The following is a 72,089-nucleotide window of genomic DNA, read 5'->3' on the forward strand; positions in this document are numbered from 1 at the left end:
GCAGAAACTCTGCCAGTACTAAAATAAAAGCTATATTTGGGCTTTTTTTTTTGTGTGTGTGGCATATTTACATATGCTGCTGTGTAGGATCCCCCTTAGCCCCCAACCTCACTGATCCCCCACCAAACGGCTTTCTAACCCTCCCCCTCTGCCTTAATGGGCGCCATCTTGGGTACTGGCAGCTGTCTGCCAGTACCCAGTTTAGTAACAAAAAGTATGTTTTTTAGTTTTTTTTATTGCCCTTTTCTGTAGTGTAGCTCCCCCCCCCAATACCAACCCCCCACCCCTTCCAGAACCCTTAGATCATAATTGATTTTGTTAAGAAATGTTAAAAAAATATATATATTAACTTTTTTTTCTGCAGTGTAGCGGTTCCCTCCCGCTCCCACCCCATGCACGCGCCCGCCCGCCGCCCCCCGTGCACGAGCGCGCTCCCGTGCGCGCCCCCGTCTGTCCCACCCCCCTCCACTCGGCACATCGATGGCCACCCACCCGCCTCCCAGACTTGCTCCCACCCACCAACGATACTGGCCACCCATGTCCGGTGCAGAGAGGGCCACAGAGTGGCTCTCTCTGCATCGGATGGCCAAGGGGGGTTATTGCAGGATGCTTCGATATCGAGGCATCACTGCAATAACCGGAAAGCAGCTGGAAGCGAGCAGGATCGCTTCCAGCTGCTTTCCAGACCAAGGACGTACGCCACACGTCCTCGGTCATTAACTGTATTTTTTTTGAGGGCGTGTGGCGTACGTCCTTGGTCGTTAAGGGGTTAAAGAGATCCAGACTGTTTCTTTAGCACATTTATGCTCTACGTATTTCTTTCTTTTTTTTTTTTTCCCCGTTTGCTTGAGAGTGCCGGTTGCTTGAGTTCCAGATAATTGAGATTCTACTGTGTGTATCGATCTATATCGGAGTGTGTCCCCGAAACGTCACGCTTTTCAAATAAAGTACACTTGAAAAGACCAGTGAGTGCCTTCTCCTACTTGATATATTTACCTGCTGGCACCCTAGCAGTTGCCATTAAGGTGAGAATGCTCACTATTGATAGAATGTATATATTTCTATAAATATTGAGCATTCTCACCTTAATGGCAACTGCCAGGGTGCAAGTAGGTAAATATATCAAGTAGGAGAAGGCACTCACTGGTCTTTTCAAGTGTACTTTATTTGAAAAGCGTGATGTTTCGGGGACACACTCCCCTCATACTTTATATAGATATATAGATATTTATTCTATAATTTAGAGCATTTATTTGCAGAAAATGACAACTGGTAAAAGAAAAAACATGCAGTGTATTTAGACCTCACAAAATGCAAAAAAACTGTTTTTATATTCATTTTTAAAAAGCATATTACAAATGTTTTAACTTGGCAAGAGTTCAGAAATCAATATTTGCTGTAATACCCTGATTTTCATTTACAGCTTTCATGCATTCTCCACCAGTCTGTCACATTGCTGTTGGGTGACTTTATGCCACTCCTGGCGCAAAAATGAAAGTAGGTCAGCTTTGTTTGATGGCTTGTTGACCATCCATCTTCCTTTTGATCACATTCCAGAGGTTTTCATTGAGGTTCAGGTGTGGAGATTGGGCTGGCCATGACAGGGTCTTGATCTGGTGGTCCTCCATCCACACCTTTGTTTTCAGCAGGACAATTCTCCTTACCACACAGCCAGGTCAATCCTCGGAGTTGGGGAACATTGTGAGAGCAGAAGGAAGCAAGTTTTTTCTTCCAGGATAACCTTGTATGTGGCTTGATTAATGCGTACTTACAAAGATAAATCTGCCCATGGGAGCTTTGCATGACATCACTAGCGATATCACCTATGAAATATAGTTATAATCTAAGCTCACTCTCACTTACGCAAGCCCCTGGTCACCCCCCCCCCTCTCCTTCATATGCAACCAATTGCTCATCCTTCCCACTCACATACAGTCTCCTCCTCACACTCCATTGCCTCCAAACACGTTTCTTTACATCTCACTCACACTAACTCATCTTCTCATCAACTTTACCCTCACACCAGCTTCTGTTTATCCTTTTAGCTCTCACTCCTCAAACACAGCCTCCTCGTCAACCTCTCTTCCCACCTCCCTGATAGCCACTGTCATCCTCACACACCTTCTACTTCACTTTCTCTCTTCACAGTCTGCTTTACACCCTCTTATTCCTCTTTACCTCCTCACACCGCCCTCCTCAACCTCTGTCTGTTACATACAACCTCCTCCTTATCCTCTCACCCCTTCACACACTGCTTTGATTATCCTCATAGCTCACTGTCCCTCACACACCATCCCTTGCACACACTATCCTCATCCTTCCTCCCTTGCATATAGCTCCTTCAACACCACACTAACACATTTCTCTAGTGGCATCACTATCTATAATATATATTGTGAAAAGCTAATAAAAAAGCATGTGATAAGAGGCTGTCTGTAGTGGCTTAGAAACCAACAGAAATTTAGAGGTTTAAATGTTATATAAAAGGGTCGATTAAACAAAGTCTCCGCACCCCTTTGACTGCAGGTTCTACAAAGAACCTGCAGTCCGTATTTATGAAGCAGCGGTCATCAGACCGCTGCTTCCATAACCTTTTTGCCAGTTCTTACGTGGGGAATTTCAATCTCCTTGGTCTCGTCCATGTGAGGAGATTTGACAGCTCCTGCCCGTGCGTGATTGGCTGAGCGGGGGCAGGGGACGGTGTTGCACAAGAGTGCAAAATTTGCGTTCTTGTGCAATGCTGAATTCCGGCAGCGGAATTCAGCCCACCAGGGGTGAGTTGTGGAGGACAGGGGTGCGTATGTACGCCCCCCTGTCCGCCGCAGCTTGATAAATCGACCCCAAAGTATATTAATATAACAATGTTGGTTGTGCAAAGCTGGCAAATGGGTTGTAAAGGCGTTATCTATCTTTTTAAACAACCCAGAGGCAGAACTTTTCTTTACTTTCTGAGATAAAATAATTTAAGTAAAAAACTTTCAGCAGGTCATTTTAAAATAAAATTCAGTTTTAAATTAGGTAGTTACGCTAAATCTCAATTGCAGTGTGTTGATTAACTAGGGTATGTAGTAAAAAAAAAAAAAAGGTGAATTGCTCACAAGAACATCTTGCATTCAGAAATCACAGCTTTGCAGACTGGGGGAGAAATTGAGAGAAAAAAAAACCCTGAGAGACAGTCAACAATAAATGCACTTCTGTTTTGCAATGCTACTCTGTATTTGGCTGCTCTCTTCAAACAGCACTTTGCTCTGGATGCACTGTGTTAAGGAAAACCTACACAGTGCAGCCAAGAGCTCAGTGCTGTTTGAAGCACTGTTCAACATTTTGACTGTTCTCTTCAAAGTGAAAGTGCTAACACTTCCTGCATATGCCCTGTTCTTCTTGCAGACATGCTGCATTTTCTGCAATGACATCTCTGATCACAGCATGTTCTGCCATGGGGTTAAACAATAACAATTTTGGTGTTGAGTTTAACCTCACTCTCCCCTGTAAGATTCTGTATCCCAGAGAGCTTTATTACTTTCAATGTTAAATCACATGATGCAGCATAACTGTAAAAAAGGAAGATATTTGACTTCAACATTTCCTCTGTAGCCAAATCCCATTGCAAAAAGACTTTAAAGGGGCAGTAAACCTACACAATGTTATATAATTCAGCATAGTGCATAATTATAAAACATTATCCTAGCACCAACTTTATATAACAAAATATTTCAGAGATATTTTATCACAAAGTAGAATTTCGCAAAAAAACGCAGCTCCTGGCTCTACTGAGCGGGTCTGTTTTTTTTTTTTTCTTTTTTCTAAGAGCATCACGTCACGCTGTATAGTCACAGCTGTCCCGATCATGCCATTAAACTGAATGTAGCTTGTTCCCGCTCTGGTTGCAGGAGTGAGCTACATTCAGTTTAATGGTACGATTGGGCTGGCTGTGATTAGACATTTTGCCAGGGGCGGCGTTCTGCAAAATTCTACTTTTGTGATAAAATATCTCTAAAATACTTTGTTATATAAAGTTGGTGCTGAGATAATGTTATATAATTCTGCACTATGTGCAGAATTATATAACATTATTGTGCAGGTTTACTGCCCCTTTCAAGCAGTCAATCAGGATGCATGCCCTAGGACTTGCAAAGGAGCATTTTTCTAGCATGCGCAGAATAGTCACTTTATTTCCTCTCTGTTTTTAAGGAAGTTTACTATGAAATCTTGTGAGATTTCAGTGAAATTCCATCAGATCACAGTATAGCAAAGTGTAGACTCAGCACTGATAATGATGATTGCAGGCTCACCCTGATGACAGACTTCTGTGCTGAAGAAGCACTCTGTCCACTCAGGTGACTACATAACTGACCAGCTGTGTACTGCTGCAAAACAAAAGCTTATTTGTATAAAATAACTTGTGGCCAGTTCTACAGCTAACAAACTTTTTGTTCAAACGTAAAATGATAAAAGGATCCAAATTGAAATGTGAATGGCAGTGGCTATGCACCCCCAAATCCACCTGTAGCACCCACTTTAGCTGCAAATGGCTCCAGATAGTGTGTGCTGTGTCTCTTACCATTTTTATCAGCCCCCAATTAACCCCCGTAAATATTAGGTTCTAGAACTGCAACTGGTGTATGGGTGAGTTTAAATTCTAAAGAGAAGCATTTTTGCAATATACTTCCGCTAGCAAAATATGCTTCTAGTAAACGTTACAGTATATTCACATATGCCACAGAAACAGTAAGTGCTACGTGCACCAGTATTTAAACACTATAGCTTTTCAGAGTGTCAGGAAATAGTGCTGCCATCTAGTGCTCTTACTAATGTAGAACATTTGTACTACATGACAGGAAATAGTGCTGCCATCTAGTGCTCTTGCTAATGTAGAACATTAGTACTACATGACAGGAAATAGTGCTGCCATCTAGTGCTCTTGCTAATGTAGAACATTAGTACTACATGACAGGAAATAGTGCTGCCATCTAGTGCTCTTACTAATGTAGAACATTAGTACTACATGACAGGAAATAGTGCTGCCATCTAGTGCTCTTACTAATGTAGAACATTTGTACTACATGACAGGAAATAGTGCTGCCATCTAGTGCTATTACTAATGTAGAACATTTGTACTACATGACAGGAAATAGTGCTGCCATCTAGTGCTCTTACTAATGTAGAACATTAGTACTACACAACAGGAACTAGTGCTGCCATCTAGTGCTCTTACTAATGTAGAACATTTGTACTACATGACAGGAAATAGTGCTGCCATCTAGTGCTCTTACTAATGTAGAACATTAGTACTACATGACAGGAAATAGTGCTGCCATCTAGTGCTCTTACTAATGTAGAACATTAGTACTACACAACAGGAAATAGTGCTGCCATCTAGTGCTATTACTAATGTAGAACATTTGTACTACATGACAGGAAATAGTGCTGCCATCTAGTGCTCTTACTAATGTAGAACATTAGTACTACATGACAGGAAATAGTGCTGCCATCTAGTGCTCTTACTAATGTATAACATTAGTACTACATGACAGGAAATAGTGCTGCCATCTAGTGCTCTTACTAATGTATAACATTGTTGCAAAACTGCTGACATATAATGCTGCAGACACATGCACACTCGTGAGCTTACTTTCCTGCTTTTCAAGAAAGGATAACAATAAAATGAAGACAATTTAATAATAGAAGTAAATTGAAAAGTTGTTTAAAATGGAATGTTCTTTCTGAATCATGAAATACATTTTTGTGGTTATGTTGCTTTTAAAGGGCCATAAATGTAGCCACCAATCAGTAAGCGCTACCCAGGTGCTGAACCAAAAATGGGCTGGCTCTGCTAAGCTTACATTCCTACTTTTGCAAATAAAGATACCAAGAGAACAAAGAAAAAAATTGACAATTGGAGTCAATTAGAAAGTTGCTTAAAATTAAATGTTCATCTGAATCATGAAATAAAACGTGGGTTTCATATCCCTTAATATCTTTAATTTTTATTTTTTTCTATAGGTACCGCTAGGTTAATGTTAAATAATTTTCCACATAGTTTACCGCCCCTTTAAAATTTAAATGCACCCGTGCACATTTTCTTTTGACCTTCCTTTCTCTTTAAAGTAAAATATATCATCATGTCTTTATTTCAAGGTCTTTGAAAAATGAAATGCAGGTATTTCTGATCAGTCTTCTAAAATAACTAAACAAAAAACATTTAAACACATGCAACTGAAGTCTGACACCCAAAGTGTGAGAATAATTTTCCAGTATGAGATCTATCTATTGGGTACTTATAGAGCGCAAACTAATCACCCGTGAGGGTCTCAAGGCGCTAAGGGAAAGAGGATAGGAGGAGGGGGGGGTGTTCAGTCGAAGAGCCAGGTTTTGAGGTCTTTTCTGAACTTTGTAAGGGACGTGGATTGTCTGAGGTGCAGCAGGAGGGTGTTCCATGTCTTTGCTTCCATGTGGGAGGAGAATCTTCCGCCCGCTGTGGATTTGCTGATGCGGGGGATGACTGAATGCTTGGTCAGCCGATCTGAGTTGTCTGGCAGGGGTGTAGAAATTTACACGGCGGTTGATGTATTCGGGTCCGATGTTGTGTAGGGCCTTGAACGAGTGGGCAAGGAGCTTGAAGGTGATTCTCTTGTTGATGGGGAGCCAGTGAAAGTTCCTTAGGTGTTCAGTGATGTGGCATTGGAGAGAGATGTTGAAGATGAGTCTGGCTGAGGTGTTGTGTGAACGTTGGGAGTCTCTTTTGGAGTTTAATGGTGGACCCGGCGTAGAGTGCGTTGCTGTATTCTAACCGGCTGCTGACGAGGGCGTGGGTAACTGTTTCCTTGGTACCTCCCTGTTCTACTTCCCTTAATCCATATTATTTCTATTTAATCATGTGAAATGTAAACATTAAAGGGACAATTCACACAAAAAATGTATCCCATTTAAATTGTTTCAAATTATCCATTTTACCTGCTGGAGTGTATTCAATTATTTACAAGTTGCTCCTTTACCCCTATTTTGGCCTTTTAAAATAGCCGATTTAGCTTGTGGTTTCCCAACCTATACTGAAAGTTTTGATACTGGAGTCTCAGCTATTGAATAACCTAAAAAAACACAGCCAGCAGAAGAAATGACACTCCCAGTGGGGTGCAGAATAGTTAAGCAATAAAATTAAAATTTTCCATTGTTCTCTCTGTGTATTGAGCTTTAGTTTTCCAGAAGATAAGGAAGCAATTGTGTGAACACTAATGGATAACATAATGGGATATATTACCTGAAGCACAACCTACTGTAATAGGCTGTGGTTTAAAAGCACAAAACCAGCTACTTCATACACACAAATAAACCTGAAAATGCAATTTCTTATACATTTTATACTCTGCATCTGGTATAACAAGTAATTGAAAATACATTCATATAAAAACAATTTTACAGTGTACTGTCCCTTTTAAATAATTAAGAACTTATGTATAATGAGTATTTTCGAATTTAAAACATATTACTTATACTGTATTAAAAAGTGTCACAAAATCTCATCAGGCCCCTCTTTTATTGTGAAAACTGGAATTCTACACAGAATGAGTGCATAAACTCATTTCCACTTGTGTTCTGCTGTGCATAGGGCTAGATTTATCAAAGGCTAGTTGAACTCTGTATGTGCTTTGCCTGTAACTGTGCCCCAGCTCGCCTCTGGAGAAGCGCACATGTGCGCCTGTATTTATAAAAAAAAATAGACGTAACTTGGCGCAGGCGAGCTTGGGCGTAATAATGATAAATTTCGCCTGTCGGCAAAAGCATTTACTCCCTATTTATCACAGTACATCCCTATAAATATTTACGCCGCCATGTTTTGATTATTAAAAAAGCGTTTTTTAGGTAACTATTTAGCTTATATTTATATTATATCATGTTTCTGTGCTGTGTTTTCCATATGTTGATAATTTAAGATCACAAAAATAAATGTATCAATATATTGAGATCTCTCTCTCTCTCTCTCTCTCTCTCTCTCTCTCTCTCTCTCTCTCTCTCTCTCTCTCTCTCTCTCTCTCTCTCTCTCTCTCTCTCTCTCTCTCTCTCTCTCTCTCTCTCTCTCTCTCTCTCTCTCTATATATATATATATATATATATATATATATATATATATATATATATATATATATATATATATATATATATAATTTATTTCATGTAATTAGCAAGAGTCCATGAGCTAGTGACGTATGGGATATACATTCCTACCAGGAGGGGCAAAGTTTCCCAAACCTCAAAATGCCTATAAATACACCCCTCACCACACCCACAAATCAGTTTTGTGAAGTAAGTTTGTGCTAGATTCTACGTTGATATGCGCTTTGCAGCAGGTTGGAGCCCGGTTTTCCTCTCAGCGTGCAGTGAATGTCAGAGGGATGTGAAGAGAGTATTGCCTATTTGAATTCAATGATCTCCTTCTACAGGGTCTATTTCATAGGTTCTCTGTTATCGGTCGTAGAGATTCATCTCTTACCTCCCTTTTCAGATCGACGATATACTCTTATATATACCATTACCTCTACTGATTCTCGTTTCAGTACTGGTTTGGCTTTCTACTACATGTAGATGAGTGTCCTTGGGTAAGTAAGTCTTATTTTTCTGTGACACTATATAAAAGTGCCCAACCATAGCTTAAAGTTCTAAATATATGTGTTTAAACATTTATTTGCCTTGATTCAGGATGTTCAACGTTCCTTATTTCAGACAGTCAGTTTCATATTTGGGATAATGCATGTGAATAAATCATTTTTTCTTACCTTAAAATTTGACTTTTTTTCCTGTGGGCCGTTAGGCTCGCGGGGGCTGAAAATGCTTCATTTTATTGCGTCATTCTTGGCGCAAAATTTTTTTTTCATTTCCGGCGTCATACGTGTCGCCGGAAGTTGTCATTTTTTTTGTTTTTGCACCAAAAAATGTCGGCGTTACCGGATGTGGCGCCATTTTTGGCGCCAAAAGCATTTAGGCGCCAAATAATGTGGGCGGCTTTTTTGACGCTAAAAAAATCGAGCGTCATTGTTGTCTCCACAATATTTAAGTCTCATTATTTATTGCTTCTGGTTGCTAGAAGCTTGTTCATTGTCATTTTTTTCCCATTCCTGAAACTGTCATTTAAGGAATTTGATCATTTTTGCTTTATATGTTGGTTTTTCTATTACATATTGCAAGATGTCTCAGATTGTCCCTGAATCAGAAGCCACTTCTGGAAAAACGCTTAACTGAGTTTCAGTTCTACCAAAGCTAAGTTCATTTATTTTAAATGTTATAAATGTTTATCTTTAGCTATGGTTTGTAATAAGGTATTATGATATACTTTTACATGCAGAATCCATTAGTGTTTATGCTTTATTGACATTCTTACATCTTATGTACAATAAATATTTAGAAGATTTATAAGAAATATTTTCTGATTCTATTTTAAAGGCTTTGTCTGACTTTGTGCCTTCTAATAAAATTTTTAGGTCTTTTTCACTTCTTTTTTAATTATTAAAGTTTAAAATGACCAACAATATACTGATTTATCCTTCTCTGATGATGTTTTTTTCTCTTTCAGAAATTTTCTTCTTCAGATATTGACACTAACAAATCTACTTTTATTATTTTTCTATTGTTAAAGTACATTTGTTCTTTGTTGAAAAGGTGTTGTTTATTTTGGATATTAAGGTAACTAGTTCTTTAAGACTAGCTGACACTATTTCTGCCTATTTATTTCTTCTGTGTTTTCAGAGGTTTTCTTTCCAATTCCCCATTCTAGGGAATGGAATAGGCTGAGAATTTTCTTTTATCCCTTTTTCAAAGGTTTTAAACTATATTCTTTGCCAGCAGTTAAATTCAATTTGGAGGGTTCTCCAATTTATTGGGGCTATCTCTGCTTCTACTAATTATGCTATTGTTTCTATAGAAAAATAGTATTTATTTTCCTTTAGATAGTTGTATCTTGTTTATGGAAAATTATTTAGTTTCAGGTACTTTTCTTGGTCCTTTGATTTATTTGGGTATTGCAATTGCTTCATTTTTCTGTTTACTTTAAGATCAAGTATCAGATTATGATTTATTTTAGCATTGTTAAAGGACAACATTTACTAGACTAGGTGCTGTTGCATTTGTCTTGTTGTTTTGCATTTATTGATTATGCAAGTCCACTGTATTGTCTGGTCCTTTAAACTGGACTATCATGCTAATAATTTCATTTGTGTCTTCATTTTATTGAATATTTTCGCAAATGAGGGTTAATCTATGTCTTTAGCTATTTTAGCTAGAAGAATTTTGTTCTAAGATAATCAATTATTTGTTTTATAATTGGATTCAATTCTTAACTGTTACTCTGGGCTTCAAGATTGAGTTCTAAGACTAAAACTTTAAGCTTATACTAGTTTAGTTGTTCTTATTAAAGGGACACTAAACCTTGAAAAAGTTTGGTTTAATCGCTCTATCCATATATAATAATTATATTTGTAATTAGCATTGCGTGTCAGATTCTTACCGTTATATAGATATGCTGCTCCAAAAATTTATTGATTTCCAAACCCACTGTTCTCAGATTATTTTTCATGCACGAATCGTTTATGATAACCTGAGTTATCAAAATGTCTGATTTTGTGCGTAATGCGCATGCGCAATCTTATAAACTCGTCATCCAATATGTCACGCTCCATTGAAACAGCAGACCGTCTGAATCGATATGTGCAGACAGATGTTAAAGCGGAATAGGCCAGGTAAGAACATCGAACTGCACTGCGATAATGACCCTTACAATAACGAGCATTAAATTAACTAAACTCAAAGCTAAAATCTGTGCATGTACGAATAACCGTATCGTATTGCGCATGCGGCGGGTGACAAAACAGGATAATAATTATATGCACGAGAACGTAGTATGATTGGATATTCTTTTTGGTATTGAAGGCACTATAAACAGGGGGTTTGGCTTCGGTGACATCATTCTCTAGATAAAAAATATAATTTTATTATGCTTCTAACGCTTGTTTTCATGTCAAAGTAGGTAAGTTTTGATATATAAGGGTTGGTGATACGATTGTGATGATATTCTTAAACTTAAAAATGCTAAGTTTTGGAATCCTTTAAGGAATGAATTCCTGAGTTCTTTCCCAAGTAACATGTTTGTAATTGGGGTTTGATATCAGCTCCCTAATATTGTGATGTACGTGCCGTATTCCAGCTTGGCTGGTAAGGGGCAGGTTAAGACTTCTTTTGAAATTTATTTGGTTCTATTTTGTCCAAATTTCTTTGATTTTTATTCCAGTAAGGCTAACACTTTCTTTAAGTGTGTTTCTGTCCTATATATTTTGGGTATTGTTGAAGCATGGCTGGGCACCCATGGGGTTCAAGCGCTGCTCAGACCTGGAATCTTCTGGGGTATTTCTTCCAGTTCCTTTTTTAGGAACCGGGTTTGGAGTTTTATTCAAACTATTTTGCCTTTTTATGGTCATTGATAGCATTATTTGTTTTCATTAGATACAATAAATGCATATTTTCATTCAGATTATTTTCTGAGGATACGGAATCTCATATGATTCAATTGCTCTTCAGGACATAGTTAGAGGATCTTTTTTTCGAAAGCTCTTGATTCCTCACACAAGGGTCACCTTTTTTAGGTTTCCAGAAAGTTTGTGTCACTGTTTTTGTCTCTATCAGACAAGGGATAATTCTATTGGGTTCCGTCTGTCGGTACCTTTAGTCTCTATTATTTCCTTCAGTTGCTGTATATGCATAGAAGTTTTAGGTCTTATGGCCACGGCATTGGATTCAATTCCCTTTGCTCATTTTCACTAGAAAGAACCTTTCCAGTCTTTTATGAGTGTTGTTTCTTCTAGAATATGGTTGGAGGATCAATTTACCAAAAAGTTTGTTGATTCCTCAGACAAAGGGTAACCTTTTTAGGTTTCCTGATAGATTCAGTGTCCTTGACTCTGTCTCTGATGGACTAGAGACATCTGAAATTGGTTTCAGCTTGTCGAAATCTTCAGTCTCAATCTTTCCCTTCGGTAGCCTTATGCATGGAAATTCTAGGTCTTATGACTGCTGCATTGGACGCGGTTCCCTTTGCTCGTTTTCACATGCGACCTCTTCAGCTCTGTATGCTGAACCAGTGGTGCAGGGATTATACAAAGATATCTCAATTAATATCTTTAAAACCGATTGTTTCGACACTTTCTGATGTGGTGGACAGGCCACCATCGTTTAATTCAGGGGGCTTCTTTTGTTTTTCCAACCTGGACTGAGATTTCAACAGATGCAAGTCTGACAGGTTGGGGAGCTGTTTGGGGGTCTCTGACAGCACAAGGGGTTTGGGAATCTCAGGAGGTGAGATTACCAATCAATATTTTGGAACTCCGTGCAATTTTCAGAGCTCTTCAGTCATGGCCTCTTCTAAAGAGAGAGTCGTTCATTTGTTTTCAAACGGACAATGTCACAACTGTGGCATATGTCAATCATCAAGGAGGGACTCACAGTCCTCTGGCTATGAAAGAAGTATCTCGAATTCTGGTTTGGGCGGAATCCAGCTCCTGTCTAATTTCTGCGGTTCATATCCCAGGTATAGACAATTGGGAAGCGGATTATCTCAGTCACCAAATGTTACATCCGGGCGAATGGTCTCTTCACCCAGAGGTATTTATTCAGATTGTTCAAATGTGGGGACTTCCAGAAATAGATCTGATGGCTTCGTATCTAACAAGAAGCTTCCCAGGTATCTGTCCAGATCCAGGGATCCTCAGGTGGAGGCAGTGGATGCATTGTCACTGTCAGAGGATTGGAAAGCAAGCCCATTGAGAAAGGTGCCAGAGGCGCACCGAAACGTTTGGGGTATTCGTATGATGGATATTGTCATTTGTTTGCAATAAAGAAACTTTTTACAGCAAGACCGGTGAGTGAAGCATTTCTTCTACTAATAAGGAGAGCTGGAAAAGGATGGATATATATATATAGATATATCTATATCGGTACCCATATGCGCCTGTGGAAGTGCAAATTTCTTGCAATAACAGTCTTTGTTGCTGAGCCTTTGAAAAATTAGTTAAAAGAAGAAAGTACTGCATCACAAGATGTAAAAGCATGTATTATAACGGTGTTTGCCTCAGTTTGTACGGCGAATTATACAACATGCAATTGAATCCGAAATTTCAGTTCTCTATCGGCGCAAAGCAATGATGAATTCCAAACAAGTCGTATTTCTATCTAGAAAATATCAATTGCAGGAAGCAATTGAAAGGATGTACTTGAATAGCACTCACCAGCAAGCAATCAATTTAAGTCCAATGCTACCATAGGTAAAGAAGCCCAGAGAGGGGCGGATTTAAAACTTAACTTTTAATAGAATTATTAAAATCTTTACAACACATTAAAAATCACAAACAGTGTGAGGTGAGGGAATGCTGCTCCTAAGGAGGAATTATCAAATTGTATGTTGTAGGTATATTCTCAGGCGGATATCCTCACTATTGTGGGGTGCTACATATACCTCGGGTGTCACCCTTTTATATGAGTTCCTGAGTCGTATCTCAGGTGTGGCCGACCCACCAATAGTTATGTATGTCCTCTGTGAGAGGGGTGTGAGTGATAATACTCTAATATTGAGGACCCAGGCTGTAGAAGTCCCCACTTGCTATTTGGAAACTCGGGGTATCCTAAAAGATGTTAGTCTTAAATACCCCACTTTGGTTTTATCACTAAAGAGTGCTTAGTACAATATTAACCACTTCGGTATTGGTCGACCGAACTGTCAGTAAGTGGTTAAAAAAGGGGGATAAACTATGTTATTATTAGGTGCAAATAGTACATTATAACATCAGTGCCACTCTGTTGTTTGAATAGAATAGAATTACCACCCTGCTGAATGCACTGGGGGAATTGTCTACAGCATCATCCTAGGTTAGGTTGATGTTATTGTACTGCGAGGTGGTATTTATAAGACGATATAGCACCCCTTTTATGTATCGTTATGCCCACTTATACACGGGGGTTCAGGAATATTCCCCTACTTATAGGGATAATAAAGTCTTGGGTTTTCCAGTATTAATCTGGTATTGCAAATATTCTGTACTAGTATGTGGATAGCTCTATGGGTTAATTAAAGTTATTATGGGTACCAATAGTTATATTAATGGGATTCCATTCAGAGAGCTAAACATACACATTAATCCGGTACAATATCAGTTTATTTAATACTGGATGAGAATACCTAGTATAAACAGATAAATATTGCAGTGTGCGGTGCTTATACTTGTGTAATAGTGCTTGGTATTTTGATGAGAACTTTTTATGATAATTTCGGGCAAAACTCAGCTGTAAAATGACGGCTGCGGTATCAAAAATGATTTCTTTTAGTTTGTTACAGATGCACTGACCTCCATTATGTCAGTGCTACTAACTTTTACAACTGAGATATCAGAATAATGCCCCTGATTAATTACATATACACAGACTTCCGTTGTGTCAGTGATACTAATATACGTTCCCTTACATATGCTTAAAGTTTGCAGCGTACATCACCAGTAATCACTGTCAATATTAGCCCTCAAATTCGGTCTGATGTATCTCCTAGATACGTATTATATGCTGGTTAGGAGTATATAGCTTATTCTGCCGAAAAATTATGTGTAGTTACCATTAACAAATAGCAAAGCGGGTGTTTTAGACTTGGTAATAAAAATTATTACCGTTAAACCTCCCAAGTCTTTTAAGGTAAGTAGGTCACTTAATATTTTAGGTTATGGAAGCATTGGAGCCCCCTTACCATAATGTATCAATTCACGGTATATCTATTATTTAAGGTAGCGATTTGCAAGGTGCTGATACAAATAATTAGCAAATGGTATACGGCTAGGATATCTCCATTACACACACTCTCTCACGCTTATACCTTTTTAAATTATTTTCTAATTAGACATTCATACACCAAATCACACTGTTGTATTAGTTAAAAAGGAGAAATATTCTCCGGCTGCCCCGACATGTTTCGCCACAAAAGGCTTTGTCAAAGGTCACCTCACACTGTTTGTGATTTTTAATGTGTTGTAAAGATTTTAATAATTCTATTAAAAGTTAAGTTTTAAATCCGCCCCTCTCTGGGCTTCTTTACCTATGGTAGCATTGGACTTAAATTGATTGCTTGCTGGTGAGTGCTATTCAAGTACATCCTTTCAATTGCTTCCTGCAATTGATATTTTCTAGTCAGTTTCTCCCTATGTACAGCACCTAAGTCCCCCAGAACACTATTGGTATTTCTCATACTCTTAGAAGAAATTAGAAAACTAGTGGGACACAGCATCAGTAGTGCCGTCGTCTTTCTCTTGTCTGTTTCTCAAGTCGTATTTCTATGTCTGCATCTAAAATTACGTCTGTAAGCAATGTGTATTAGCACTGTCGCCTAGGCGAACAGATTTCTTTCAGATTTGCGCACAGTAGTTTACTGAATATGGGGATCAGTGCGCGTTATTTTGAGCATGATTATAGGAGAATGACTTTGATAAATCTAGCCCATAGTGTTAGTAGGACACATGAAGTAGACTCAGGGCTCGATTTATCAAGCCTCTACGTCAGCAAGTTCTCTCAAGAACTTGCTCGCCGTGATTTATCAAGCAGCGGTCACCAGACCGCTGCTTCCCTAACATCTACGCTACCTCTATTGTGGCGAAATTCAATCTCCTCAGTCGAGTCCGACCGAGGAGATTAACAGCTCCTGCCCGCGCGTGATTGGCAGGGGCGGGATTGCACGCAAGCGCAAAATTACCCGGAGGGTAATTTCGCCCTACCACAGGCGAGCTGAGGTGTACAGGGGCGCATATACGCACCCCTGTACGCTTCAGCGTTGATTAATCTAGCCCTCAGTCATTCTCCAGAGGACACTGCAGCACCTATGAGTGCATAAACTCATTTCCACGCGTGCTCTGCTTTACATAGTGTTAGTAGTGTACCACGGACAAGTAGTCATTCTCCTCAGGACACTGCAGCACCTATGAGTGCATAAACTCATTTCCACGCGTGTTCTGCTGTACATAGTGTTAGTACCACGGACAAGTAGTCATTCTCCTCAGGACACTGCTGCAGCACCTATAGTTTGCGGGCCTCTCTCGTTATTAGGTGTGAATGGATCGGACTCCCACTGTAAGTGCACAAGTTTGTAGTGTTTTTATTATTACATAACCCTGGTCACACGGAGGAGTGGAAGCAATATCCCCTCATTGCCTGCTGGCTGTGCCCCCTCCCCCCTTTGTTTCACACCGGGGCACACTTGTGAATCGTCTGAATGAAACTAGGCCTCCTCCTCCTCCCCCGGCTCATTGTGCGGGAGGGGCAGGGCTGCAGCCTATGGGACAAGTTTAAGGCTCTCCCTGGCCCCAGCGACTCTTTCTCTTCCTCTCATTCTCTGCTCAACTTTGATCTATTCGCAAGTTAACTGGGGGGCTGAAGCTTTGTGAGGAGCAGGGAATCTACAGGACACGCGGCTTGTGCAGCGGGATCGCTTCTATATCAGACTATATAAGTAGCTGTGCGCGTCTCCTGCAGGGCAGGGCGACCTTATACCCCTCGGTGGTTATGGAGCTGCTGTGCTGTGAAGTGGATACCGTTCGGAGAGCTTACCGTGACCAGACCCTGCTCACAGACCGGGTGCTGCTGAACCTGCTTAAGGCGGAGGAGATCTCCATCCCCTCGGTGTCTTATTTTAAATGCGTGCAGAGGGAGATCCAGCCCTATATGAGGAAGATCCTGGCCACATGGATGCTGGAGGTTTGAGGCATTTTTGTTATAATTATTTGCCGGCCATGCGGGAGGGCCACACGCACAATGAAAGCGGAACTAAAGTGGGGGTTTGCAGACACGCGTGAGCTTCATTCAGCCAGAGGCCATGCGCTTAGTCTCACATAGGATAGTGGGTGATCCCCTCCGCCACCAATAGGGGGAATTGCGCACACACCATGCGGGGACCACACACAATGAGGGGCCCCTCACTAATGGTTCTACAACAGCTTCACTCAGCATAGGGCAATTCTAACGAGATTACCCATAATAACCAGTCAAATCCCACTCGCAAAACTTGGCATCACCCATATAAAATGTCACGATGTGTACAGAGCTCACTACTGTTGTCACTAACAAAGATGCTCGTGCTCGCGAGTGGGTCTACACAATACAGCACGTGAGTGTGATTTCGCCCACTGGGCTTAATTGGTCTATTTATAGGACATAGACGTAAAGTTACGAGGGGATCTTAGTGTCCCCAAGATGAATTGCACCGATCAGTGTTACCATGAGGGGGGCACTATTAGGTGTGCACATGCTGTGTCACCTTTCCTGCACTTTGTGAAGCCATCACTTAATATATACAATTGTTTCTGCAATGTAAGAAACCAAGTACCACTAACTACCCCCCACCTATTGTAGTGATGAGGGTCTTGTGCACAAACACGTGTGTGGGTTATGTACTTTTTAGGGGAATGCCTTTGTACATCTATGTATTGCAGTGCACATGCATTGTATTACATATGATATGGATGCATATGCTTTAATGATCTCTGTATATAAAGGCTTTATGATCTTGCTGTTTAGCATGTGTAAATTACATATGCTGCCACTAGTTCACCTCCTACCTTTTGAGTGAACAAGTAACTTTTTTTTTCCAGCCAGAAAAAAAAAAAGAAAAAAATCTGCTTTTCCACTCATAGGAAAAAAATTAAATTCTTAGGTGTTCACTGCAAATTCTTGCCAGTCTGGAAATAATGGTAATTTTATAGTTCTGTATGGGTGTGTGTAGGTAGATATAGAACTTAACTTTGTTTCAATCTTTGCTTATACTCCCCCCCCCCCCCCCCCCACACACAAACACACACTTATTCTCCTCAAGCAGGATGTTTATTAAACACCCCTAGCTGCCATTTGTCCTTTTCTCCTTATTAGATTCTACAACCCTAAGAGTGCATAGGTAATACTTTCTCCAGTGGCTAATTGCAACTTGCTCCTTGCATTTACTCATTTGCTTGATTGTAAACCCATTCATGCATTTTAACTTGCTGTATACACCTGGGTGTTTATATTACTCATTAAATCAATTGTTATTTATTTCTTGTTTTATTTGCACACATACACGGGAGAAATATATACAGTGTACTAAACTATGCTCATAATTTTTCTAGAATTTTCTAGTGTGTGTGAGTGAGATATTATATATATATATATGAGAGAGAGAGAGATCGATCATCTATATATCCCGATATCTTAGAGAGAGAGATTAGATTCTATTAGGTAGATATATAGAGAGAACTATAGATATAAACACATGTGTATATATATTTTTTTAAAAGTGTTTCTCTGCGCAGGTCTGTGAGGAGCAAAAATGTGAGGAGGAGGTCTTTCCGCTAGCCATGAACTATCTTGATCGGTTCCTATCTTTGGAGCCTTTGAAGAAAAGCAGACTACAACTACTGGGGGCAACATGTATGTTCTTGGCATCAAAAATGAAGGAGACCATCCCCCTGACGGCAGAGAAACTCTGTATATACACAGACCATTCCATCAGCATCGAACAGTTACTGGTAACTCTTCAGTTTATATCAATTTGATTTAACAGGACACATTTATAGTCACTTGGGCAAAGGGGGGAAATAAATAAGTGATTTTCATTTAGTAATTAGTAATGCACTGTCCTGGCGGGAGTTCCTGCTTAACAGACTTTTCCAACCTAAGGCACAGGGGCTACAATGCATTTAGTCTGATCCTCCATTTCTGCTTGAATACTGAGTTTTGAAACTGATTTTTCAGAACTTTGCTTTAATAAGTATCTGAGAATTAAATGTATATATTCTTAATCTATAGAAAAACATTATATCACCATATATAGCCCATGTCTGCTCAATCAGTGGTCACTGTAATGTTTATTTTTTGTTATTTTGATTATTATTATTTTTTATGACTTGTACTCTAAAATAAGCAAATCAAAATAAATGTAGTCCCTTATTGAAGAGCTGGAAACCACTGCCATAAGGGATGTATTATAACCTTTACAATCATGTAAGTTATCTGGCTCCCCCTTGTGGATGCAATGCATTTTGTGCAATCTGTTCAATTTGATATTAAGATTTAGCTTTTCAATTTCTTTTAAACATTTTATTACTTGATTAAAGGGACACAAAACCCTTCTTTTTTTTTTTTTTTTTTTTTCATGATTCAGAGAGCATACAATTATAAACATCATTCCAATTTACTTCTATTATCAATTTTGCTCCCTTCTCTTGGTATCTGTTATTGAATAAGTAACAATTCACTACTGGGAGCTAGCTGAACACATCAGTAATCCAATGACAAGCATATATGTGCAGCCACAAAGCAGCAGCTAGCTCCCAGCTTCTGACCCTGCATATGCTTTTCAACAACTGATAGCAAGAGAACAAAGCTAATTAGATGATTGGAAAGTTGTTTTAAAATTGTATGCTCTATTTGAATCATGAAAGAACATTTGTTGGGTTTCATTGTTCTTTAACACTGTATTAAAGATTTTAACTGACACTGTCAAAAGAAAATGCATGATCTTGAGACAGACACACATACACACACACACACACATATATATATATATATATATATATACACATACACACACACACACATATATATATTGTACACACTTTTACTGGCATTTCCATTGTCATCGCTTTAATTTTATGTTTGGAATTCTACCTCTGTGGCTAATCGCCTGTATTTTGTTTGTTTTTTCCCCCACAGCAAATGGAGCTGCTGATCCTTAACAAGTTGAAATGGTGTATGGCGTGTGTCACGCCTCACGACTTTATCGAACATTTCCTCAACAAACTGTCTCTGTCTGAGAATAGCAAGCAAATCATCCGCAAACACGCCCAGACATTTGTGGCTCTCTGTGCAACAGGTAACGTGTGCTAGTGTGCACTAACCTCTTGTTGCGTTCTGTAGAAAGCCCTGTGTGCATTGTTACCTATCACTTTACTAAATGGATTTCTGGGCCCCAAAGACAAAAAGGTGTGTTTAACCAGGTAATCTGCAATGTTGTGTTTTATCATTTGGTTCACCGACTTGCTGGGCTAGTGAGCTCTGCTTTAAAGAGACATTTTAATGCAAGAATGACATCCTCTTACTTGTTGGGTAACTATGGCGTTGGTCCTAATCCTTTATCAAATGATTTAGCTACCGAAATCTCTGCAGACTTTAATGGTGAATATTGCAAGGAATTGTGATTGCCCCCCTAGGTGTTTTAGCTTAAAAAAGTGGTTAAACTTATAGGTAATGTCCTCCTTCAGAGTCACAAGCACTGCAGCTATTTAGCGTCAGTTATTGATTGGTGGTAACATGCAGTGGTCTGGTCGCAGTAATGCACACATGACGTGTTCTAGAATAAGAGTGTGTATTGTTTGCATTAGCATGTCATTTATATATATGGGGTAAACAAATTTACTTAAAGAGAATGTAAAGTTTAATGAGAAAAATACTCTTAAAGGGACACTGAACTCAAATTTCTTTCTTTCATGATTCAGATAGAGCAGGCAATTTTAAGCAACTTTCTAATTTACTCCTATTAATTTTTCTTCATTCTCTTGCTATCTTTATTTGAAAAGCAATAATGTAAGTTTAGAAGCCGGACCATTTTTGGTTCACAACTTGGGTTGTCCTTGCTGATTGTTGGATAAATGCTGTCCAGGGTTCTCAACCAAAAATTTACTGGCTCCTTAGCGTAGATGCCTTTTTCAAAAAAAAGATAGCAAGAGAACAAGGAAAAATTGATAATAGGAGTAAACTAGAAAGTTGCTTAAAATTGCTGCTCTATCTGAATCGTGAAAGAAAAATTTTCCCTTTAAAAACAGGGCCACTTTTAAACCTTTACATTAAAGCAATTTTTTATTTTTTTTTGTTAAAATACTTGCTTGCCTTTTCTTTATGACTACAGACCAGCGATCCTCTACCCGCAGCTCCTACTGTACTTAGCACAGCAATGACTAATCCGGCTTCCTCCAATCATTGCGTGGCCTCACAAGCTGAACGCCTTTGGGCGCATTTTATTTTATTTATAAAATATTTTACCAGGAAGGATACATTGAGATTTCTCTCGTTTTCAAGTATTTCCTGGGATTTTCAAGTATGTCCTGGGAATGCAATGATTGGAGGAAGCCGGATTCATCATTGCTGTGCTAAGTACAGCGGGAGCAAGATTTGACATACTGCTGTCATTAGCACAAAGTTAGGCGTGGTGGGTAAAATACGCCATTAATTTATTACGGTTTTCTTTCTTATTTACTTTATTAGGGTGAAGAACCATTCTTATACACTCCCCACTTTTTATCTTAACCACAGCCAATGTACCCTATTTGTCGGCTGCCTTTTTATGTAAGGGTTTGACTAGCACGGGTCTCACTTCTGGCGCTGTAGCCGTATGCAAGACCCCGCACTGTTATTGGTGTAAAAATCCGTCATGACACGAGAAGTACAGGGAACGTCTTGTCATTAAGGGGTTGATCCAATTTTGTTATTTAGCCTGGTGTACAGCGCAATCTTTGAATAATAACATTTTATATAATCTCGACACACAAGCATACAAATTATTTACAATGATTTTTTTGTAGTGTCCTAATCGCTTTACACTGACTTTACACTGACTTTTAGAAATGCTGCAGTTTTCTATAATTTATGTCCTGATGCTACACAGTCTTTAAGGTATGTCCGAGTGGCTGTGCACAGAGCTTATGCAGGAATGCAGTGCTAGTCAACGCTGTTGTGTTGTAACCTTTTATTGTTGTTCTGCGTAAAGAATGTGCGTTTGGTATAATTATGTAATTAATTGGTCAAACCAGAATGACTTATACACATTTAAAGCAAAATGCAATAGCACTTGGTCTGAATTTTTTTTTTTTTTTTCTGACAAACTTTTAAAACTTGAATTTGTTGGCCCCCTGTGTCATGTGACACCCATCAGCCAATCTCACTCATGTATATACTGAACTCTTGCACACACTCAGCTGGTGCCTCACGGAGTGTCCATATAAAAAAAACACTGCATACTTTGATAATGGAAATATATTGGAAAGTATCTTAAAACTGCTCTATCTGAATCATAAAAGTAAAATTTTGGCTTGTGACCCTTTTAAAATGTTTTTATTTTTTGTTTAATTTAACATTTCTTTGATATGCTCTCTGCCTGATAGCATGAATTGCAGTGAGCGCACAAAAGCACTCACCCATACAAGGATATTCCAGAATTACATTATTGCCTGCCATGTGAGATTTGCTTTTTGAAAACCTTGCATACAGTAAAAGGGACAAAAGGACGCTCTAATTCATTAGAGTAATTAACATTTGAATTAATTTCCCTAGATCAGTGATTTTTAACCTTTTTTTTGCCGTGGCACACTTTTTTACATTAAAAAATCCTGTGGCACACCACCATCCCAAAATTTAAAAAAAATCACACATTGTAGCCTAATACAGCATATATATACACATACACACAAACACACACATACTGTATGTATTGTGCTGTTATGCCATGTCTCCTACAAACTACCCCTGCACTGGGAGTAAAAAACAAGCAAAGTTTAAAAAATATGTCACACTGTTGTCAGTCTGCCGTGGCACACCTGAGGATCTCTCACGGCACACTGGTTGAAAAACACTGCCCTAGATAACCATATATTTTACCCCTGCAAATAGTGCAGCATAATTCCCATGTACCCTTTACCCATATGGCTGCACCTGTGTTGCACTCGGGCACACATCTTCACACACACACCAATACTTTTGAATATTTAATCTAGGGAATTAGCACCTCTACCATAATCCATTGTGCTGTACATCACTTTTCCGATAAGATTTGGGTCTTGAACTAATAGTGGTATTTTGGCTGTAACAGATGATCCCTCTGGAATGTCACAGAACATGTTTTTAGAACTCTAGGGTAGATGTGCCGTTGCCAATAGCTGGATGTGAGAAGTCCACTTGTGTGCTTTTCCTCCCACGCTACAGTTTGTTTGTGTTAACCCTTGGCCTGCTGCAGGCTTTTGTCTGTACGGGGGTGGAAGTGATCTTGCCTTGCCTTGCACAAGCTGGACTGACCAGTGAATCTGCTGAATGCTCAAGCAGTGCAAAGGTCATTGGGAGTCGGCACTTTGATCTGTTTAAGGCTAAGGTGCGTTGCAGTGTCATCAGTTTCCTGGGTAGTGGCCTCAGTTCATGGAAATGACATTAGTGCAGTTTGTGTAGCCCAAGAGAGAGAAACTGCAGTGTGAATCCAGAGTCCATCCTTAACTTGTTTGTGTGATTTTTTTCCTTTGCATATCAGCACCTTCTCACTAACTGTATAGTTGCTTTGCATTAGGCTTTTTGTCTGCATCCTGCAGTATTTGCTGCACGCTCTGTTCAAACTGTGATTCACTCATCTGAGTGTGTTTCGCTTCAGACTCGCATTTAACCACTGTTGTGCATAAAGGTCCCAGCAATGGTGGTTAAATAAAATCTAGTTTGGATTCTTGCATATGGTATGCACAAACGGTTTCACATCCCGGGTACTCTTTCTCTCTGAATAGTAATTGTTGCTGGATTTACTAGACACCAGTGTTTTCCGTTGAACATGTATCTTGGAACTGCACGAATAAAAGGGTAAAACACAGTTGATACTTTTTATTCCGGCACAAAATGCGTTAGCAATATTTATACCTATCTCCATAATATTAGTTGTAGCATTAAATTAATGAATACTAATGTTTTTAAAGTGAAGGTCCATTTTGATGAATTGATGAATTTGATGAATAAACCTATTAAAAACAAGGGCACTTCAATTCATCAAAATTGACATTTCAGTTTTTTTTCCAAAAACGTACCTTTTTAATCCTGAATGCCGCTCCAGCAATTCTCCCCCCCACCCCGGCTGTCGGAAGCCTCTGCAGACGTCAGAAATGACGAATCAGGCTTCCTCCAATCAAAGCTTCCCCCCTGGGGGAATCTTGGCCTGATTGGAGGAAGCCGGATTTGTCATTTTGGACCCGCGAAGACTGCTTGCGACGGGCGGAGGAAGTGCTGGAGCGGCTGCCAGGATTAAAAGGTAAGTTTTTGAAGAAAACGGTGAAATGTCAATTTTGATGAATTAAAGTGCCCTTGTTTTTCGTCAAAATGGACCTTCACTTTAAATAGTTTTTTTTCCATCTGCCAGTCTCTGGCTAATTAGAAATGAGGTTTTGTATGTTTTTTTGATGCCTGACTGGAAAACTTTAGTTTCCTCCTCCTGTATATTTGTAATCTATTGTAACCGGAAATTCAGGTTGTGCATAAATCATCCCTTCAGAAAAAGCGCTACCTAGTCGATAAGCTAATTTGACACAACGCACCTGCACCAGCTTTATTCTAATAAGGAAGATCCTTTTAAGATACATTACTTTATATGCCCCTCAATTATACTCGCTCATTACTCTTTTTCTTTAGGTGGGAAAGTTATGGCTAAGGAAGTTACATCTTTGCAGGTGGATGGGAATGTAATAATAATTTATTTTTTTTAGCTTATACAGAAATGGTCGTTTTCTTTTTTTTTCTTTTTTTTTCGAAGTTCCAGCTTGGGTTCGCTTTGTCTACCCTCTTGGTGGGTGACATTCCTTTCTGTGACGCTCAAGTTGTTTATTCCTTTTGCATGAAGTCTAAGAAAGGCCCCTCTCCTTTGTACTTGTGTCGGGTTCAATTCATCTCCCCGCTTCTGTCTCATTCCCGGGTGTTCAATAGCGCAAGATGAGGCAATGGAGTCTGACAATAGTGCCACGCTCTTTCCTTACAGAGCAGAAGCCTCATGATTAATATGCTGAAATTAGTGGCCTCTGCCGCAGATAATTCCTTGTTGAATGTAACAAAAAGGCTTGTGCATGCTGTGTGTCTGGAGCGGTTATGGACTAAAAAGGATCTCATAAAACCCTGCTTTAAAAACCTTTTTTCCCTATAAAACGCTGCCTCTGTTACTGAAAATGTTTCACGATTGAGAGCATATCTAATTTGCTTTGTTATCTTGGCATCCTTTGTTGAAACGCATACTTAGGTAGGACCAGGAGCTAGCTGCTGATTAGTGGCAGCACTTATATGCCTTTATCATTGGCTTACAGATGTGTTCAGCTAGCTCCCAGTAGTGCATTGCTGCTCCTTAAAGGATACCAAGAGAATGAAGCAAAATTGATAATAGAAGTAAAGTGGAAAGTTGTTTAAAATTGTATGTTCTATCTGAATCATGAAATAATTTTTTGGTTTTCATGTCTTTAAGATCATTCAGCTTTACTAAACTTAAAGGGACACTTTGTAATTACAATTTATCAGCTGTCCTGAAATAAATTAGCATACTAGGTGAATGTGGAAAAATTGCAAATGCATTAACGCTTTGTTTACGGCAATTTTAGTTTTCTAGTGGCCAATTTCCATCCTTTGCCTTTTTTGGCTGAACCAATCAGGTTAGCTAGCAAAGGTCATTTTGTTGGCAAGAAATGCTTTTTCTCATCTAATATTTGCTGATGCCAATTAAGTACAGGTGGAGCTTGTGAAGCCTGCAGTGTGCTCCCCTAATCCTCAGAATTGAGAAACTCCTCATTTTCAGAGTTAAATTAAAGAAAAGAGGAGCCAAGTAAATGATACAATTGTAAGTCAGTTTCTTATCTGTAATTAAACATTATATACCACAAAAGCGGTTAACTATCCCTTTTAAATGTACATTATAATCAACATTTTTGTCAAAAAAATGAATATAATATAAACCAGTGTACAATGGCTAACGGACCAATCCCAAAGAAACTCCCTTTTAATATAATCGTAAATGAGACAAAATTCATAGACTTTACTGTTCTAGCAAATCTATTCACTACTCATTGCTCAAGCATAAATCTAAAGTAACAAATCATTCTGCATAGTATGAAGCCACAACATGTAAGTCTTGCCTTTGTTTCTGTGAGCGTCACAAAATGTGCTGTGTTCAATAAACACGTTTATAAAGTGTTCTCATTTTTCTATTCACTTTAAAGTTAATAAAAACGTCACGCTGAAAGCTCCTTTATTTGCCTAAAGTCGTATGCTGAGCTGAGCACCTCTGGCCTCCCACAGCAAAACGCATTTTTTTTTTTCCCTCAATGAGGTGACGTTTCCACCTCTTAGCCATTAGCCGAGGTTGCCCTTTGGCATTATGCCAGATGGCTAAGAAGTGGAAACATCACCTCATTGAGAGAATAGCATTTTGTCAGAGGCGCTCGGCATAAACTGCAGGCAAATAAATTAACTTATAGCATAATGTTTATTTTTTTTATACTTCATGACTGAAAGTCCCCTTTATTTATAGCACTGGTGAATCCCTGTGTTTCAGAAACTCTCGGATTTACCGTCACTTTAACCTTTTAATATAACTGTCATTTGTGTACATTTTCTAAAGCAATTTTCCAATTCTTTGAAAACATTTTTGCTTAGTCATCTTCATGAATTGTATTTGGGGCTTAGAGCGACGTCGGTTACAGAGGAATTACCATGCTGTAGATAGTTGGCGCATGTCATATTTGCATTGTTTTAACTCCCACAAAAGGGGTTATCAGGTTAGCTAGAAAGGTCATTTTGTTGTGAAAAAATGCATTGTTTTTCTTATCTAATATTTGCTGAAGCCAATTAATTACAGCTTGTGAAGCCTGCAGTGTGCTCCCCTAATCTTTAGAATTGAGTCATTTTTTTTTTCCAGAGTTAAATTACAGAAAAAGGGAGCAAAGTAAATTTATAAAATTGTACTTCAAAGTCTGTTTCTAATGTGTAATTTTAAACATTATTTACTGCAATCTCAAAATATTAAGGTAAAACACTGATGGGCTACAAATGTTATTTGTTAACACAACATGGACTTTACTTTTAGACCACGTAGAATTTGTATAGGTTTTTTTTTTTCACCCTCCTTTTCGGCCTATCAATATTAACCAGAATATTTCTGCATGTAAAAAAGTGAGCTTTTTAAAAAATAATAATAATAATAATCTGCATCTTGTTATAGATAAGTAATACCACACGCTATTGAATAAGAGACTACAGAGTCATTGTAAGTTACCAGTTGTTTTTATTTGTGGTCTTTACAAATCATATTCACAACTCAGAAGTGACTTTGTGAAGCTGCTAAAGTTTTGTTATTAACATAGTGGAAGCGTGCAGCAGGCCTGGCAAATTGAGCCCTTGCCCTTATTCCTTTGTCTTTCCTGAATCAGAATAGGTTAAGCTCCTCTCTTCTCCCCTTGCTCACAAACTGCTGCCCCTAAAATAAAGCACATTCTTGTGTGGATGGAGAGCGACAGAAATAAATGAGGCTCATTCCTAAGAGAATGGATGGTTGCTGTATGGGGGGGGGGGGGGTCTTGTCTCTTCAGGAAACACGAGAGACCTACAGCAGTGCAGCTTGGACAGAGTCCCGGTGTCACATCACAATGAAAGTTATTGGCGCCTGTTTTGGGACCCCCGGCACTTAGCTCTGCCACATTACATCCACTTGGATGGAGCTGAGCCAGGCCCTCGAAGCCTGCTTATTACAAAGGCTTGCTGGGGTGTGATCTTCATTAAAGTAGGCATTTACTGGTTAGTGAAAGAGTCCAGATATTTATTACTCACTGTCACTTTGGAGCGCCACAAGGCAGACCAGGATGCACAGAAAGCAGAGAGCATTACAAGGTCATTGCAAAACTGCTCAGACGCCATTCTTTTGTGCTCTGCAGCCAAAAGCAGCTGATTGTGTTACATGAAAGTGTAATGACTATTACTGTACCCAGCTCAGATGTGCAGGCAAGGAGAGTGTGTCCAATGCCTGAATTATTAGCTTGGCACAGCTAATTCTATTCTACATTTTGTTTGTATCCATTAGGCGGGACATATCCCAAGAGCCTGCAATGTTTATGCCTGTGTTAGGCTGTAGATATCTATTTCTATGTCTTTTATTTAACTATGACTCAGGGGATTTGTTTAGCCCTGTATGGAAAAGTTAACTTGTTTGATATAATCACATGGTTAAAGGGACATGAAACCCACTATTTCATGATTCAGGTAGAGAATACAATTTTAAACAACATTCCAATTTACTTCTATTATTTAATTTGCTTAATTCCTCAGATATCCTTTGCTGAAGGAGTAGCAATTCCTTCAGCAATCACATGAGGCATCTGTGCAGCCGCCAATCAGCAGCTACTGAGCCTATCTAGATATGCTTTAAAACAAAGGATACCAAGAGAATTATGCTAACTAGATAATAGAAATCAGTTGGAAAGTTGTTTAAAATGGCATGTTTTTTTCTAAATCATGAAATACAATATTTTGGTGTCATATCCTTTTAACGCTGTTGCAGCGTTCTATTCTGTCCTAACCGCGCCGGGCTTTAGCGCCGCTGGGACGGAATAGAACGTCTGAGCTGTTTGGCTGTCCTGAAGCCAATGGCGCTTCCTGGATGGGATCGCGGTCTAGAGGGCGTGCCTAGCTTCATAGGGACGCCCCCCTGACCCGATCTTATCATTGAAATATTGCGTGCACGATTGCGGGATTTCAATTTGTCTAAACACACACACAGACAAATGGATTAACCTCCTAGCTGACAATTATGTGCCACCACAGCATGAACATTTAAAAGAAACCCAAGGTTTTGTAAAAGAAAATAAAAAATGGAAAAGATAGCTTTAGTCAGCAAATCCGCCATAGTACAATATACAAAATTTTAGTGACCATTAGTCTCAGGACTTTTCTTTCCCCCTATGTGATTATATCATTATCAAGATTGCAGCTCACATGTTAGATTATGAATGGTGTGGAAATAAGTATGAGGCTAAAATCAAGATCCAGTCAGGTTAAAAGCTCAACTATTAAATGGACATGAAACCCATTTTTTTTTAATTTTCATGATTCAGGCAGATCATATATTTTTAGACAACTTTCCAATTTATTTCTATTAACTTTGATTCATTCTATTGGTATCCTTTATTAAAGAAGGAGCAGTGCGCTACTGAGAGCTAGCTGAGCACATAGGTAGGCCAATGGCAAGAGGTATATATGTGCAGTCACCAATTAGCAGCGAACTCCCAGCTTCTTAGCCTACCTAGGTATGCTTTTAAACAAACAAAACCAAAAGAATGAAGCAAATTTAGATAACTGGTGTTTAATATTGTATGCTGTGTCTAATGATGAAAGAAAAAATGTGGGCTTCATCTCCCTTTTAATTGTCACGTTTTTCATGCAGAGATTGCATTTTATTAGGTCTAATTTATAAAGCTCTTATTACGTCCCTAACATGCTCTTTGTCTCGTCTCTTTCTTACAGATGTAAAGTTCATCTCAAACCCTCCATCAATGATCGCGGCAGGAAGTGTAACAGCAGCTGTACAGGGTCTTAACTTGGGACCCAGCAACGGTGGCCTATCCCCTCAACACATCACCCTTTTTCTTTCTAAAGTCGTTAAATGTGACCCGGTAAGTAAGGGTTCTATCTACTAAGTGGTTTACTGAATTACAGAACGGGGATGGTGTCTGCTGGGCGTGCCGCTAGCGGGGATGGTGTATATAGTGTTGGGGTACTATGTATTTACTCTGTATAAACCTGCACAATCCATCTGCTCCATGTGCACAAATCCAATTGAAACTCTAACTCTCTAAATATGCCTTCTAAAGAGTACCGAGTTGTCTGTTTTCTAGTGGCGCAAGGGGCATTTAGCTTTATTCTTTAGCTAAGCAATAGGCCTGTTGCTTTAGACCCTGTGGAGGACAGTTGCATTTAGTTTGTAATTACTCCTGTAGTATACGAGAAACAGAGCAGTTTTAGTAAACACCATTGTGGCGGAATGTCCGTGAGTTGGAGGCTTTGAAGCGCGCATTGTGCTGCACAGTGGGGATGACCTTTTGTTAAGCATGGTTTAATGATCTCCTTTAGTTTACAGTAGCTGCTATTCCTCCTAGGGAAGGTGCTCATCTCCTAACCTGCCCTGTGGTCTAGAAGATGCAGCTCACTGATATGAGCCAATAAACTTCAATGAATGAAACTGTGGAAGATTGATGGTGCGATGGAGGCTAAAAGTCAATGATCCGTGTTATGATCCTATGCCATTGAGGAAGCCTTTAGCTTTGTTCTGTAACAGTGTGAGGTCTGCAGACCACCTGTGCTGGGATTACATTTAATATGTGCTATTAAAGCAAAACTAATTTATTTACTTATACAGTGTTTGTATTTGGTTTATTTATTATTTATCGTTTATAATTTTCAAAATAATTTTAAATAAGAATAGTTTTGTGTCAGTTCAGAGACTGAAATGTGGAAAAATGACTTTAGGAACATGAGTATCTGTGTTTTAAAAGAAACTGCTTTTGTTCAGTCTGGTATTCAGCATAATAGAAACCTCTCCTCTCTCCAGGATCGTATTGATTATTAAAGTTTAATTCAAACTGCCGCCTGGTAGAAAGGTAGCCGGTATTGTACAGAGCTAGTAGGCTGTAGGCTTCTCCAATTAGACTATCGGCATGAAACCATGCTCAATATTATCCTTTTAACTGATTTTTTGTTTTGGCATTACTTTTGCTTGTGTTTCTGTTTGGGCAGATTGAGCCATTGGTGTAATAGAATGTTCATGTTGCAGTTAAACTAAATAAAGCACCCTTTTCTTGACAGAAGAGGCTTGTCTCTCTGCTATTAGAGTTGGCCTAGTTAACGAGTGCACAAACATGATACTTTATTTGTGTACAGCAGGGCTCAACAAAACCAGTAGCCAAAGGTTTCTAGAATTTTACCCCTGGCTTCTAACTGTTGGGTTGAGAGATAGAGAGAGATATATATATATATATATATATATATATATATATATATATATATATATATATCTCTATCACAAAATCAAAGAAGGCACTCTCCGTTTACCAAGCCGTTTAATAGTAAACATTTTCGGGGTCTCCCCCGTCCTCAGACCCCAAAAACGTTTACTATTAAACGGCTTGGTAAACGGAGAGTGCCTTCTTTGATTTTGTGTTATAGATAGAGATTTCTCTATCTATATCACAAAATCAAAGAAGGCACTCTCCGTTTACCAAGCCGTTTAATAGTAAACATTTTCGGGGTCTCCCCCGTCCTCAGACCCCAAAAACGTTTACTATTAAACGGCTTGGTAAACGGAGAGTGCCTTCTTTGATTTTGTGATATTTGATTGTTTGGAAGCGCACCCCGGCAGCTGAATGAGAAAAGTGTGCTGGTTCCCTGCTTGTGCATATTATATATATATATATATATATATATATATATATATATATATATATATATATATATATATATATATATATATATATATATATATATATATATATATATATATATATATATATATATATATATATATATATATATATATATATATATATATATATATATTTGTATTTACACATGCCACTGTCTGGCTATTAAAATTATACCTGGCTCCTAAATTTCAAACAGATTTGTTGACCCCCTGGTCCTAAGCATTTGTTTGTTACTAATTCAGGCAAATATATTTTCATTGCTGTTTTTATATCCTTGACAATATTATTTCTTGGCAATTGTGTTGAGAATAATAGTCTGCATGCAATTTATTCTGTGAAAACTCTGTGCGTTAACAATATCTGCATTGTCAAGCTGAAATGCTGTTTGCATAAAATATCAAAGCAAATTGTCCATCCTGCAGCTATCTCACCCTCAACATATATATATTTTATGTAAAGGAAGTGTAAATGTCACTGAGTTGTTGACACGTAAGAGGAAACACTTAAAGTAATGGTAAACTCTCCTTTATAAAAACTGATCTGCAATGTTAGTGATTTTTTAGATGCAGTTTAATTCATCAGTTGTAATGAAGATGCACTGTAACTTACTTTTTAATACAGATATAAAATTCAAATGCTCCTCCACCCACTTCATAAGTACACTTTTCTGTGCGCTAAAGGGATGAGCTGATTAGAGAACAATTCAGACCGTTAGCTCACAGACAAATTGACTTATCAAGTGGGCAGCGGAGCCGTCATTAGCACTCAACTACCTTTTTTGCAATCTGGGGGCCCCCATCCGCTCCTACCCCAGCGATTGGGCCTGCATAGTGACAGGCATCGCCGGGGCTTTCTGTTACGTGCGGTGACATCACGCGCAATGACGTCACCGCACCACTTTATTTAAAATTGTCAATACAAAGTATAGGGAAAGGGGGCATGCTGCTTAGAAATATGTATCTCAGGGATCTAAGCAGCTACATACCCCCAAGACCCACCATTGGTAAGGTAATCGCCTAACCTTTTCAATGGTATACATCTTGGGGGGGGGATAAAGTTAAAAAAAAAATGTTTTTTGAAAATAGTAAAAAAACAGAAAAATATTAAATACAGCTTAGCACTCAAAGGGTTAAAAACTAACTTGTAGCGCATCTTCGTTACAACTGATGAATTAAACTCCATCTAAAATATCACTAACTTTATGGATCTGGGGAGAGTTAACCAATACTTTAAGTGAAACTTGTTCAGCATTTATGTAGCTGTAGCCGAGATACAAATAGAAAAAATGTAACGAGGTCTGTAGCAGATGATCCATCATGATAATGTAGTATTAAATCATACATGTAATGTATGTGATCTGTTTAAGGTCTATGTGGTTCTTATACAAATGTTTCTTTTTTCTCTACACAGAAAGGCTTATGTGAAACTCACAACCTCTGTTTATTTCTTTATTGTGCTATATAGGTGACGCTTCATATGTGTAGTACCTTTTTTAATTCTTCAGTTTCCATCTCCAATGTTTACACCAATTATCTTAATATTCACCAGGAATTAAACTGGACTTTTTGGTGGTCCCTCTTAGCCTCTCATGTTTTGTATTTTAACCTTTATGTCCCTTTTTGAGAAACAGGCTGTGACACAAAGTTAGTCTTTAGGAACTTGTGTTTGTTGATGGCCATACAAAATACTTCACTGATAACTAACAAGGAGAATGCTTATTAATAGGAATGTAAGCAGTGTAAAAAGAGCTATATATAGATATTCTCTGTCAACCAGAGTAGCATTTAAACATTATTATTATTTTTTTTGCCCGATACATTCTGTTAATGCTGATTTGCTGATGGGGTCATACAGTTGTGTACTTCCCACATTAGTTGTAAGTGCACAGCTGCTACTGTTGTGTTACTTTCATTTTAAATTGATTTTTTTTTTTATGGCTGGACATATGAGTAAGTGACCATTTAACCCTCAACATACACTGTACCCCAAGGAGTGTGTATTTTCCCCTCATCTTCATGGTATTATGTGCAGTTGTCTTTATCAAAAATTCAAGTTTGGTAAAAAAAAAAAAAAAATACAAACACTGCTGCCCCATAAAAGTAAATTGTAAAGTCTCTTAAAATTGTGCTCTCTATGCGAATCTTGAAAGGTTTTAATTTTTACTTTAATGTCCCTTTGAGGCATCAGAAGTTTAAGCAATGCTGGTTACAACAGGGCTTGGCAAACCAAGGAGCCACTGGCTCTAGAATTATAATCCTGGCTCCAAACTTTTTGGCTTACTCTGTATAACTGGCTCCTGAAAATTTTTACTGGGTCCTAAATTTTAAACAGATTTGTTGACACCTGGGTTGCATGTATATTCCTTTTTTCACGGGTTTTGTGACAATACAGTTGTTATTGAGGTTCCAAATCTCTTCCTCATTTTAGTTTTTTTTTTTCTTTCTCCTAGGACTGTTTACGAGCCTGTCAGGAACAGATTGAATCACTTTTGGAATCCAGTCTCCGGCAAGCACAGCAGCTTAATGTTCCTTCTGACACAAAGACAGTAGAAGAAGCCGACTTGTCTTGTACACCAACAGATGTAAGAGATGTAAACATCTGATGCATTTGCCATTAACTTTATTTTTGGACCATGGGGTGAAAGCGGCATAGTTTTCTTCAAAAGAAATACTAAGGCACCATCTCTCCACGCTGGACCTCGGGACATTGTAAAAAGCAAGGAGGATTTCCTTTTCTTCAGTGACCTTAAAAGTTACCCAAACTGACTTTTTATATAAGTTTAAAAAAAAGAAAAAAAAAGTGAAAAAAAAGTATTTGCATAAAATCTCTGAGGGTTTGTGCTACAAAAAGAGACAATAATCAATTAGTTTATATTAATGTGTTCATGTCTGTATGTTGTAAAAATAGGCATTAACACAAGAGCTTTGTCTCCAGAGGAGGTACTAGTTATGATTCCTTATATGTCAGAAGCCAATTTTGATATAGAAGCATTTTTATGTTTTTTCTTAGATTTTCCTTTAAACATTGCTTAGGCGTCTTCATATCTTGCTTGCTATTGCATGTAGTCACTTTATTATTACTTTCTTACCTTTTTTTAATAATTTCTTATAGATTTCTTTATCCTCTTCCCCTTTTAAATACTTTTATATATGCATAGCAGTTTGTCAGTTTGTCCTAGCATCCTGACTCACGTCTGTGGATTAATTTTTGTATGAGGCTACAGGGTGCTGCCATAGTAATTTGTTTCCTATATTAAACCCTATAAAGAGGGGCTTAATATATTCTATTTTTGTAATCTTATTTTTGATTGATATATATATATATATATATATATATATATATATATATATATATATATATATATATATATATATATATATATATATATATACACACACACACTCTGCTGGAGTCACCCAGTAAACGTGACCGGTTGTGTTTTTACATTCAAACCATTCTGTTGCAAAGCACTTTGAGCCTGTTTAGGTCTAGATAATGTTCTTTTATGTGAAAATCCAAGATAAATTAACTGAATGGTTTGATAATACTTTGTGCTTGTTTGTAGTCACATCTGCAAAGCGTGCTACTGTCATGTTGCAGAGGTGACTATACAAGTGTTGTCAAAGCTTTTTTTTTTTTTTGTAGAGATATTACAATTGTTGTCTGTCATGTGGTCACATTTTCTAGGTTTTAAATAACAGGCACATAGTTTTAAGGCTTTTCTTTTTTTGGTAAACACTATATAATTTATAGCTATGTCTAAAATATTTATTGCAGAAAATATTCATAAGGCCAGTATAACCTGTAGTTTTCCTTTAGTGCTTTAAATAGCAACGTTCCACTAAAGAGACCTTTTAACATAATGTGTGTCAAACGGAAAAATGAAAAAATAAAAGGGAATGTAAACACTCTAACATTTTGCTCTAAAGTGATAAAAATGAGCTTCTCGGTGTAGATGCTCTCAGACCACCCTGCTCTGTACAGAATCTGATTTGCTTACTGCCTTCTGAGGAAAAAACTGAACCTGGGCAAGGAGCAAATGGGAGTATATCTACATAGGTACCCATAGGGGCCTAATGATCTACTTAACAAATCTCATTTCTATTGTCTTCCCCCCCCCCCCCATACCTTTTCAGGTCAGTGTAAACAACGGTTGCAGAATATTAGAATGTTAACTGTCCCTTTATTAATGTCAACTCCAAATTCACCATAATTTTAATCTTGGAATTGTTTTGGTGTCAGGTTGTAAATTAGCATATTTCCCATATTTCTTAGTGGTAGATATTGATAGGAAATTTGCACAGGTTAACTATGTACCATTAGACTAGTTGTGAAGGGAAATGTTGACTAAGAGGAAGGAGAATGTGATGGTTTTGTGAGAGACTTCCCACTTGGTTTTGATTGTAAAATGAAGAAGGGTGGTTACTCTCTGATTTTATTAAAGCTGCTATGGTTAAGTTCCCAGCATGTTTTGGAAAACAAATAACATTGCTTTTATGTTTTTGTTATTGTGTTTGCTGCTATTCTGTATGTTAGTCTTTTTTTGTTGTCTAAGTTCATAAACTGCCATGCCCAGGGTTTAATTTTCTCATAGAAAGTTATATTTTCTTCTTGTGTACTATATATACTGTATGTGTAAAGCTGTTTTGTTTCATTTACTGCTTTATTCCAAAAAAAAAAGTTTTTGCTTTCTTGTGTTTTTCCCCTCAATACCTCAAGACTCCTCACACGTAGACCTGGTATAGTGCCTAGTGTCCTTAGTTGCACCTCTGACCAGACTTGGTTTGCTATAGGATGTTCAGAATAATTTTTTGTTTTCTTTCTTTTCCATTGAGGAAGTACGCAAGTTGGTAACAGAACCATGTGTTTTTATGAATGTGTTCATTTGCTGTGGTCAACTTTTTGTAAAACAGAAGCATTTTATTAAAAAAGGGATGGTAAAGGGATAGAAGGTGCACCAGACTGGAAATCAATGCTACATCATAAGCTGTTCATCTAATATCCTAGCAAGCCAGCTAATATTCTCATGCTAAAGAAATGGTTAGCTGGATTCTGCACGCTGCTAAACCAAATCCAAATTTTAGAGATTGAGGAGAATTTTTTTATCTTCCTGGGGTCCAAGGGCAATTAATACATCCAGTTTCTAATGTCAGGACCATGAATAACATTTTACCTCACATGCTTCTGTTTGTGTTCAGAATCAGTGTTGTCCAGGACCAAATGTTATACTAGTCAGTGGATCCCAGTAGTGTGTCGCTTTCTTGGGCAGCATAAATATGAATTTGTCTTGAGATACTGTATGTAGTGCAAAGCCAAAGGCTAAAGTTTCAGTTATGTGTTTAACATAAATATTTACACTTACAAGTCTTTGAGATATGTACAATTGTTTTTGTTAATGAATTACATTTTTGGTCTGAAATGCACGATGTCATCAGACCTTCAACAGTACTCTCAAGTAAGAGTAAAATTATATAAATAAATCTTGTTAAAAAAATGTATATTCTTGGTGTTGCGTATTCATGTGCTCATGGACATACGAATGTGTAAGAGAAGATGCAATTGTGAGGTGTTAACCAAATGATGTAAATAGGCATCCTGTCATTAAAAGAACTGTAAACACTTTGTAATTACAAGACGGTCTTGTTGTATTGCTGTAGAACAACATCCTTTTTATTGTCTTTCAATAGCCAAACTGTAGCCACCATTTTTTCTTATTTAGATAAGCCAATCTGGGCTTTAGTCTGCTGACAATAAGGCTGGTTTTGGTCACAGTATGAAGTGCATTGTTTTTTAGTTGAAACAAATTAGGGAAATATATGTAGCTCGGTTAGCCTTGAAGTCAGCAGGGTGCATTTCAAGTTCTTAAAAGTAGAAAATCCTCACTTTTTACAGCTAAATTGCATTAAAGGGGGCAAAATAATATTACAAAGTTGATACATTATGAACAAATCATCATTATATAAAAATGTCAATCTTACTGTCCATGTCTTACCATTAGGAAGGTCCAATGTTCTAACAGTACTGGACTTTAATGCCATTAGAATGGTATGGAACATCCTACGTACTTTAGCGTCCTGCACCCTCCACCTTTTATTTAACATAGAAACATTTTGTCAGCAGATAAGAGCCATAGGCCCAGCAAGTCTGCCTAATGTATTTCCTAAAAGTATAAACATATCTAGTTTGTAGGACAGCCTTATGCTTATCCCAGGCTTTCTTAAAGTCCCCCACAGTGTTTGTCATTACCACCTCTTGTGGAAGTTTATTCCATCAATCAATCACCCTTTGTGTAAAGAAGTGTTTCCTCAAATTGCTCCTGAATATATTACCCTTCAGCTTGAGATCATGACCCCTTGTTCTTGATTTTTTATTTTCTTTCTAATGACACGGTGAGTCCACGGATCATCATCAATTACTAGTGAGAATATCACTCCTGGCCAGCAAGAGTAGGCAAAGAGCACCATAGCAAAGCTGTTAAGTATCACTTCCTTTCCCACAACCCCCAGTCATTCTCTTTGCCTCTAGTACAAGGAAGAGGTGAAGTAATAAGGTGTCCTGATTAAGATTCTTCTATCAAGATTTTTTTTATTTTGAAGTCTGGGCAAGATTGCTCTGGCCTTCCATCACAATTTGGGTCTATCTGTACTCCACATTAGTCTCTTCAGTAGGGCAGTGGTGGTTTTAAAGCAGTTTGGAACTTGTAAAGTGGGCTTTGCTGTGTTTTCCTAACATGTTGCTGCCCTGGTATAGAAAGCCTGAGTAAGCTTACTTTGTCTTTCTTTTTACACAGGTCTCTTTGAGGAGCAGCATCCTCTCAAACTTTCTGAGTTGTCTGACTGCTGGACGGCTAGAATGCAGGTAAGTGCCTTTTGTTCTGGGGCTAGAAGGCTGGCACTAAAGGAGTAAGGACTAATTATGTAATTTATTTGGGACACAAACCCCTTAGGGTGTTTCTGGCAGCGTGCAGGCACTGTTTTATAAGGGGACTTAAGGGTTAATCTCCTGCAAAGCAAGGAGTCAACTTTTTGAGACTCATTATTTATGTATATCAGGTTTTTCCTGTGAGAGAGGGCGCTTTTGCAGAGCTAACGAACCGGCGCCGTTAATATGAGGAAAGTTCTATGGCTGAAAGAGTAGTTTACAGTTTCTCCTTGAGGCTCAGCGATGTGTGGTTGAATCTCTGCTGGGACCCATTTTATTTTCTGGATGGTTTGAGCTTGTGTGCGATGCTACAGTATGAGGGGAAAATGTACTTGTTGGCGGCAGGGTGAAGCGCGATTTTTGCTCGCTTCATTTCCATGTCGTTCTAGTATGTGTCCTGTTTTTTCTTTTTCAGCAAGATGAGCGGCGCCATGTTGGGCTTGTCCTTGTAGCAAGTTGTGTAGCCCCGCCTTGGCTTCGGTTGACATCGGAGCGGCGATATTTGTGTCAGTCGGGTTGGCTACAGAGTCAGACTAGCCACGGTTTACTTGTGCTGAGATGTATATCAATGTCCTGCACCAGGACAATGGCCTTAAGTAATACAGACATTAGAGCTAGTCACACATGCTTAAAGGGACACTGAACCCAAATGTTTTCTTTCGTGATTCAGATAGAGCATTCAATTTTATTAAGCAACTTTCTAATTTATTCCTATTATCACTTTTTCTTCGTTCTTTTGCTATCTTTATTTGAAAAAGAAGGCATCTCTGCTTTTTTGTTTGTTTAGAACGCTGGACAGCACTTTATTATTGGTGGATGAATTTATCCACCAATCGGCAAGAATAACCAAAAATGGGCCGGCATCTAAACTTCCTTGCATTTCAAATAAAGATACCAAGAGAATGAAGAAAATTTGATAATAGGAGTAAATTAGAAAGTTGCTTAAAATTTCATGCTCTAGCTGAATCACGAAAGAAAAAAAAAATTGGGTTCAGTGTCCCTTTAACCCCTTAAGGATAAGGGCTGTTTTAACACTTTTGTGGTGTTTGTGTTTAGCTGTAATTTCTTTCATGTAATTGGCAAGAGTCCATGAGCTAGTGACGTATGGGATATACAATCCTACCAGGAGGGGCAAAGTTTCTCAAACCTCAAAATGCCTATAAATACACCCCTCACCACACCAACAATTCAGTTTTACAAACTTTGCCTCCTAAGGAGGTGAAGTAAGTTTGTGCTTGATTTTCTTCTGTAATATGCGCTTCTCAGCATTTTGAAGCTCGATTCCTCTGAGTACAGTGAATGTCAGAGGGACGTGAAGGGAGTATCGCCTATTGAATTCTATGGTTATCCTTGCAGGAAATCTTTTCATAGGTTCGGTTATCGGTCGTAGAGATTCATCTCCTACCTCCTTTTCAGATCGATGATATACTCTCATATTCCATTACCTCTACTGATAACTGTTTCAGTACTGGTTTGGCTATCTGCTATATGTGGATGGGTGTCTTTTGGTAAGTATGTTTTTATTTCTTAAAGACACTCTCAGCTATGGTTTGGCACTGTTTTAATGTAAAGTTCTAAATATATGTATTGTACTTTTATATTTGGCATGAGTCAGGTTTATGTATATTTCCTTTTGCAGACTATCAGTTTCAAAATTGGAAAAAACATATTTAGGTCATTATTTTTTCTTACCGGGGGTTTAGTCTTTTCTTCGAAATTGACTGTTCTCCTAAATTTTCGCGGGCAAAATTTAGGCTTGCGAGGCCGCAAAATGCTGATATTTATTGCATCATTCTTGGTGCGAGAATTTTTTTTGGCACGAAGGTATGCTCATTGATGCAAATTCATCATTTCCGGCGTCTTAGTTGACGTCTGGTTTCCTTGCACAAGTTTGCGTCTGCTATGACGCGAGTTGCGTCATTTCCGGATATTGTTTTTTTTTTAAATTTGTTTTTAATATCCAACATTGAGTGCAGAAAATACAGCAGGATACACCACGCAGGGCTTGATATCAAAAGATAAAAAACAAATCTCTGGGGGGCGGAGCCAACTGCCATAGAGGACAGACGTGTTTTAGAAGAGCTCCTGAAACCTATTTACTAATACCCTTATGTTAACAGCTCTACAAAACTTTATATCCTTTCTATCAAGCCTGTGAAATGGAAGAAACTACCATGCACTTTACTTCTATCCTAAGGGACCTCCTAGACAAAGCAGACACTCATTATAGCAGCATAAGATCTGACATTGAGGCGCTGCGAGGCCAAGATGGCGCTGCTCGCTTATTTAGAAATGATACCTACGTGGCGGACCGCTCGGAAAACCTACTATCTACACAAGATCCATCTGAGCCACCACAAACGAAACAGCCCAGACGGGATCCGACTATGGTGGTGTCTGGTGCTGGGAGCGGTGATCTGACACCTGCAAGCTCAGCTATTCCGGCCCAAGTAAAGCCTGATGTGCCGAGGACAGAGGGATTCCTCAGATTTACAAGTATGCAGCGCTCACTGGGACTGCCTCGGGACCCCAAGCCGCACCTTCCAACCACTAAAGAGCGATACTTATTGCCAGCCCTGCCGGCAACTATAGTGACAACAGCCAGGCCTCCGGGTGGGAGGCGAAGACTCCACGGACTCTATGTGTCATTCTCTACTGTCTCTCCCCCCGGAGGGAACTACGAGGGAGTCTTGGAGTGGGACGTAGGAGACCCATCCATAAAGCTTCTCAGGCGGGCATTAGAAATATCAGAGCTTGGAGACAGGATGCCCCTGGTCCTTTTCTTGCATGCACTCACCGGGAGCAGGTTTAGCCCTCAGCTTTCATGCTTCAAACCACGACTGGGCATAGGTTAAAACTGAGACGAACCGGAGGGCTATACTGGAAATTATGCAAGCGCTCTCCTGATCTGCCCTGATCAGTCACCTAACTCACTAGATTAGTCCTGGATGTGAGTTGTGGACTACAATTTAGGCTAAGTAGACTACAGAATGTTCATCGGAACCCTTTCAGGACTGTAGTAATTAGCAGAAGCTGTATGCTTTTACACACCTCCATAATTCACATAAGGTGCTATTTCAGACACTTTAATGCTTCACTGAACTTGCTATAAATATGTGGGCCTGGGTTGTGGTTTTACTACTGCTCCTTGCTCCCTCATTTTATCCTAATCTCAATACGTGGCCCTTGTATTACCTAGCTACAGGCAATCTGTTTTTTTTCACATACTGGCTAAGGGTTGTTGCTTAATATACCTTTTTATTGCAGTCGCTGTCAGAAGGGATACTCATATTAACGCCTTTACTATGGGCTGAGTCTCAATCTTCCATATATCTACTTTATATATTGGTGATAGACATGTATTTAGCTTCTGTTATATGAATACATTCACCTCAATCCTTTTCTACTCCTGCAGCGTTACTAATTTAACTCTCAGTATTAAGCACTTGTTTATATGAATGGGTCAGTTAACATACAGGCTTAGCTTGTATAGCATAATAATTACACTATATCCAGGTACGTTCTTTAACTTACATTAGTTATATTTACACACGGGTATTACAGGGTGCTTTGTTATGCTAATTACTTATATCAATAAGGCCATATTGGAGTAGTGACAATTCAGTTTTCACAGTTGAAAGCATATTTCCACCTAGTATACTTCATTCCTAAATATTCAATAAATATTTTTGCCCTAATCTATCGCCCAATACCATAGTGTACATGTACCCTGGGCTCTGAAAAATGCTACCCCCCTGTTTGCATTAATGGGGTTCATATGTGCACTAGGTTCATCTACATGTTATAGATTTTATCTGTCTGAGTGCTTGACAACTTAGCTAGTTTATGAACAAATGTATAATTCTTTTACTCATGTTTAATGTTTTATGTGTAAGGGGACTCCTAATTACAAGTGGGACTGTCTATATTATTGTTGATATTTATTAGTGACGCCCTGCAGCTTGTACAGACGATGCTCAAAGTTGCAAGTTATGGATAATGGCATACCCATTACGTAGTGTTAATCAGTTCCGCAAAATGTCTGCCCTGCTGAGCTCCTCTCCTCCCTTTCCCGCCGGTATATCTTATCTGCGGGTCATATCCCTACTCCTTTTCCCCACATCGCTTATAGCTAGCATTTCCCCAGGAGAGGAGCTCTATCAGAAGTCTCTTATGCTTCACACTTTCCAGCTCTTTGCATTATCTTATTTCTACATCTACACTCCTATATGATGCTACATAAAACAATGTACTCTACCTGTAAAAGAGAGGTTATATATATATGACAAAAATATGCTTAATTTTGTGTTTGGCTCACTTGCTGATTATATGTGAATTGCATTAGACTTTCCTATTAGTCACATAACTCTCCTCAGAGTTACTAGCTTTATTATACTGAACTTCAATATATTTTTATAGTTAAAGTCAGAAATATACTTGTGTACAAAAGTATGATAAAAGGTTTGAGCTGACAGTAAAGTTTTTATGTATATTAGATAGATAGTTGGGAAGCTAGTTGTGCTTAGCTTATAGTACACTACATGCTATGAAACAGTATGTAAAAGTGCATAGATTAAATCTTATCTCATCGCAAGAATAAGGTATGATGCACAAAACCAAAATCTATGGCTTCATTTTACAATGTGTCTCTTGCCCTGAAACTAAATGTTTGCTCCTGGCATGTTTAAAGTTAGAGTTATGTTTCCATGTGCATTGAAACAGTCTGTAAAAGTCCATTGATTTGATGCTATTTCCTTGCAGAAATGAGTTCCATATTTGAGTTGAGTCAGGTAGGAATTAAGCCTTTTATATGTACATGATCTTGCAATCAATATGGCAATATATCCTTTAGACATAATTGTGTACTTGTCTTTAAACACAAGTAACACAAATAGCACTTTGAAAACTGCTGTCTTATAGCTCAATTTACGTCTGTTTCCTTATTATACATAAGGTGTTAATTCTGATACTTATGGCATTTCTGCTTCTGGGTAAGATAGAACCCCTGGAAGGAGTTATTTGCATATATTTCTTGATTAAATTATCCTGCCAGACATGCATTTGGAGACATCAGTAAAGTTACAATTAGAATAATTCTCCTAGTATGGGCTATTGCAGAAAATGTTTTATTGCATGTCTAATGTGTACATTATCCAATCCGTATATAGTCCCTGAGCCCACCCAATAGCTTATGCTTAATTGCCGAACTTATAGACTGTTCTACTCAGGTTGTGATTATACTTTGTCAAACCTAGACATAGGAGGTTATATACCCCCACCCCCTCCAGTTACAGCTATATGCGCTTAACAAATCTGTGTTATATGACGCCTTTTTCTCTCACATGACTAATAATTCATAGCTGGGTAACTAGATGTCTTAGCCCATTTAATTTACTTTGCTACATTACCAAGGTTAATAGACCCCTCCTAGTCTCCTACTATACACCTATATTCCTATGGCTCCGCCCTCCACTCTCTTTCTCCCTAATTTACATAGCGGTGCTTACCCGCTGAATATCCCCCTTCCCCCACTTATTATACACGTATTCATGCTCCTTTTGAAACTATTATAGAACTAGATGTCTAGTCATCAGCTATCTATTTTCTCCTATACTCTAGGTCCATTGGACCTAAAACAAAGCTCCTTATAGGCCAAATACGCATGATATACTTTGAAGCTCCTAGCGAGCTAGACTCCTGACCATCAGATAGCTATTATTTTTTTTTTCATATTTTTGGCCCATAGGGTCTGAATCTTTGTTTCTAACAGGTCAGCCACATGTGATATATTATTGAAAAATCGAGGTTTCATTAACCTTTCACCAAGCTATTGTATGATTTACGAAATTCTTCAGATAACTACGTTTGTATCTTGTATTTTGTTCTTTTTGCAAAATGGTGTATTGTGTTTTATATATGTTCTATGCAAAAACCTCAATAAAAATATTATTAAAAAAAACAAAACAAATCTCTACATATAATAAACAATACAGTGATACGTGAAACATATCCTTTGTTGATATACAAATCCAACCTGCATTCAATGGAGGTATTTTATACAATTCTTTTACTACAAGACAAGACAAGACACGCAAGAAAGGAAAAAGGAAGAAAAAAAAAAAAAAAAAATCTATGCCACTCTCCCCGTCCCCCCTCAATCCTTATTCAAAATTTCCGCTATTAATCATGTTACTCAAATGCCTATACCTATCCGTTAGGAGTAGCTGCTGGAAAAATGTCGAATCATGTAGGTGGAGTAAGACCTGTTTTTTAATGTCTTCAGACAAATCTGCTATCATCATCTCCCATTTTGCCAAAAATAATCTAATTTGATTATCCTTTAATATTGTAGGATCTTTACTGTCTACTATTAGTTGCATAACCATATTTCCTGTAAAGGTGGTGAATCTTGACGCGTTTTTCCCTTTCCAGTTACATAAAATCAACTGTCTAGCAACTAAAATAGTAGTATGTTTGTTAGTCCTATCTTTATCAGACACTAGGAAAAAGATGTCATTTATCTTGAACTTGATGCTGGATGTTAAAAACCTATTGATCCAAAGTTCAACTTTACACCAATATTGTTTTATCTTGGGACATTTATAGAAGACATGTACTAAGTCTGCCTTCTCAGCGTCACATCTTAGACACCTGCCAGTTTCTTGCCTTTTCCATCTAGAGATCCACCAAGGGGTCAGATAAGCTCTATTTAATAATTTAATATGTGATTCTCTAAACGATATTACTCGTGTATACTCCAATATAAGAGAAAAGCTTCCTTTGAACCTTTCATAGGTTAAATTTCCCAGATCCTTATTCCATTTAGTATACAAACCGTCTATTTTCCCCTGAGCCACTATAGAGTTTAATTTTTGGTATAAAAAGGCGAATATTTCCCTGCTTGGTAAAGCTTAATACACGATTCGAGCGATTCTGATATAGAAGCCCTTGGATCCAGCAATTTATTAGAGTCAATAAAATGACACACTTGCAGATATGCAAAAAAGTGTGTTCTTTTAAGATTGAATTCCATTACTAGGGAGTTAAAAGTCTTGACAGTTTTAGATTCTTGGTTTATTAACTGGTAAACTCTATTTAATCCTTCCTCATTCCATTCCTTAAAGGCTTGCGTTTCCATCCCACTGATAAAATGGGGATTACCCTGGATTGGCAGGTATTTGGACATTCTCGAACCTGGAGCTAATGTCTGACATATTTTCTTCCATGCCATTGTGACATTATGTATTGTGAACTGAAAGCTTGTTCTGTCAATTTGTTTTGTCACCGGAAAGTGGAGTAGCGCCGTAAGGGATAGTGGAGAGATTGCTCTCTCCTCATTTCTATAATTGGTGAGATACTCGTTACCCGCTAACCAGTCTAGGGCGTTTTTTGCTAGACCTACCCAGTTATAGAATTTCAAATTTGGGAAAGCTAATCCTCCATCTAATCTCGTATGAGACAGATTTTTCAGAGCTATTCGTGGTTTTCCCTTCTTCCATAAGAATTGGAGGCATTGTGTATTGAACCGCCGCAGGTCTTTTGCTGGGATGAAGGCAGGGATATTTTGCATCAAGAAAAGAATTTTCGGGAACAGCATCATTTTAACAATTGTCACTTTAGCAGACAGAGATAGGGGTAGTTTAGTCCAATTTTTAAGCAACTCAAAACATTTCTGCCAGAGCGAGTCATAGTTCAATTTGTACCAGTCTGCTGGATTTTTAGATAGAATTATTCCTAGATAACGTATATTAGAGGATACCTGTTTAAATGGGTTTTGTACTAAACTATTTTTTCTCTTGATGACCCATAGAATTTCCGATTTATCTACATTTATTTTATAACCCGAAAAACTGCTGAAATCCTTAATGATCTCTAGTAAGCAGGGTATATTTTTTTATTGTAATACACTACTTCCCACATCCCTCAAGGGAATAGCCACACTATTTGAGATCATGTAGACACAATTAGTTTTCACATGCAGTAAACCACACTTGGGGCGCTTCTTTTCACACTGATCTTACAGCCCTGCACATATAATAACACTTTTATTCAACTTATTCACTTCTCTCTGATATCTTTCTCCACACGCGGATTGCTGCCACCTTCCAATTGTATCGTTAGATGGACAGATTTGTGACTGGTTCAAAAAAAATTAACAACATAATGCCCCCCAAGCCAAATAAGGAGCGGAAACCTAGAAATAGTACTGGTTTGACAGACATAGAGCAAACTGAGAAAATACCTTCCATGAGTCAGTCTATTGACACGGAAAGCTTGGTCAAACAAATGTCTGATATATTCCTGCCTCAATTTGAAAAGAGAAATTATGGTCATGTCTAATGAAATAAAGCAATTTTCACATAGGTTGACCGAGATGGAATCTAGAATTTCAGACATAGATGATCGGCAATTTAGTCAACAGACCTCCATAGACTCTCAAGGTAAACTGATACACACTCTCCAATCTCGAGTTGAGGACTTGGAAGACAAGGCTAGGAGAAACAATCTAAGATTCATAGGTTTCAATGATGTAGAAGGAGCTGTAGACATAATGGATCTAATATCAATGCAGTTACCTAGAGCTTTAGGATATCCAATAGATTCACTCCCGATCAAAATCGAGAGAGTACATAGACTGGGCCCTGTAAGGTCAAAGGATGGCACTCTGAATGTTCACAGACCCATAATAGCAAAATTTCTTGATTTTCAAGATAAATCAAAAATTTTAATGCTTTATCGGAAACAATATCCATTTGAATTTAATAACAAAAAATCCTGATTTTCCCGCAGAAACAACTACTAAAAGGAGAGAAATCTCCCCGCTATGTTCCCAATTGATTGATCTTGGCATTAAAACCAATTTGATTTATCCTGCTAAATTGAAAATTGTATTCAATAATGAGACATTATTTATTGATAATCCAGAAGAGGCTAAACAATTCATCAAAAAGGTCACTTCACAAAGGGAAAAAATATAATGGCTCTATCCTTATTATTGTTAGTATTGTACTTCTGTAAGTGCTACTCAAGGTGACTTTCTTATGACATATAATAATGAGATACCAGGCTGTAAGGAGAGGTCTATATTGTATATGCTATCTCCTGTATTTGTCTTTGTGAGTTTTTTGTATGATCTGGGTTTTTCTCTTTTTTTTTTTTTTTTTTCTCCCTTTTCTCTCTCTATGCCCCCACCCTCTCTCCCCTCCCTTCTCCGTTCCCCTAACCTATTGCATGGTGGATAGGAGCGTGTTGCCCTTGAATGGCACAGGGTTATGGCAGGATTAGAGGGAAGTAGATGGTTCAAGCGCTAAATATAAGTTCCTGGAATGTGGGTGGCATTTCCTCCCCAGCTAAAAGAAAGAAAATCATTCATCACTTAAAAAGTTTTCTCCCCGATATAGCTTTAATTCAAGAGACTCATCTTAACGAGAATGAAGCGGGGAAATTAAAGATGGGGTGGATTGGAGAGGTTATAGCTGCTCCAGCAATTGGTAGGAAAAGGGGGGTGGCCTGTATTTTCAATAAAAATCTAGACTATAAAATCATATCAAAGTTCTTGGATAAAGAGGGGAGGTATTTAATATTAAGAGTGAACGTACAGGGTCTTAATACAACAGTTTGTTCAATATATGCGCCAAACAAATATTGTCCGATTTTTTGGGAAAACCTGTATGCTAAACTTATAGAATATATAGATACCCAGATTATATTAGGAGGCGATTTTAATAGAGTTTTTAACCCATTACTAGATAGGCTAAAGTACTCACGATGTGTTAGGTACTCTAGGGAGGCAAAGAGTCTTGACAGTTTTATAAAGAGTTTAAAATTGAGGGATATATGGAGGACCCAGCATCCAGATGAGAGAACTTTCACTTGTGAATCTAAGACGTATAAAAGCTTCTCCAGGATAGATATGATTCTTGTAAGTGAATCACTTCTGGGTGCTGAGATCTCATCAGAAATCGCTAATATTATTGTCTCTGATCACGCTGTTACATCTGTCTCAATAGGTCAATTGAGTTCCCCCCCAGAGAATAAGGCGAATTTTTTCTTCCCCTCTTTTCTCTTAGCTCATTTTAAATTCAGGAATTGGTTACTTTCTAAATGGAAAGAATTTGCATTTCATGGTTCAAGCGCTAAATATAAGTTCCTGGAATGTGGGTGGCATTTCCTCCCCAGCTAAAAGAAAGAAAATCATTCATCACTTAAAAAGTTTTCTCCCCGATATAGCTTTAATTCAAGAGACTCATCTTAACGAGAATGAAGCGGGGAAATTAAAGATGGGGTGGATTGGAGAGGTTATAGCTGCTCCAGCAATTGGTAGGAAAAGGGGGGTGGCCTGTATTTTCAATAAAAATCTAGACTATAAAATCATATCAAAGTTCTTGGATAAAGAGGGGAGGTATTTAATATTAAGAGTGAACGTACAGGGTCTTAATACAACAGTTTGTTCAATATATGCGCCAAACAAATATTGTCCGATTTTTTGGGAAAACCTGTATGCTAAACTTATAGAATATATAGATACCCAGATTATATTAGGAGGCGATTTTAATAGAGTTTTTAACCCATTACTAGATAGGCTAAAGTACTCACGATGTGTTAGGTACTCTAGGGAGGCAAAGAGTCTTGACAGTTTTATAAAGAGTTTAAAATTGAGGGATATATGGAGGACCCAGCATCCAGATGAGAGAACTTTCACTTGTGAATCTAAGACGTATAAAAGCTTCTCCAGGATAGATATGATTCTTGTAAGTGAATCACTTCTGGGTGCTGAGATCTCATCAGAAATCGCTAATATTATTGTCTCTGATCACGCTGTTACATCTGTCTCAATAGGTCAATTGAGTTCCCCCCCAGAGAATAAGGCGAATTTTTTCTTCCCCTCTTTTCTCTTAGCTCATTTTAAATTCAGGAATTGGTTACTTTCTAAATGGAAAGAATTTGCATTTCATAACAGTAGTTATCTATCAAAGATTGAAATCTTCTGGGAAACAGCTAAGGCATTTCTAAGAGGAAAAATTAAGGCATATATGTGTGCAAGAAAAAAGAATTTAAGGCTAAGAGAGGATCAGCTCTCAAATCAGTTAAAAAACAGATACACAAAATATCTAGAGAATGCATCAAGGGTAAATTGGCAAAAATATCAAGAGGCAAAGACAGAGCGGGAAATCTTTCTTAATCAGCAGATCTTCCAGAGAGACATTAATAGTAGAGTTAAATTTAGTAAATTCACGCCAGAGACGGCTAAATTCTTAGCCAAAATAGTTAAAAGCAAAAGGAAAAATAATTATATTGGCGCTATTGAGTTGAATGGTAATAGGTACACTTCACCAAAAGACATCATAGCTAAATTCCACTCTTTTTATGAGACACTTTATACTAGGGGTGAATTAGACGCAGGAAAAATGACTACATTTTGGAATAAAATCGAGACACCGAAAATCAGTCCGGAACAGTTAGAGAACTTAAATAAGGAAATAACAGTTCAAGAAATAATACAAGTTATAAAAACTACAGCCTGCGGTAAGTCGCCGGGCCCAGACTTGATCCCTATGGAAGTTTATAAAATTCTACAAGAAGAGATTAGCCAAGTATTAGTACGCCTTTATAACTCCTACTTCTTTAAGAATCTGTCACCCTCAAATTATTTTACTGAGGCCAACATCACTCTAATCCATAAGAAAGATAAGGATAGAGAAGCTATAGATTCCTACCGACCTATTTCCCTGCTTAATGCAGATTATAAGATAATAGCCAGTGTCTTAGCAGACAGGTTAAAAAGAGTTCTTGGAGATTTAATCCATCCGGATCAGAGTGGGTTCATGCCAAAGAGAACGATACAGAAAAATATTAGGACTGCAATGTTTCTCATTGAATCGATGCTCCATAAGCAGAAAGATAAGAGGTTTAAACAGGTTGACTTTGCTCTATTGACGGTCGCCGCCGCCAAGGCATTCGACTCCATCTCGTGGAACCATCTATTTAACACTCTGGGGAAGTTTGGGATAGTGGGCAACCTCGCCAATTATATTAAATTAATATATCAAAACCCAGTTTCCTATATTAAGATGAATGGGCTAAGATCTCCTAGCCTTAATCTACAGAAAGGAACTAGACAGGATTGCCCACTATCCCCACTCCTATTTAATCTATCTCTAGAACCATTAGCAATATTATGCAGAGAAAAGTTAGAGGGAACCATGCTAGGTAGTAAAAAGATCACTATGTCAATGTATGCAGATGATATTTTATTTTATATAAGTAACACAAAAAAAAAAAAAAAATCCGGATATTGTTAGCGCCAAACAATTTTCGTTGTGTATCATACTTGGCGCCAAATAATTTTATTATTTAAACCCCACTTCCTATATGCTTCTTGCCTTTTTTCTATTCTCAGTGGGCTATGCTGTTCGCCTTTTGTTTCCCATTTCTGAAACTGCCATATAAGGAAATTGATCATTTTGCTTTATATGTTTGTTTTTTTCTCTTACATTTGCAAGATGTCTCAATCTGATCCTGTCTCAGAAACCACTGTTGGATTCCTGCTGCCTGATAACAGTTCTACCAAAGATAAGTGTATCTGTTGTAAGTTAGCAGAGATTATATCTCCAGATGTAGTATGTAACAGTTGTCATGATAAACTTTTACATGCAGATAATGTATCCATCAGTACTAGTACTATGCCTGTTGTTCCTTCAACATCTAATGTACATGATATCCCTGTGAATATAAAAGATTTTATTGATGATGCGATTCAGAAAGCTTTGTCTGCCATTCCGCCTTCTAATAGACGTAAAAGCTCTTTTAAAACGTCTCATAAAGATGAATTTTTAAATGACTGAAAACATATTGAATTATCCTCTGAGGATCTATCTGGTTTAGAAGATCCTCAGATATTGACACTGACAAATCTACTTATCTCTTTAAGATGGAATATATTTGTTCCTTGTTGAAAGAAGTGTTAATTACTTTGGATATTGAGGAAACTAGTCCTCTTGATATTAAAACTAGTAAATGTTTAAATTCTGTTTATAAAACTCCTGTGGTTACTCCAGAGGTTTTTCCAATTCCTGATGCTATTTCTGATATGATTTCAAAGGAATGGAATAGACCTGGTGATACTTTTATTCCTTCTTCTAGGTTTAAAAAGTTGTATCCTTTACCAGCAGCCAGATTGGAGTTTTGGGAAAAAATCCCCAAAGTTGATGGGGCTATTTCTACTCTTGCCAAACATACTACTATCCCTATGGAAGATAGTACGATCCTTTAGATAGGAAACTTGAATCTTAGCCAGAAAATAATTAAGCTTTCCTTAGATATCTTCTCAAGCCTGCAATTTCTATAGCTGATGTTGCAGCTGCATCAACCTTCTGGTTGGAAAGCTTAGCACAACAAGAAACAGATTCTGATTTTTCTAGCATTGTTTTCTTGCTTCAATATGCTAATCATTTTATCTGTGATGCTATTTTTGATATGATCAAAATTGATGTTAAATCTGTCTCTAGCTATTTTATTATAATATTGGAATGCTGACATGGTTTCTAAGTCTAGATTACTATCCCTTTCTTTCCAAGGTAACAATTTATTTGGTTCTCAGTTGGATTTCATTATTTCAACTGTCACTGGGGGGACGGGAGTTTTTTTTACCCCAGGATAAAAGATCTAAAGCTTCTAACAGTTTTCGTTCCTTTCAACAGAATAAGAAACAGAAACCAAATCCTTCCCCCAAGGAGTCTGGTTCCAATTCGAAGCCTTCTTCATGTTGGAATAAATCCAAGCCTTTTAAGAAACCAAAGCCAGCTCCCAAGTCTGCATGATGGTGCGGCCCTCATTCCAGTTTAGCTGGTGGGGGGCAGATCAAAATTTTTCAAGAACATTTGAGCAGATTCTGTCCAAAATCATTGGATTCAGTGCATTGTCTCTCAAGGGTGGGATTTTTTTTCTTTTTCAAGATACGGTGATTCCACGGATATCATCCTTGTGGGATTACGCCTCCTGGTCAGCAGGAGGAGACAAAGAGCACCAGAGCTGTATATATAGCTCCTCCCCTCCCACTCCAGTCATTCTCTTTGCCTGTGTTGGTAAGATAGGAGATGGCAAAGTGAGGTGTTAGTAAAGATTCTTCAATCAAGTGTTTATTATTTTTAAAGTAGTGCCAGTGAGTGCTACTTTGTTCTGGGGTGTAGCCTAGACCAGATCAGTCTCTTCAGTTAAAAGAGAAGCATTTGGTGGCTTTAAAGCAATAGGAACTGGTGGGACACAAATTCTCACTGCGCCTCCTATACCTGTTTCTGCCCTAATACAGATAGCCTAAACATTTTTAACTCAGGCTGTTGTTTGTCAACAGGGCTATGAGACGGAGAGGACCTCTGGAAACCTGCTGGACTGCCATGCTGTCGCACAGCTTTAGAGGTAAGTACTAACTTTGTTTCTGAGGTACACTCTCTCAGAAGGAAGTGAGCACTGTTTTGCTGGCCAACACTTACAAGAGAGGACATCTTTCTGTGATAGGTGGTCCATTCCAAGCAGAGCCCTGCAAAAGAGTGTCAGGATAGGTTAAGTCCAGAGTTAGACCCAAATGCTAGAATGAAGTTTGAATAACACTCTAGCACTATGAGTATATTCCAGGACCTGACCCTGCGACAGCTGCAATAATATACTCACTGAAATAAACTGGAAGTTGGTACAACAGGGTCAGGAGAAGAAACTTCGGGTAGTTAGGGTTAACCAAAAGAGTAATCCATTAAGCAATAACCGGCAACTTGAAATCAGGCAGGAAGGGGTTAACCAGAAGAATTTGTCAAACAAGCAAAGTCCAGCAACGTGTTATCAGGCAGATTGGGGTTAAACAGTAGAATTGTCTAGCAAGCAAAGTTCCAGCAACGTGTAATCCGGCAGGTTGGGGTTAACCAGTAGAATAGTCAAACAAGCAAAGTCCAGCAACGTGTTATCAGGCAGTTTGGGGATAAACAGTACAATGGTCTAGCAAGCAAAGTTCCAGCAGCGTGTAATCAGGCAGTTTGGGTTTAACCAGTAGAATAGTCTAAGTCCAGATAACAGGAATCAGGCAGGAAGGGTTAAGCAGGGTAAGAGTCAAATAAGCCAGCAATTCTAAACAAACTAGAGATTCAGAAAGTACTCACAAGCCAGGAATTAGAACAAACAGGCACCGAGGAGAGGAGACGCCGGAATAAGAAGACCTTCTGACGTCAGCAGAAGGGGCCGAAGAGAAACAGGGTTGCTAGGCAACCAAGGAAGCGCTACCACGCTGACAGAAGAAAAGAAGAAAGCGATCAGCAGCAGAGCGATCGCGACAAAGAGTAACTAGCGACATCTCTGCCGTGCAGTTTGGATTTACACTGAGACAGTATGGCTGGTCACACAATGTTCTGTTGCTCCCGGTGGTCTGGACATTACATATATAGACAGGGAGGGGACTAACTTTTATTTGTGTGTAACAGTGATTGTACTATCTGGTAGCAGACTTGACTCCACTTTGCACTTAGTATATCTCCCGGTGCTTGATCTATAGGATCCTAATGGCGACCGGGAGCTTGAGCTCTGTGACGCCCACGATGGGCGGTGTCAGATTTGCGCCTTTTTTTTTTACGACTCTGTTGTTGGCTCTTGGCACAATCAATCAAGGTGCCATGAGTTGGAAGTCCTGTCATGCCCACAAGGGGCGGAGTTTCTTTTACACTGTTTTAGGCTGTTTGGTATATCTCTGGGAATGGTCTGTTATGGGATGCTGAGAGATGGAGTCCGTTCCGCCCACGAGGGGCAGAGCTATGTCACTACTACGCTCTACGCTTCCATTATGATCGGAGCATAGAGTTTTTTTTCATACACTTAGTGATCGTTCCGGATCAGAAGGTGCTGTTAGCACCGTGTTACATGGGGTCAGATTGGAGCAATTTGACAGTGTAATAGAAATTGCAGTACAAATGTGACAAAGGCATTACTACTTGTGGTATTTTAGACCTTTCAGGTGGCTTTTAACATTTAAAAGGCCAGTAACGTTCCTGTTATTTGTTATTTTGAACTATAATTCCTGTTATTTTGGTCCATTCATTCTTGAATGATTTGGAACAGGACAGGAGCGCATACAATGTGAAGTTACTTTAAATATTTTTATTGAGTTTTTTACAACATAAATATAACTAATTATAAACTGTTACATGAGGTAAATACATCAAAGCCCCTTTAAGTGGGGGGCAGTTGCCATCATACGATCGTATTAATACCTTTCATTATGGCATATAAACAAAAAAGGGAGGAGGGGGGAAAGGAAAAAGAGGGGAAGGGGAAACCAGAAGAGGGAGGGATGGGGCAGGGAAAGAAATTGCCCTGGGTTTTCGAAAAAATTAAAACTGAATAACATATGGGCAGGGCTAGCCATATATCCATACATCAAAGAGATGAAAAGAGAAAGAAATAAATACATTTCAAAACTAGGGAAAAAAACAAACAAATTCTGTAATCACATCAAAGTTGTATATATCATTATCAAATATCTTACGTTACGAAAGAAAGAAGCATTTAAAAATTGCTTTGTAGAGGCTACTTATTCTTTCTCGAGCCAACACACCGCTGCTATTTTGTATATATTTTCTTCTGATCCAACCCCCAGATCAAGCGTCTGTACTGTGTAATGTTTAAATGGTAGTGGCGTTATTCAGGGCCCAATAGAACCAAACCCTCTCAAATGACTCTCTAGTATTCATGATCCATGAAGCTGACTCATACATTCTAAACATATTGTTAATTTTATTCCTCACCTCCATCCATGTTGGTGCCCCCGTTTTCCAGTGGTATGCTATTGCTATTCTTGTGGTCGTGCATAAGATTCTGATGAAAGTATTAATATCTTTATTATATTGTTTGAAACCTGTGTGTAATAAAGCCTGAGAAATATCAAGCTCTATCTCTTCCTCTAGGATAGAGCTAAGTAAAGTGGAGAGGAAATGCCATATCTGTTTTACCCCATCACAGTCCCACCACATGTGTTTAAAGGTGCCTATGTTCCCACATCCCCTGTAGCATAAGTTGGATGCCGCCTGTGACATATGAGAGGTAATATTTGGTGTGAGGTACCAGCAAAATGCTATTTTGAGATAATTTTCACGTAGGTCTGCACTGATCAACCCTCTTCCCATGGAGCTAAATATATTCTCCCATGTATGTTTATCATATATGACATTAATGTCTTCTTCCCACCTTTGCATCAAAGTTGTTTTAGGGGCATTGGGGTCTTTCTGTAGCGCTATGTACATAATAGAGATTGTATGTTTAGGCCTGGATGTTAGTGAGTATATGTTTTCCAGTGTTGTGGGGGAAGAGGCTCTCTCATTGCCCATATGTTTACGGATGGAGGAGGACAACTGTAAGTATTGAAACCACCTTATCTTCATCGGGGTCAGTTTATCTTGAATCTGAGTGTAGGTCATAAGTGTATTATTGAGTAAGGCGTCCGCTACTCTATATAGCCCTTTATTTGCCCATTTATCTATAGTGGTATAAAGTTCTTGAGGCATAGTTTTCCTAAGGTAGTATGTTGTGGTGATCTGTTATCCATTTTTTAACTTGTTTGGTGGATGCATGGATTGGTGATCTATATATAAGTGTATTACTTGTTTGGTCATTCCATAACATGTCATCTGCCTTTGGTAGTCCCTCCATCCCCGCCTCTAACTTGGGCCAGATAATGTCCCCCTGTCTCCTCCCCATTAGTATTGTTTGTGATATTCTAGCTGCCTTGTAATAGTCAATTAGGTTTGGGACACCTATCCCTCCCAGAGTTTTGTGTTGTGTCAGAACCACTGAAGGGATTCTTGCTTTTTTGCTACCCCTAACATAGGCTATTAGTTCCTTTTGTAGTGTGGATAATTCTAAAACCGGGATAGGTAAAGGTAGTGTGCGGAATAGGTAAAGTAACCGTGGGGAAACATTCATTTTGACTGCGGAAAGTCGGCCGTACCAAGAAAAAGTATGTCTCCTCCAACTCTGGAGGTCCTTTCTTATAGTTTTAAATAACGGAGTATAATTGTACTTATACAGTTGGTTGTATTGAGCTGTTAGCTGGATCCCCAGGTACCTAAGAGAGTGTTTCACCCATTTAAACTCAAAGTTAAGCTCTATGGATTTCTTTGTATGGGGGGGGGTAAAGCTATTGGTAATGCCTCACATTTCTCAAGATTGATTTTATATCCCGATATCTGTGAGAATCTATCGAGGAGGTTGTATAAATTCGGGAGAGACAACAGGGGTTTCGTAACAGTGACCAAAATGTCATCTGCAAAGAGGGTGAGTTTGTATTCTTGATTAGCTATAGTGGCTCCGGGGATAGTCTTATTCTAGCTGCTAGGGGCTCTATGCATAGCGCAAATATCAGGGGAGACAGAGGGCATCCCTGTCTTGTCCCGTTCCTTATGGGAAAAGATTTAGATCTATATCCTGCCGATACAACCTGTGCAGTGGGGCTAGAGTAAATTGCCTGAATTGCTTTAATAAAGGGACCATCAAACCCCATGTGCCGCAGTACCATCATCATGTATCCCCAATCTATCCTATCAAACGCCTTCTCCGCGTCCAAAGATAGGAGCAGAGAAGGCGTTTCCTCCCTTCCCAGGTGTTCTATAATATTTATCATTCTTATGTTATCCGGGGCCTCCCAATTTGCTATAAATCCCACCTGGTCCGGATGGACAAGTGAGGGCAATATAGTTTTTAAGCGATTGGCCAATATCTTGGTGAATATCTTCAGATCCTGATTTATGAGCGATATAGGGCGATAACTGGCGCACAGTTTGGGATTTTTCCCTGTTTTAGGAATGACCACAATTTTAGCCCCAAGTAATTCCTTTGGTATTTCCTGGCCCTCTAAGAAATGATTACAGAATTTCGTGAGATGAGTTAATAATGTTGTACGAAATAGCTTATAATAATCCCCCGGGAAGCCGTCTGGTCCCGCTGCCTTTCCCACTTTCAATTCTTTTATAACCTGTATAACCTCTATTGGAGATACGGGGGCATTTAGGATAATTTTGTCCTCATCTGAGATAACTGGAAGATGTGCATCAGTTAAAAAGTTATGTGTGTCTTTTGTAATAGATGGTGAGTGTTTAGTTTTGTGACCATCATAGAGTTGGCCATAGTACTTTGCGAATTCATCTACTACCTCCTGAGGAGATGATGTCGTATCTCCATTGGCTAGCTGTAGGGAGGGAATAGCCATGGCTCTATTTCTTTCCTGTAGTTTGTGCGCCAAATATCTGTCTGGTTTATTGGCAAATATGAAATAGTGTACTTTCAGTTTATGTAGTGTTTTAGTGGCCTTTGTAGTCAGTAAGTTAGCTAATGTAGTTCTTTTTGCCTGTAATGTTCTTAAGGTATTCTCATTATGTGTAAGCCTGTGTGACTTCTCTAAAGTGGCTATCTCTTGATGGAGTGTAGATATCTGTTTTCGACATTGTCTGGTATGTGCCACCTTCCCTTGCATTAGTATTCCCCTAAGATATGCTTTGTGGGCCGCCCATGTATTTAAAGGGTTGGAGGTGGTATCTATATTTATGTCCCAGTACTCTTTGAGTGCTAAGGGCTGCTGAAAATATTGTGGGTCATAAGACCACGACTTTTCCCGCTTATGATCTTGTATCCCATCTAAAGATAGCGTCAGTATGGAGTGGTCAGACCAGACGCAGGGGTGAATTTCAGAAGATAGTAAGATCGGGTGAAAGATTTGGCTGGTATATATATAATCAATTCTTGTATAAGATTTATGCGCAGCGGAATAATAGGTGGTGTCGTTTGTGGTTCCATATAAGGCCTGCCAGGAATCTCTAAGAGTGTGGGACGCCAGGTGTTCCTGAATGTGCTTTATATCCCGGTTGTGTAGCTTTTTTTTATGTGATAAAGTCTCTCGACTGGGTGTCTGGATCGGAGATAAGTTAATGTTAAAATCTCCAGCTACTATAATCCTATTTTGGGACCACTGAGTTAGAAGATGCGATATATGGGCAAAGAATTCTGTCTGTTTCGTATTAGGTGCATATATATTGCAGAGTACTATATATGTGTTATCAATTTGACCTTTAACTATTAAATATCTCCCCTCCTCATCTGTGGTTATGGATTCAAGTTCAAAGTTAAGGACTGAGTGAATCAAAATGGAGACTCCTCTTTTTTTGGTAGAGGCTGTGGCATGGTAATGTTGTTGAAAGTGTCTGGACCAATATTTAGGAACCTGATTGTTAAGAAAGTGAGTCTCCTGTAGGAAGAGAATATTAACTTTTGATATGTATATATTGGTTCATTGCCACTCGTCTCTTTACATCAGTATTCAGGCCTCTCACATTGTGAGAAATTAATTTAATTTTAGGGGCCATCTAAGTGGGTATAGGATGTATCATAAATATATTGGGATATAGTTTGAGAAGGTGTGTGCATCTGGAATTTCTCTGACCGGGGTAAGCCTCTGTCCATTCTACGACTGTGTCATCTGGGCGTGTGTGATGTGCTACAACAGTATGTGGCTCTAAAAGGGGAGTGTAGTGAGTAGTGTGAGTACAATAACAAATTAGTAAATTAACCATAGAAAAAAAAAAACATAATAATTCCCTCACTTGAGGGCAAGGTAATAAGATAAATAACCTTAACATTTTAAGTTTAAGTAACTGTGCAAGTGTTATAACTATGCAATAGAGAACAAAAACAATGGGCGTGAGCCCTGTCTCTTCTACAGGCACATGGTAACTGCAGTTCATCTTTCTCCCAACTCCCTGCTTTACCCCATTACCTGCAGAATTCTTCATATATAACCTGATGGTCTATACAGGGAGTCCCGTAGCATACCTATTAAGCTTACAAAACTTCCATAGCTGGTAGCATAGCTACCACCTACTCATTAGAGAGTCACATAAAAAGGTACTTCATGTGAGATAGCTATGTTCCTCCTGCATTTGTTGACTTGTGGCTTTCATTTCTTTTTCTTCCAGAGAGAGAGAGAAAAAAAAAGATTTCCCAGAAGGAAGCTGTGTTTCACTTATTCTTAGAACGTTTTTTACTGACTGTTTTCCATCTAGGAATGGTGTTTGATCTCAGAGATGCCTGGGGTTCCAGTTGTAGGGCCGAGACCGGCAGATCAGGCATTTTTGGTGTTTCTAGCCCCAGTCGTTGGAATAAGTCGGGGATGTCTGCCGCTTCCTTGATAGTCACAGTTAAGTTGTCCTTCAAAATATACAGAGCGAAAGGGAACCCCCATTTGTATTGAATCTGTTGTTTCCTCAATAGCTGAGTTAAGGGGCGAAAAGAGTTCCGCCTTTGGAGAGTCCTAAAAGATAGGTCTTGATAGAATTGAACAACTGACCCCTGGAATTTGAACGTAGGAGCATTTCTAGCTGCTGAGAGTATTAGCTCCTTGTCTTGGAAGAGCAGCATCTTCACTATTACATCTCGCGGTAGAGCCTCCCCCTTAGGTTTAGCCCTCAGAGATCTGTGAGCTCTTTCCATAGTAAAATCATTTTATTTCCAGTTATGCTTCTGAAGAGTTGTTGTAGATAGGTAGGTAGATCTTTACCATCCGCTGTCTCCGGGATACCTTTTAGCCTTAGATTGCTTCTTCTACTCCTGTTCTCCAGATCTTCAATCTTGTCTTGCATCTCTATGAACAGTTGGTGATGTGAGGCAATGGTTTGTGAAAGTCCATTCATATCCTCCGTAATTGCTTCTGTATGTTCTTCAATTGTATCCATTCTGCCTCCTAGTTCTGCTATATCAGACCTGATCTCTGTTAGACTAGCTGTAACTGCCGTGTGCATGGAATCAATTTTAGTCCATAATTTATCAAAGCTATCTGAGATATCTTGTTTTGAAACTAAAGATTGCAGGTCTGCTTTAGTTACTGGGGTCTGATCTGTGTTTGATACTGCAGATTCTGAATCTGAGTCCATTTCTTCTGGGTTCTCAGCGTCTGGTTGGTCTATCTGTTTTATTGTTATGGAAGGCTTGAAGTATGTGTTCAAAGATGTAGGCTTGTTTCTTTTGTCTAAGGAGGATTTCCTGGCAGACATTTCGGGATACCTGTGAAAAATCCCCAGGTTCTGACTATGAAATAGCGTCGTGGATTAGGGAGCAGGTGTCAATAGGGTTATAATCTGTTTGGTGAAGAAAAGGAAACTCGTGAGGTTATTAAAAGTTGGAGGGGGAGGCTCTCACCGCGCTATCTCTGACTAGAAATGCATAAGGATTGTCAAGGTGGTTTTGGTATAATATTGGTATTCTCTGTCCCGCTTTGGATGTTATTTTCCGGGATACATGTCCCCAGATACCTTCGTATGACTCATGTTAACAGGCTAGCAGGGTATCAGTCCACACTTGCACAGAATAGGGTCAGCGGCTAAAAGTTCGGCATATTTTTAGACTGCAGTCACACTGTTCTTGTCAGAATTCACCCTACTGCTGGCCTATCTCCACTCCCCATGGGCAATGTCCTCACAGGACGATCACGGAAAAAGGGCCTTAGGATATGACCCACACCACAACGGATGGCAGGAAAAGGGAGGGGAGAGAGTAGTACTGTGTTGGTAATAGGTTATAGCTGCTCAGATGAGGCTTCTAGGGCTCCGGCTGCTCAGCGTCAAATTCAATGTGTAGAGTCAAATTGGAGGCCGGCAAATCCTGTGTCACACCAAACTTTGCTTCGATAGCTGCAGGTTATTTGGACAAGGAGAGAAAAACAGCCGTATAGGCTCTCAATTTTCTGTAGCTTGTTTGTAAACCACCTAAGTGAATAAAGGCTGTGTGGTTTAGAAAAGATTACTGTCCTATATCAAAGGCTGCAAGACAAGATGGCCTCCTTTCCCGCCACTGGCAGTCCTGCTAAAGTATAGTGTTAATCCTCCAATTGGTCTTATAAACCCAAGAGGGTGACAATTCAGCAGCAAAGTGTCCCAAAGGATATAGTCAGCTAACTGGATGTGTGCAGCTAATTTCCTTCTGTTACATTTTAGGAGATAGGCCCGGAGTGTTTAAAACTTGTTTCTGTCAATAGATACGTTCAATCTCACCATTAGTAGTCTCCTGGGGTCTCCCTTTATAGCACTACTGTAATCGGATGGGTCACTTGTTTCTTTTTTCCTCTTTTTTGGGCCGGAGGGTCCAGAGTAGGCCGCAGCCGCGGCCTTTCCTAGAAATCTGCTGGTTCTCGTTTGTGGATATATCGGAAATCGGCAGGTATCCACTCCAAAGTTGTACCGGATAGTCCCTGTTAGTATATCTATCACCTAGTGGGCTTTTGGCGGTGATATTCCTCAAATAAAGGTGTAAAACTAGTGTTATTTGTCACTTTCTGTGCAGAGCTAAACAGAAGTGCTACTTCTCCCTTTGCTGGCAAACTCCGCCCCCCTTACTTTAATATTGAAAGGGCCATTATACACATTTTTTCTTTGCATAAATGTTTTGTAGATGATCTATTTATAAAGCCCATAAAGTTTTTTTGTTTTTTTTTAAATGTATAATTTTGCTTATTTTTAAATAACATTGCTCTGATTTTCAGACTCCTAACCAAGCCCCAAAGTTTTATTTTATTACCGTCAGCTACCTTCTCCAGCTTGCTCCTGTTTGTGTAAAGGGTCTTTTCATATGCAAAAGAAGGGGGAGGGGGAGAGTGTCTTATTTCCCACTTTCAGTGGGCTTTCCAACTGCCTTTTCAACAAAGCTAAACTGAAAGCTTCTAAGTACGTTTTTTAAACCATTTTTTACTGGATTTTTATTTCCGTATCTGTGCATCTTATTCTTTATAATAGTGTCTATTACATGCAGTTATATGAAAATGAGTGTATACTGTCCCTTTAAAGAGACACTAATGTTTTTTCATGTGTTTATTTTTGTTGTAATACTCCTTTTAAAGCGATGACTATTAGGAGTTTGGTGACATCGGTTTACCCTTACCAAAAAAAATTTCCTATAGTGTCCAAAAATAACTTTGTGTCCCACAGGCGGTGCTCTGCGGTTCCTTACAATGCCATTTCTTTGGTGGTGCCTTCATGTGTTTCATATCAATGTATATTTACAGCACTATCAATAGTCTTATTGGATTGTTTATGCACAACGGAAATAAGACATTCTTTTAAAAATTTAAAGAGGCACTAGCATTTTTTTTTTCTGTGTAAATCATTTTACATTACTTGCGGCTGTTTATTTGTTAATTCATCCCTTGTGATGTAGGATGGTACAAATCTTACAAATATGAGTTTCTTTAAGTATCCAGGTGACATAGCCAGACAGGTAGGTCAGCTTGCTAAGGCACTATGGCTGACCTCTGTAGCAACCCCAGAGTTGCAGGTTTGATTCCTGGTGAGGTCCACTCAACCTTTCAAGGTTGATAGACATGAGCAGCGACTTGAGAGCCTTACGGGTGATTAGCCGTGCTTTACTAGTACCCTAAACTACATATATACTATCACGTTTCTTGTTCTGTGCACATTATAATAAATGTCTTTCAGCTGTTTCTTTTGTTAGTTCATCTTTTGTAACTGAAGATGCAACAAACGCACTCAAGAATAGTTGATTGTCAAATTTATTTTTTCCTTTTTGCACCTACTCCATCTTCGGCAATTGATGTTTGGGAGTCTGTTAACACATGGCCACAAATTTCTCCTTTAGTTTCCATTTGAAATTTTATGGCCCACATGCAATGCCCTGCATTTCCTTCACATTCCACTAGGGGTTTTAATGCAATTCTATACTTCTACACGAGTTAAAAGCATTGCTAGAGGAATTGCGATTCCATGAGGTTCCTCCATGTTTCTGAGTCTCTCAGTTTCAGGCGGAGGGGACCTTAGGCATTCTTTATGGTCCTTATGGTTGGAGCTTTGTTTTACGGTTATATGTTTTCAAAGTCCTTGCCAGGAGCTAACTTTGTAGAGACCTGGCTTGATAAAAAAAAAAAAAAAAGACATCTCCATGCTGTCCTCCATTCAACAGCAGGCTAGCGTCCTGGTCTGGAATGGATCTTGTGGGGGCTGACTCTCCGTTTTTCGTTTGTTTGGTTTTAAGCTCAAATGTTTTTCTCTCAGAGGCAGTTTCTGCTTTCTATCTTGTCTGAAGATTAGACAAGAGGAGAGTCGTCCTTGTTCTGTGCAGGAGATCTCTTAAACCTGGGAGTGATGGTTTCAGTTTTAATACTGGTCCAGGATCTGGCTCTCAAAAAACGGGAATCCTCAAACCATTTTGTGAGAAGGGTACTGTCCTTCAGGAGGGGTACGTTTATTGTGCCTTTTTTTCCCCTTAATCCTAATGGGTCATTTTATGACAACGGTGGATTTAAGATCAGGTGCCTTCATGTGCCGTTCATGAGAATCAGCTCAAGTTTTTGGGTATGACTTTTTGGACAAACTCTTTTGTTCGTGATCCTTTCGATCTTGCCATAGTTCTGAGTTTTTACGGAGACTCTGGGATTGCTATGGCGATGCTTCAGTTATGTGACATTGCAATGACGCTCTATCTGGCTGATGTCCTATTCCCAGTGTCATCATTGCAACAAGCAGGATTTACTCGGACATGGTGTTATTCTTCCCGTGATTCCGGGAGAGGAAGGTGGCTTTGGACAAGTGTTCCTTAGCCCCAAGCTCATTGGTAGTTTCTTAGGAATCGTGACTGGTTCCATATCTATGTAGGATTTTCTGACTTGGGTCAGGAAATTAATTTCTATCATTTTTCGCCTAGTTCTTCAATCCACCTCTCGGCCTTCAGTGGATTAGTATTTAGGTGTAGTCGGTTGGCTTGTATAAGCAAGCCACAATAGTCGGACAGGTAGCTCAGCATGCTACGGCGCTGTGGTTGAAAGTTGTGACAACCTAAGGGTTGCAGATTCATTCTCCGGTGTGGTCTACTCTGTCTTTCATCCTTTTAAGGTTGATCAACTGAGCAGTATCTTGTGTACCTTACAATTCTGTTTGTTGCTTTCACTTCTGGTCTATGCAGTTAAGCATACTCGGGGGAAGGAGACTATGCGGATTTGTCTCCTCAGTAGTTCTCTGGTCATCTCTTCCAGGGAGCTTGATTTAGCAGTGTTTGGTTTTTGGCGGAGTCTATTCTTTTTATAGACTTCCGGGTACTCTGAGCGAGCTCAGGCGTGTCTGGGCTCAGTTGGCTTCGGCCCAGTTTCCTCTTTTTTAAGACGGACAGTATGTCCACGCCAGGATAGAACGAGGTGTACCTTTACCAGGGCTGAGGTGGCCAAACTTAGCAAAAATGAGCTGCTGCCCACTGGATATCTGTCTGCGGTCCATATTCCAGGGTGGACACTTTGGAAACGGATTTCTGAGTAGTCAGATCTTTCTTCCGGGAGACTGGGAGTTCCATCCGAGGTATTTTTCAACCTGATTTTCATATGGGATCGGCTAGATTTGGATCTCATGGCATTGTGTCAGAATGCCGGGCTTCAGGGTTACGGGTCCAGGTCTCGGGCCTCAGTCCAAGCTGATTGCTGACTTAGACATTCTAGGCCGAAGGACCAAAGAACTTCCATCTTCCCCATTTGTGCTGCTTTCCGGGTGGTTGTTCAAGCCATATAGGAAGGGGCATCAGTGATCCTCCTCGCTTCTGCGTGGCCTCACAGGATTTGCTATGTTGCTCCGGTGCATATGTCATCTCTGCAACATGGATACTTCTGTTGGGGAAGGACCTTTTTATTCAGGATTTTTTTTTCTCATCCAAGTCTTGTTTCTCTGAAGCTGATTAATTGGAGATTGGACGCCTGATCCTATGCAAGCAGGGATTCTCTGATTCGGTCGTAGTTACCTTATTTCAGGCATGTAAGTCTGTAACTAGGAAGATTTACCTTACGTTTTGGGTGTAAATAATTCTATTGGGGTGAATCCGAAAGTTACTAATGGAGTAGAGTTAGGATTCCCAGGATTTTTATCTTCTCTCCAAGAAGGATTAGAGAAGGGTTTTCTTCTGTGAGTTCCCTAAGGGGTTGGATCTCTGTTTTGTCTATTTTGTTCCACATGTGTTTGGCACATGTCTCAGATGTTCAATCTTTTTGTCAGGCTCGGCTTAGGGTCAGACCTGTGTTTAAACCACTTGTTCCTCCATGGAGTTTGAATTTAGATCTTAAGATTCTTTCAGAGGCTTCATTGTATCTATGTATTCCATAGATCTTGAGTTATTATCTTGGAAAGTTTTATTTCCTGTTACTATTTCGTTTACTCAATGAGTATCTGAGTTTTCGGCATTTCTTTATAATTCTCCTTACCTTATTTTTCATGCGGATAAGGTAGTGTTCTGTACTAATCCTGTTTTCTTTCTGAGGTTGTTTCAGAAAGAACATTTATTAGGATATTGTTGTTCCATTGTTGTGTTTTAATCCTTCTCAGAAGGAACGTCTACTTCATTATTCAAATGTAGTCCGTGCTTGGAGTTCTACTTACAAGCTACTAAGGATTTTATAATTTGATACCTTTGCCTCGGTTGAGGTTGTTTTTTGGGAGAAAGGTTCTTCAAGCAGTGGTGCCTTCCATTTAAGTTCCCTGTCTTGTCCCTCCCGTTTCATCTGTGTACTATAGCTTTGGTATTGTATCCCACAAGTAAGGATGAAATCCGTGGACTCATCGTATCTTGAAAAAGAAAAGGAAATTTATGCTTACCTGATAAATTTGTTTATTTTTCGATATGATGAGTCCACGGCCCGCCCTGTTCTATGAGACAGGTTATTATATTTTTTTTTACACTTCAGACACCTCTGCACCTTGGCTTTTTATTTTCTCTTCCTAACTTCAGTCGAATGACTGGAGTGGGAGAGAAGAGAGGAGCTATATATATATATATATATATATATATATATATATATATATATATATATACAGCTCTGCTGTGGTGCTCTTTGCCTCCTCCTGCTGACCAGGAGGCGTAATCCCACAAGTAAGGATGAAATCCATGGACTCATCGTATCGAAAAAGAAACAAATTTATCAGGTAAGCATAAATTTCCTTTTTCTTTTACGCTTTCCAGCAAATCCAGTAAAGGCTCATGCTTTTCTGAAGTGTGTTTCAGATCTAGAGCTTTCATGGGTAATTATATCCGTTCCGTTTCAGGAACAGGGTCTAGGGATTTATTCAAATCTATTCATTGTCCCAAAGAAAGAAAATTCATTCAGGCCAGTTCTGGATCTGAAAATTTTGAACAGTTTTGTAAGAGTGCCAATTTTCAAAAGGACTATTCTGCCTTTTGTTCAGCAAGGGCATTATATGTCCACGATAGACTTACAGGATGCATATCTTCACATTCCGATTCATCCAGATCACTATCTGTTTCTGAGATTCTCTTTTCTAGACAAGTATTACCAATTTGTCGCTCTTCCATTTGGCCTAGCGACAGCTCCAAGAATTTTTTCAAATGTTCTCGGTACCCTACTCTCTAATCAGAGAACAGGGTATTGCCTTCAGTCTCAGTCATTCCCTTGAGTGGCTTTGTGCATGGAAGTTTTAGGTCTCATGACTGCAGCATCGGATGCGATCCCCTTTGCTCGTTTTCCAGCTTTGTATGCTGAATCAATGGTGCAGGGATTATACAAAGATATCGCAATTAATATCCTTAAATCCCAATGTTCAACTTGGTAGTTAGACCACCATCGTATAGTTCAAGGGGCCTCATTTGTTCGTCCAACCTGGACTGTAATCACAACAGATGCAAGTCTTTCAGGTTGGGGAGCTGTCTGGGGATCTCTGACAGCACAAGGGGTTTGGAAATGTCAAGATGCGAGGTTACCAAACAATATTTTAGAACTCCGTGCTATTTTCAGGGCTCTTCAGGTTTGGCCTCTATTGAAGAGAGAACCATTAATTTGTTTTCAGACAGACAATGTCACAACTGTGGCATATGTCAATCATCAGGGTGGGACTCGCAGTCCCCTAGCTATGAAAGAAGTATCTCGGATAATTGCTTGGGCGGAATCCAGCTCTTGTATAATTTCTGCGGTACATATCCCAGGTGTAGACAATTGGGAAACGGATTATCTCAGACGTCAGACTTTACATCCGGGGGAGTGGTCACTCCATCTAGATGTGTTTTTTCAGATTGAGGTTTGGGAAACTTTGCCCCTCCTGGTAGGATTGTATATCCCATACGTCACTAGCTCATGGACTCTTGCCAATATGAAAGAAATGAATTTATCAGGTAAGTTCTTCCATAAATTGTTTTTCCTCTCTCTCATTTACCGTTTCCATACAAATTATATATTGGGGTTTTTTCAGGACAAGAAGTGCTTTTTTACATACCATTATTTGTATCATGTCATATAATTTACTTTTAAAAAAAAATAATAAAATATGGTAAAAAATTAAAAACGTTTTTTTTACTTTTACTTGAAAAATCTTTTATTCATCTACAAAAGCTAAGGAAAAAAACTGCTAAATAGATTTAAAAATACCCAATGTTTACATCCTTTTTGCAAGTTATAGGGCTATAAGTACAAGTAGGAATTGTTGTTTTAAAATATATATTTTTAAAATTTATCAATAGTGATGTAACACTGTCGCAAACATAATAATTGGCTGTTACTATCTGCCTCACATGCCTGGCAGATAGTAACAGCGGTATTTCGGTGGAAACGATCTCTGATCGCTCCCGCTGCTAGTTTTTTTTTTTTTTTTTTACAAATTGTTTTTATTGAGGTTATGCAATAAACAAAAACAACAGGGTTAAATCACCTACAAATCAATGTCGGCAATATTATACAGGTTTCACTGATACATTAAATGTACGACATATATTAGAAGTATGACCTTAGAAACCTAGAAAGTTGGTATAAAGTTTCAGCGAGACACAAAAACAGCTAATAACACCTGTACATAATTAACATACAATATGTACGGTAAACCTCTTATTTATCGATTTTTCATATATGATCAAATATCCCCTTTGACTCTTAATGAAACTACTCACAGACCTTCACCCTCCTGTAATAAGTTAGGGTCACCTAAGGGCCCTCAAAGTAGTGCCTTTGTCAAGGAAGGTATTTACGGGGAAAAATAAACAATAACAGGATTTCCATAAGATATATTTTCTAATGCTTATTCAATAAGCCTAAGGGAGTATGGGGGGGAGCACAAGTGACACTGGGAGATTGATACGCTCTATAACCTTTGGAGCTTTGGTGTATAGGGATGTAAGAGTTATAATCATAATAATCTGTTTCCCTCACAATGCAAGGGTATCTATTACGGCCCGGGAATGAACAGAGTCTGTATAGGACTAATATAGGGAGATAACAAACTAGTTCCCTATTATAAATGCCCTACTTGCATGGTCTAGATCTGTCAGATTATCTTATGGTATGAGCGTGAATTATAGGTTGAACTTAAAACTAAATTCCAGGCATATGATACTATATAACTTATACATAATAGAACTCGCATACCTTATCATAACATATCCTTAATTAACCTACCCTAAAATGCTAGAGTATTGTTTATAAGAACTTATGTGAAGTCATCTAAGAACTGAGGGATTTAGAATAGATATAGCCAATCTGTGAACCAATCAGAGATAAACTTATAATGGCTGGTATTAATATAGATATCTCTTATAGTCATCACTTACGTTTTACATGGCAAGTGACAAGTAATAAGACATGGAATTCTTAAACTATACAGGCTTAACAAAATGTAACTATTTATGCAGATCTGGACATCTCTGCCTCGGCCGCAGGCAGAGAACCCTTATGAACTGACTCCCGCTGCTAGTTTTAAGTCATAACGATTCAGGACAGGGTTAAGAAGTGTAACAAACATGTAATATATGAACGGTCTGTTTTGGGGAGTTTATTTGCATAAAGGCAAATCCTTTTTTAGATATACCTCTGTAGTTAGTGGTAAACAACCAGGGTGGATTTCAATTCTTCTTAAAGCATAAATTAATGCAGCAGATATTTATTTATGTGATGTTTTTGATCAGGTATCTGTTCCTAAGAAAAGGAAGTGTTTTTTTTCCATTATAAGTTTTTTTTCAACAATAAAGTTCTCTCTTGTTTATTTTCCTGGTACTCTGCCATTTTTAACTATAATTACATATTTTAATAGTGCAACCTAAATATTCTTTTCAGAGTTCTCTATACTTGTTGGGTGAATTATAAAAGTATTTTTTTATATAGATATTTCCCTCTGAGTCTCTTGTCTCCCAGGATGATGCTGTGCAGGCGCTGCCACAGCTTCTCCTTAATCGTCCCAAGCCTCCATGGTGTCACATGCAGTGCCCTGCGGTTCCTCTTATATTCCTGGAGGAGTGTATTTGCTTGCAGATTTGCAACTCGGGTATCGTTTGCGGTATCTGCAACTTGTCTTTTTTTCCTTACATACAGGGAAAATGCAGAGGACATTTACATTTTCAGATAGTAAAGTTTCTGCTAATCTGTTACTTAGATGGCCCCCTTTCCTAGGTTGGTGAGGAGGATTCGCCGGTGGTTCCTGATGGGGAATCTCAGATTTGGACAGTATAATTCCTTCATCTGATGCTGGGGTGGACTAATTCAGATGTATGCTTGCACACCTCGTGTACTGTTAAAGGAGGTTGTAGCTACCTGGACGACACCGATACTCCTGTCGTCAACCCTTGGAAGTTTTGTAAACTTTATTAGTTTCTATGATTCCTTCCTAGGTGGAAGTGTTTTTAGGTGTGCTATGGAGATTCCACAGGAATAGGAGGTTCTGGGGATACCTTTCCCCCTGTCTCCCATCCTTTAAAAGATTTTTTTGTCGCTGACTCCAATTAAATGCATGTTGAACTTCGTAGCAGTTTTTCTACTGGGGCCAGAAAGCCTCGACCCCTATGGAGGGTAGCTAGCTCCTTAAGGATCCTTAGATAAGAAGCTGGAGTTTATTAGTTCTTTTAGAGCAATGCATTGTCATTTTAGACTTGCTGTGCTAGCCAGAAGTTGGTTGTTGTGGCCTAGTGATTAGCAAGCCTGGCTTGAGGGCTCATGATTTAGTGCTCGAACCCAGTCATGGGCATTAGTGTCATTCTCTCAATACTTAATAAAGCAGCATATTTCTTAAAGGGCTGATTTTTTTGGTCAGCGGAGAAACCTACAGGTAGCTTAGTGGTTCAGCCTAGGTTTATAGCTCTGCAGTTGTAGCTTCAATGTTTGTTTTCTCCAATTCCACGCTTTTGATTTTTCCTTTCAAAGATGAGACCTTGTTGCATTTGGTCTGGCAGAATTATCCTCTGATTTACAGGGGGAATTTTTTTATTGTTTTCTACCACCTCAAGATAGTAAGACTAACGGAAAGTTTTTTTTCTTTTCCTTTTTCTGCATTTGTCAGGTCTTGGTATCCAACTAATCTTAGTTCAATCTAAGATTTCCTCCCCTGGGCAGATTTCTCCTTTTAGATTATCTGCAGTCCAGGTTTGATAGGAAACATTCCTTGAACTGGGTTCAAGATCTTCATCTCTGGGAGTGATTGTTCCAGTCTGGGAACGAGATCTAGGTACTCCCTCAGGTTTTGACCTTCAAGTAGTATCCATTTTCCTTTGGTTTAAGAAGGGCCTGTTCATATCGAACATAGACCTGAAAGATGTGTATTTTTGTTCCCTTAATCGGGATCTTAAGTTTCTGAGTTTCGTCATCCTAGAAGGACTTGTAGGTCTGAATATTGCAAGGGGATTCTGGATCTTATATGATCAGGTGTCATCCTTCCTTCGAGCAAACTCTTTCAAGAGACCTTGTCCAGCATTCTTTCCTATGGTTGGGGCATGATTCTGGAGAGGGGGTCCTTTGCTCTATCTGCAAGGGTGATTTATTTGGGGAGCTTCCATCTAGTAGAAGATCTCGAACAGGGATTAGATAATCAAGGAGTTTTCCTTTTGTTCTCCCTGCAGGCTTCTGTTTGGCCATCAGCAAGCTCTGGGGGTTCGGTAGATAGCTTAGTCATTTTATAACCAGATGGTTGGGAGGGAATGGTCTGATGGTTGCCATGAACATCATTCCCTTTACTATTTTCTCAGTGGATAGAGCTAGATCAGTAGATAAAGACTCCGTCCAGTAATGGTTTTCCAGGAGTTCCTGTCTCAGGGTGCGTGCTCTGGAGACATTTCTGGGAGGCACAGGGATTATTGATCTCAGAAGTGTCTGCGTTCCTCTTTTACAGTGAGAGCGAGATACATTGCTCTGATGGCTTGGCCTCAGTAATTATTAAATTGACTTACATCATCTACCAGGGTGGAACTCTGAGTTCCTTAGCCCCATAGGAGGTGATTTGTTCAGTGGGTGGCAGCTTACAATTGCTGCCTATGTTCTTCTCTTTAGTGGTGAACAATTTGACTTCTAAACAGACAGATGATTCATTCTGGGGAATGGGCTCTCTGTCTGAAGGTGTTTTCTAGGTAAACCCTAAAATGGGGGGTTCTGGAGTTGGCTTCTGGAGTTTCAGAAGACCGCCAAGCTTATGAGGTTAGGGTTATGGTCAAGCGATAAGCAGACCGCCTTGATAAATGTTTTGGCTTTTTTTTTTATTGGGAATCAGTAGTGCATTCCTATTTCCTCCGTTTTTCTCTTCTTTTCACGAGTCTTTATTCGTATCAAGCAGGAGAGAGTCAGTGATTCTAATAGCCCCTGAGTGGCCTCGCAGGATCTAGTATGCAGACCTAGTGGAATAGTCTCCTCTCCCTCCTTGGAGACTATGTCTCTGAGGGAGGACCTTCTGAATCAGGGTCCCTCCCTTCATTCTATTTTCGCTTCTCTAAAGCTGTCTGCTCGGATATTGATCGCTTAGTTGGTCTAAGCATGGTTTTTCTGACTCAGTCTTTTAGACCATGTTTCAGGCTTGCATGCCAGGTACTAGAAAGTTTTCCCATAAGATATAGTGTATATATCTTATTGGTGGGAATCCAAGG

At 38.9% G+C, this 72,089-nt stretch overlaps 1 protein-coding gene across 3 annotated transcripts; it reads left to right on the forward strand.

The window, feature by feature from the left end:
- The first annotated feature begins 16,053 nt into the window (after positions 1–16,053).
- On the forward strand, positions 16,054–34,563 carry CCND1 (cyclin D1). Of its 3 annotated transcripts, none has more exons than XM_053720565.1 (5): positions 16,054–16,137; positions 18,348–18,563; positions 19,750–19,909; positions 29,323–29,471; positions 33,727–34,563. In XM_053720565.1, exons 1-5 carry the CDS (start codon positions 16,120–16,122, stop codon positions 33,877–33,879), a joined length of 696 nt encoding a protein of 231 aa, XP_053576540.1. In that variant the 5' UTR covers positions 16,054–16,119; the 3' UTR covers positions 33,880–34,563. The 3 variants fall into 3 exon arrangements, with proteins under 3 accessions (XP_053576540.1, XP_053576538.1, XP_053576539.1); XM_053720563.1 differs by lacking the exon at positions 16,054–16,137 and adding an exon at positions 16,360–16,761; XM_053720564.1 differs by lacking the exon at positions 16,054–16,137 and adding an exon at positions 16,793–17,170.
- Positions 34,564–72,089: the final 37,526 nt, after the last annotated feature.

This window comes from Bombina bombina, chromosome 7 (assembly GCF_027579735.1).
Source record: "Bombina bombina isolate aBomBom1 chromosome 7, aBomBom1.pri, whole genome shotgun sequence".
Classification (NCBI taxonomy): domain Eukaryota; kingdom Metazoa; phylum Chordata; class Amphibia; order Anura; family Bombinatoridae; genus Bombina; species Bombina bombina.

Bases quoted from the DNA above. Each gene is read 5' to 3' on its own strand.
- CCND1 (XM_053720563.1), top strand. From the start codon at position 16,570: ATGGAGCTGCTGTGCTGTGAAGTGGATACCGTTCGGAGAGCTTACCGT. The intron at 19,910-29,322 runs GTAACGTGTGCT...TCTTTCTTACAG, and splicing joins TGTGGCTCTCTGTGCAACAG to ATGTAAAGTTCATCTCAAAC. The intron at 29,472-33,726 runs GTAAGTAAGGGT...TCTTTCTCCTAG, and splicing joins AAGTCGTTAAATGTGACCCG to GACTGTTTACGAGCCTGTCA.